The sequence below is a fragment of the Dermacentor andersoni genome, chromosome 3 (assembly GCF_023375885.2).
Source record: "Dermacentor andersoni chromosome 3, qqDerAnde1_hic_scaffold, whole genome shotgun sequence".
Lineage (NCBI taxonomy): Eukaryota > Metazoa > Arthropoda > Arachnida > Ixodida > Ixodidae > Dermacentor > Dermacentor andersoni.
This window is the reverse complement of record NC_092816.1, coordinates 220,256,691-220,328,779: the sequence shown is the minus strand read 5'-3', so window position 1 is coordinate 220,328,779 and position 72,089 is coordinate 220,256,691.

The window sequence follows — 72,089 nt, the reverse complement described above, 5'->3', positions numbered from 1 at the left end:
CGAAAGAGAGAGAGAGAGAGAGTCAACTTTTATTATTGGCAGCAATCGAAGGGCGGACGCAGCCTCCCTCCGCCTAGCCGACGGCCGAGATCCCCTGGGTCTCAGCGGCTGCTTCGGCTAGCTAGACGACCCAGACCTGGTCTCGCTTGTCTGAGCTGAGCAGCAGGGTCTCCTACTGCTGCCAGTTTTGAACTTTGCGGCCATCGGAAGGAGCCCCCTTCGAGCGAGGAAATAATGGTGTCTAAGGATCACCGGCTGCAAATAATGAAGTCGAGAAGGACGTCCATAAATTGTACGTTATCTGCGCGCGGAGCTCATGTGCTTCTAGTTGCACACTGGTTTTCGGTGAAGCCAGAGAATGATCACAAAACTGGAATGGTACGATGCGGTGGTTAAATCTGCCAATGCCAAGCAGCCTTGCGGCAACTCAACACTCCATAGACATATTACTTCCAGATGCTCATGTTGGAATTCGGATGAAGAGAAACGAATGTAATCTGCACATATCATGCGTGTTTTCTTCAAGGCATCTCGTATTTCATACGCGGCAACATTACACGACCATAGTCCTGCAGGGCGCCTCGGCAGTTTGCTCTCGGGATGCGTAGTAATCGGACATGCATGAAAAGTCAGCCGTGATGCTTACAAGCTGACTGAATATTCAGCCCTAGAAAGCCCTAGCTTTGGTCTTTGAAACGTCAACGACGATGGCTACGCTAGAAAAGTCGTAAGGACTTTGGTGTTCTATGTACATTTCCAAATCAATGATATTATCTTGAGTGCTTACACAGTTTCACGCGGTATCAAACTGCTAATACGCGGAGACATCTCTTCGTTGCCTAAAGTGTTACTTTTTCGGCCACGTGTCACAATTTTGCAGAGGAGAATAGCGACGCAAACGATGTGGTGGAGTGGATAATTTTCTGACTGGTAAGGTGGAATTCACGTGCTCAAACTGGAATAGGGCCAACCTTGCAAGTTACAGCACGTGAATGTGTCTCGCGCGACAGCAGGTACCGACAGGCCCGGCTATTCGTTTACAGATACGACAACAAATGCATTCACATATAGGCATACAATATATTCTCTACGGGCACACATATAACAGTTGTAGGCACCAATATACGAGCAGAAAACATGTACAACGTATCGTGCATGTAATACCGTACGGTCGATATAAACAAACCACAGGTGTGTCAGGAAGACATCTATGCAACGAAACGAAGCCTGTACCTTCGAAATTTTACCCATCACCAACATCCACAACCTCCAGAGCCGCCCTGGTTCTTTAACGAATTTTCACGAAATATTTTTTTTCATAGTCGCATGTGCCGCATACCGAATTTACAGGTTTGCGAGAGGTACGTTAGCAAGGAAGGTTTTAAAGTAATATGCTTATTGTTGGTCATCATCATCATCATCATCAGCCTGGTCACGCCCACTGCAGGGCAAAGGCCTCTCCCATACTTCTCCAACTGCCTCGGTCATGTACTAATTGTGGCCATGTTGACCCTCCAAACTTCCTAATCTCATCTGCCCACCTAACTTTCTGTCGCCACCTGCTACGCTTCCCTTCCCTCGGAATCCAGCCCGTAACCCTTAATGACCATCGGTTATCTTCCCTCCTCATTACATGTCCTGCCCATGCCCATTTCTTTTTCTTGATTTCAACTAAGATGTCATTAACGCGCGCTTGTTCCCTCACCCAATCTGCTCTTTTCTTATCCCTTAATGTTACACCTATCATTCTTCTTTCCATAGCTCGTTGCGTCGTCCTCAATTTAAGTAGAACCCTTTTCGTAAGCCTCCAGGTTTCTGCCCCGTACGTGAGTACTGGTAAGACACACCTGTTATAAACTTTTTTCTTGAGGGATAATGGCAACCTGCTGTTCATGATCTCAGAATGCCTGCCAAACGCACCCCAGCCCATTCTTATTCTTCTGATTATTTCACTCTCATGATCCGGATCAGCAGTCACTACCTGTCCTAAGTAAATGTATTCCCTTACCACTTCCAGTGCCTCGCTTCCTATCGTAAACTGCTGTTCGCTTCCGAGACTGCTAAACATTACTTTAGTTTTCTGCAGATTAATTTTTAGTCCCACCCTTCTGCTCTTCCTCTCCAGGTCAGTGAGCATGCATTGCAGTTGGTCGCCTGAGTTACTAAGCAAGGCAATATCATCAGCGAAGCGCAAGTTACTAAGGTATTCTCCATTTACAATTATCCCCAATTCTTCCCAATCCAGGTCTCTGAATACCTCCTGTAAACATGCTGTGAATAGCATTGGAGAGATCGTATCTCCCTGCCTGACGCCTTTCTTTATAGGGATTTTGTTGCTTTCTTTATGGAGGACTACAGTGGCTGTGGAGCCGCTATAGATATCTTTCAGTATTTTTACGTACGGCTCGTCTACACCCTGATTCCGCAATGCCTCCATGACTGCTGAGCTTTCGACTGAATCAAACGCTTTCTGATAATCAATGAAAGCTATATATAATGGTTGGTTATATTTGGCACATTTCTCTATCACCTGATTGATAGTGTGAATATGATCTATTGTTGAGTAGCCTTTACGGAATCCTGCCTGGTCCTTTGGTTGACGGAAGTCTAAGGTGTTCCTGATTCTATTTGCAATTACCTTAGTAAATACTTTCTAGGCAACGGACAGTAAGCTGATCGGTCTATAATTTTTCATGTCTTTGGTGTCCCCTTTCTTATGGATTAGGATTATGTTAGCGTTCTTCCAAGATTCCGGTACGCTCGAGGTCATGAGGCATTGTGTATACAGGGTGGCCAGTTTTTCTAGAACAATCTGCCCACCGTCCTTCAACAAATCTGCTGTTACCTGATCCTCCCCAGCTGCCTTTCCCCTTTGCATAGCTCCCAAGGCTTTCCTTACTTCTTCCGGCGTTACTTGTGGGCTTTCGAATTCCCCTAGGCTATTTTATCTTCCATTATCATCGTGGGTTCCACTCGTGCTGTATAAATCTCTATAGAACTCCTCAGCCACTTGAACTATCTCATCCATATTCGTAATGATATTGCCGGCTTTGTCTCTTAATGCATACATCTGATTCTTGCCAATTCCTAGTTTCTTCTTCTCTGCTTTTAGGCTTCCTCCGTTCCTAAAAGCTTGTTCAATTCGATCCATATTATACTTCCTTATGTCAGCTGTCTTACGCTTGTTGATTAACTTCGAAAGTTCTGCCAGTTCTATTCTAGCTGTAGGGTTAGAGGCTTTCATACATTGGCGCTTCTTGATCAGATCTTTCATCTCCTGCGATAGCTTACTGGTATCCTGTCTAACAGAGTTACCGCCTGCTTCTACTGCGCACTCCTTAATGATGCCCACAAGATTGTCGTTCATTGCTTCAACACTAAGGTCCTCTTCCTGAGTTAAAGGCGAATACCTGTTCTGTAGCTTGATCTGGAACTCCTCTATTTTCCCTCTTACCGCTAACTCATTGATCGGCTTCTTATGTGCCAGTTTCTTCCGTTCCCTCCTCAAGTCTAGGCTAATTCGTGTTCTTACCATCCTGCGGTCACTGCAGCGCACCTTACCGAGCACGTCCACATATTGTATGATGCCAGGGTTAGCGCAGAGTATGAGGTCTATTTCATTTCTTGTCTCGCCGTTCGGGCTCCTCCACGTCCACTTTCGGCTATCCCGCTTGCGGAAGAAGGTATTCATTATCCGCATATTATTCTGTTCCGCAAACTCTACTAATAACTCTCCCCTGCTATTCCTAGTGCCTATGCCGTATTCCCCCACTGCCTTGTCTCCAGCCTGCTTCTTGCCTACCTTGGCATTGAAATCGCCCATCAGTATAGTATATTTTGTTTTCACTCTACCCATCGCCGATTCCACGTCTTCATAGAAGCTTTCGACTTCCTGGTCATCATGACTGGATGTAGTAGCGTAGACCTGTACAAGCTTCATTTTGTACCTCTTATTAAGTTTCAGACCAAGACATGCCACCATCTCGTTAATGCTATAGAATTCCTGTATGTTACCAGCTATATTCTTATTAATCAGGAATCCGACTCCTAGTTCTCGTCTCTCCGCTAAGCCCTGGTAGCACAGGACGTGCCCGCTTCTGAGCACTGTATATGCTTCTTTTGGCCTCGTAACTTCACTGAGCCCTATTATATCCCATTTACTGCCCTCTAATTATTCCAATAGCACTGCTAGACTCGCCTCACTAGATAACGTTCTAGCGTTAAACGTTGCCAGGTTCATATTCCAATGGCGGCCTGTCCGGAGCCAAGGATTCTTAGCACCTTCTGCAGCGTCGCAGGTGTGACCATCGCCGTGGTCAGTTGCTTCGCAGCTGCAGGGGACTGAGGGCCGGGGTTTGATTGTTGTGTTCATATAGGAGGTTGTGGTCAAGTACTGCACCAGGGTGGCCAATCCTGCTCTGGTGAGGGGGTGCGTTGCCGGTTCTGGTCACCGGGATCAGGCCACACTCCAGGCCTGTTTATGCAATTTAATCAACACGCGGATTTTTTTAATCCGGTGGAAAATTGCGCGGCACCGGGATTCGAACCACGGACCTCTTGCACGCGAGGCGGGTGTTCTACCTCTACGCCACCGCTGCACCTATTGTTGGTCGAGTGAGCGCAAAGCAGAAAAATGAATTTAGTGTACACACAGAACCATGCGTTGCAATTGGTAGAAAGAACCACAGTAATTGTGAAGAGGAGCAATTGTAAAAAGAGAGGGGGACACTTAAGCTGCGCCTTTAAGGGTACGACGTGATAGCTTAACTGTTCCCTTGCATAGTCATTGTACAGATGAGCCAGCCCACGCTTCAGTAGACGGCCCGGCATGAGGTACCGACGACGGTCCAGCACACGACGTCAAATACGAACCAGGAACATTATCCATTGGAGAACTGAGTACAGCACGCTGGACGTTGAACACAGAAATGAGGAACGAAGCTTGCATGAGCTCGCGCGCCATCTGGTGTAATTAGAGAGCGAGGGTGGGGGGGGGGGGCAGCAGCAGCCACATGGTGGCGCTCAACCGCCGTCGAATACAGCTTTAGGTTGGGAAATAGCAGATCGCAGTTCTTTTTTATATGGTGACAACATGGCCTACACGCAGAGCCAACAATTGTTAAACACTGCTTCATTTGAAAGACCGCACGGCGTAAATAAAAAGCTCCGCTTATATTCACTCCTTGCAAGCTTGCTTGTGTGGCGAAGGAGTACCGTGCGACACGCGAGTACTACTCCCAACCCGATGGGCCCAGTTCGAATCCTAGAACGTGAACATTTTTTTTTCTTTTAAGTTAAATCGTTTATAAATTTAGATGATTTTGTGCCATCACGTGACTGAGACGTGGGCTTCTCGACACGCCGTGGACGCGCTGAACGCTGTCGCGTTAAAATACTTGTTATTTTCGCCCAGAGGCGAAGCCTTGAATGCGTCAGCGTGTAACAAACGTGGAAGCTGATTTTACCTTTGTGCATTATTGGCACTAAGGACTTACGGAGTCGCCATCTATCGGAAGCACATCGCCGGTGTGGTATGAGGTATGACGCGGCTTGCTCGTAATAGGTTTGGCTATCGGTGCTCAATAATAACACCACGCGGGAGCCGTCCTGGACATCTTTGTAAGTACTCTAGAAATGACAAAAGTATTTTAGTGTCCAAATAATAATCTCGGGCAAACAGAAAGCACAGAATGGTTTACAGACGCATTATTTTTACCGAATACGTACAGTGAACGGCCACAGCGGGTGGCGCTATTGCACTTGGATACGGAACCTCTCGGTGACGGCGAGGGTGACGCCGATGGCAGAAATTCCCATGGAGCGTTCATATATTACTATCCCGAAAAAGGGCGGCATCCGGTGCAGCGTGGTGCGAAAGGCGTCGCAGAGCTTCGCAGCGTTGCAAGAGTAGCACTTGGATGGTGCCCGAGGTCAGACCGAAGCTTAACTTTGGACACTTGTCAGAGGCCAAATAATGAACCACATAACTATAAACTCACGTTTGCTGTATGTTTTGCCCAGACCAGTTGATGCACCACAGTGCCGTATGTACACAGTTGCCAATCCCAAATATCACAGTCTCGCCACAACTGCGAAGCAATGAATGCCGATAGCAAGAATATTGCACGCGCTCTAGCAGTAGCTGTAACGGCATTATGAAATGAAGTAAACGTAAGCTGCTCAAGTAAAAACAAGCTGTCAATGGCAAGGTGGCAATGGTTCGCTTCGCGTTGACCATATAATTTCTATCGCATTAAAATGCGATGCAAGAATGCGACTCAGTTTTGTATTTAGTTTTGTTTCCTTTTGTCACTGTGTTAAGTGCTTGCAGAATTAAGTAGGTACGTCGAACAATCGGTCCCCTTACTAGCCAGCCAGGCTATGGGACCAAACAAGTTTTGCGAAGTTTTCTGTAATGTGAATATGCTATGCGCACAATCACAGCGCTGCCCCGCATCACTCCGATACCAACCTTACAGGAACATGCCCAGCTCAATACAATTGCAGAGCTAATTTTGCAACGTGAAAAAGCACGTGACATAAGAAAGCAACTTATTCCGGCTGTCGCTACGTTGCATGCTCATTTTCAACGCGGCTCTAGGATTGACAATCAGCCCTATCCAATGCTTCCCTGGGAATTCACCAGCATTACAACTAATAAACCAACTATATTACGACGCAGCGATAGAACAGGTATTATTGACGAACACAATATCGTCGATGCATCATGCGCAAACACCTGCAAAGTCTATACGGATGCTGCCATTCTCCCAGACGGCGGAAGGACATCATTCCTGAGCACTACGCATAATTTGTTCAGCGCCCACCAGCGCTATTTATCTACGGAAGCCACCGCTCTAGTAATGGAACTTCAAGTCATCCGCGACGCTGCGCAAGATGCGACATCTAAGCTGCCTACTATGAAGCAACTAGATATCTTCACTGATTCTTTAGCGGCTATTCAGGAACTCAAGAAGGTTGATAAGGCGATGGGAATCTGTGAGACAATACACTCTATGAATAGTAAAACAGCTACTTGCGTCAAGGTACACTGGATTCAAGGCCAATCAGCGAACCCTCACAACGTTGCTGCTGACCAGCAGGCACACTGCCCTCCTAATCCTGATCTTCCGCCTATTCCCCTCCCACCCCAACCCTTTAACTCGCTCCGAGCCCGTAAAAATTTTCTCCGACAGGACACACGCGCTCTTATCCCAGCGTGTGTCTGCTCCCTCCCCCTTCACCTTACTAGGGCGGAGGAAGTTGTGCTTAGGAGGCTTCGGGCCGGCGTGGCCCTTACACCGGCTGTTATCTCAAGGTGGAACTGGCCGCATTAACCACTGGGTGCTACGTGTCCATACTGCTCCGTTCCTGTGATGGAATCAGGTGCATACCACGTAATATGAACATGTACTGGTTTAAAATCGGAAAGCTCGCGTCTCCTACTGCAAGCCGGCCTCCGCTACAGTGTGAAAACCAGCTATGACCGCTGGATGCATGACAACAGATTCCACAAAACACTGCTTCAATTCATACACAACACAGGCCTCAGAGTACACATATAATACACATATACGCACCAAGAATTGTGCCTTAAAGGCAAGTCTTTATCGCAAAAAAAAAGAACGAATATCGAAGTGACAAAAAAAAGAAGTGTGCGCGCACAACGTTCGTGCCAACGGCGGAAGATAGAACGCGCAGCCGATTGAACGTCAGGGTGCTAGAGCGAACTAAAATACACGGGTGCGTCCAATTGATTTCGTCACTCCTGATGCCCTGGCTCCACCATCGAGGTGATTGAGCGTGGCGTTGGCGGTGCGTGCACTTCGCTGCTTCTTTTTTGCAGCCAAACCCATTTTACGTCGCCGGAGGCCGTCTATCCCACGACGCGCGAGCCAGGCTTACTCTGACGAGCTGTACATCATGAGAACGGCAGGGAGGGCCCATATAGTTATCTCGGGATATCAGGTAAAGAAAAATTTGGCAAGGACGTTTTAGACATTTTACGAGCGGAAGTGTGAAGGCATTGTACTTCTTGTAGACCTCGGAGCGCCATGAACGCATTGATGTTACACACTCATGACGTGGCACCTCCGCATTGGCTGCACCTTCACGTGCCCAATGACACACTCACTAAGCCTTTAGTCAGCGACCTGACGTCTGCCATGACGCACGCACTCGGAAGACCTTCGGTCAGCCGGAACCGTGCCGTGCTGGTCTCGCACACCGGAGGCCCGGGCTTGATTTCGGCATAGGTGCAGAAACTATTAATCTCAAAGTAATTTACTTGGTTTACGGAAACCTCCGAGAAATTTGATATCGATGCAAGCATTTCTGACGTGTTTCTTTCTTTTGCCATTTTGGGTACCATATTTCTATCGCACCGGCTACGACGGATTTTTGCTCATTGAGGCATCTAATGCTTTCGCATTACTATCTCAGGATATAGCTAAAGCTATAATGCAATATGCGGGTTAGCGCAAGCGTATGAGTGCTGTACTAGAGTTTCTAAGCTATGCCACATTTTCTGACACACCCGCCTTGTCGCGAACCGCCTAGCAAATTCTTCGGGAATGTCCTCGGCACGCATATCCCGCGCCTTTTGCCGGTCTGGTTGAGCCCGTTCCCGGCGCTTGCCGAAGACCTCGGGGTCGGTCGACCTGCGCTCGGCGTGCCGCCGCTTGCATTCCGTCCTCCTCACTCGGCGTTCGGCCTTATGATCGCCACACGAACCCGGTACATCCACAGCACACATAGAGTCCGTAGCAACAGCTAGAAAAGGTGAACCCAGCGTGTCTCCATCTACCTTCCTACTCCGCGACGCTTTTTTCACCTCGTGCTCCTCCGTACTTTCCTTGGCACGCGCTCATTTTGTCCACCTCCAGGCGCCTTCTTCATCCGGCGCTAAACTTCCTTTCCGAGCTCGGCAGTGTCTTACCTAATCTTGTCGATTCACAGACCGGGCATGTACGCTTGAGCGTAAAAATCTTAAGGACACTTAGGCACTGGAAACATGTTAAGTGTAATAATTATTATCTCAGCTAGTTTAAGTGTTTTAGGAACCTGTCGAGGTCTCTACTGCGTAAAATAAAACAAGAACACTACTCTTCTCTCATCAATAATGCTCAGGGCAACACAAGCAAGATTTGGAATATTGTAAGAGGTGCAGTAGGGCTTCGTTCAGAGTAGCGTATATTGCCTGATGTATTTGACCAGGACACAAGCTGATCAATTTACCGAGTATTTTGTAAATATAGAACCCTAATTAGCAAACCAACAACATCGAGTCACCGGATGTACGGAGTCTATTCATTCAGTGGGGAATACTATTGTGATTGAGGATATCACCGTGGATGAACTAGCAGTTGTTAAAGAGTTAAGAACTAATAAGTCAGCTGTGCTTGACCAAATACCTGTTAAGCTAATTAAGTACAACACTGACATATTAGCAGGTCGCCTCCTCCATCAATCACTCCCTTTATTCAGAAATACACCCTTCTTATTAAAACCAGCAAAAGCCGTTCCCCTTTATGAGGACGGTGATCGTTCGAATCCATAAAGCTATAGGCCAATTCCAATTAATAGCGTTATCAACGCAAGTTCGAAAAAATACTCTCTGTGCGCATAAACAAATTCATATCCAAATCCAGTATCTTGATTCCCACCAACACGCTTTCAGACCTCAGAAATCTACTTCTTCCGCTGTTCTCACCCTGAAGCACCTATTCAATAGAAGCACCCGCAGAATAGAATTGCGTTCATTGTCTATCTCGACATAAAAAAGGCCTTCGATACTGTTGACCACTAGATATTACTGAACAAGATTAACAATCAAGAGTTTAGGGGCAAAATCCTGAACATACTTAGAAGCTACCTCAGTAACAGCAAGCAGCATGTAATACCTAAAAAGTATACGTCTACTTCACAAATCCTATTAACCGGTGTGCTACAGGGTTCCTTTATTGGGCACCATGCTCTTCTCACTCTACATAAATAATCTCCCTGCTACCATTAGGCATTCACAGGCTTTGATGTATGCTGACGACACCGCCCTTGTATTCACTGTAGACAGTCTGCTTGATATACAGGATCAAATAAACGCAGAGTTAGATAATATTCTGAAGTTCAACCGACACTTAGTCTTAGTAAGACTGCCTAGTATACAGCTTTTCATTCCAGGAAGAAACAACTCAATAATTAAATACGGGACATATTGTTACGAAAGATGTTTATTTACAGCGTGAAACGAGGCCAAGGAGGAAGCCACAGGCAAGGCCCAGCCGGCGCACAGTGCAGCCGAGCCAACGCACGCACACCCTACTTGCTCTGTCTCTGCCTCAGTCGTGCAGTGCTGTGACATTTTCCCCGGGGGCAGACGAAGCTGGCCGAGCGAGTTAAAGGGACATGTGATGGTACTGCTTGAGTCTGGCCACGTGAACAACTTGCGTCACACATGAACGCCAATTATTTGCCGTCACTTTGGCGACGACATAGCTAACATCACTCAAGCGACTTAACGAATGGTCCAGTGTAAGTGTCGAGAAATTTGCGGTACAATTCCTTTTTGCGAACACGTTTCCACAAGTAAACATAGTCAACGGGAGTAAAGCTGACGGGGATATGCCACGCCACGTCGCGAATCTCGTTGTTGCCTTGTGAGGACAACGTCCTAAGACGCGTCAGTCGGCGTGCTTATTGAGCACGACACAGAGTTTGGGCGGCTGAAGGATCTTCTTGACGCCATAAAGCTAGAATAGTTTCCAGAAAGCTCTGGGGAACGCGTGCGTTCGCCAAAGGGCGGCGCATATCCAGTAAATTCGTGTTTCGCACTATTATACGCGTAAGCTACAAGAGGTTAGACCGCATTCTCATTTTTGTGGTCAGCGGCGACATACATTGATAGCATGTTGGTAAGGGTTTGAGTCTTCCGCTCCGTGAGGCCATTGGTTTGCGGGTGGTGTGGAGTGGAATGACGATATGCAGAACCACAAAGCCGTAAAAGTTTTCCAATTGTTTCCAGACACAGATGCCAAACCACGCGGGAAATTATCGAGGCATTCCACATACAAAGATTAGGAGACACTTGCGTCAGCCATGCTTCGTTGTCTCTGTTAGACTGCGAATTTCAGTACCTTCGCAATACGTGTACTAATCTGAAGTAATCATTTTTATGCGTTGCATATTGGAATCACTCAGTTCAGCCCTCGGGCGCGGCCGGGCAGCCACCATTGGGGGTATGAGCCACCATAGTGGCTCATACCCCTACACTAGAGTTTTATGCGTTGCATATTGCAATCACTCAGTTCAGCCCTTGGGCGCGGCCGGGCAGCCACCATTGACCTTTAGCGCAACCACGTGACGTGACGTCACGACAGCCGGAGGAAAAGCTGGGCCTCAACGCAATATGCAACGCATTCTTGGCTTAACCAAGCTAAGCCTGGCCATTTTTGTTCTTTGACTTCTATACCCTCTGATATGTTTAACTGAATTTTTACCTTGTCATGTTCTTATGCTACGGTTTTTGCAATCGACTATATATATGTTCTTCGTTTTAATAAAAATTTAGTTGAGAGTTAGCGCTTGTCCTGTCTGCTCCTTTCTGTGTCCGTGTTCACTTCGCGCTAGAAGCCAAGATCATGTTCTTCAACGACGTCCGCGGTGAATTGCCGTCCACGGTCACTGATGACAACCCGTGGAGCACCGTGACGTAGTATGACGTGATGCAACAAAAAGGAAGCCACAACCGCTGCAGTGGCAGATGGAAGTACCACCATTCCCGTGTAGCGAGTGAGATAATGAACACATACTACATTTCAGCGGCAGCCAGCTGACGTCTTTGGAAGCGGGCGGAGTAAGCCGATGCCAACTTTTTCAAAGGGCAATCTCGGTGGCCTAATTGGTTGCAAATAGCCTGCTGGCGCCGTTGTCGTTTGCTTGTGGCGCTGGCAAACAGTACAGCTGGTGACACTGTTTCGTTGTTTTCCAGAGCTTGGGCCAGAAAAATCGATGCAGTGTGTGTGCCAGACCAAGGTGCCCGGACGTGATACCATCATGCATGGAACGAAGGACAGCAGGGCGCAGGTTTTCGGGCACAACTAGAAGCAATGGAGGACCATTAGTTGAGGAATTTTTTGTTTACAGCAGACCATTACCAAAAGTGAATGGTGTTGTTCTTGCGGGGTCACCTGCAGCTGCCCGTAGAGATTTCAAGGTAGAGTCGCAACGCTGCTCGCTCTCGAAGGTACTCAGGTCAGGAAATTCGGAATAGGTGGTAACAAGGCAGTAATCGAAGCCATCATCGTCAGCTTTAGTGTGCAGCGAAGGGAGACGGGATAGTCAGTCAGCATCCGTGTGACATCGCCCGCTCTTGAAGTTGACGGAAAAGCTGTACTCTTGAAGGCGCAAAGCCAAGTGGGCCAACCGGCCAGACGGGACGCGCAGCCCAACGAGCCATCAGAGTGAATCACGGTCAGTCACTACCATGAACGCGCAGTCGTGTAGACACGGACAGAACTTCTGAATGGCGAAGACGACAGCTGTGTAAACGCAGACTGCTGTGGAACTTTAGCTGTGGAAACGCAGACTCGCAGTCAGCAGTCCAGAAGTATCGGGTTTCTTTTTGAAGGAGAGACGTGACGGGAGAGGCAAGTTGTGTGAAATTCTTGATAAAGCGCCGGAATTATCAGCAAAGGCCCCAAAAACTGCGCGAATTTTCACCGTGCGTGGCTGTTGGAAGTCGTGAACCGCTGCTATCTTTTCAGGGTCTAGTCACATGCCGTCTTTGTCGACCAGAAAGCCTAGTACGAGGGCTTGACACTCACCGAAATGACATTTCATTGAGTTTAAATAAGGCCAGCTCGCTGGATACAGTCATTCGCGGTATGAGGTACACGTATTTCTTTGCGACAGTGTTTAGGCGGCGATAGTCCATATAGAATCTGCATGAGTTGTCCTTTTTCTTTACTAGGATCACAGGAGCAGCTCAGGGGCTACATGATTCCTGGATCACTCGTTTCCATAACATTTCTTCGACCTGCTCAGCGGCTTTTCTCTTTGAAGCTGAAATGTGATAAGGCTTCTGACGAATTGGCGTCGCTTGCCCTGCATAGATGCGGTGCTGCATACGAAACGCCGGTGGTGTATGGGACTCTCGTTGGTCTTGAGGAAAATCAAGCACTGTGCCTTAGCGATCGAGCACTCTTTGAAGCAAGCACTGCTCTCTAGAAGACAGAGACTTGTTGCACATGCGCTTAAAGTCGGAGAATTATTATGGCTGCAATCGGGGCTGGATTGTTTTCCGGCATTTGACATTTTGACCGTTCCGACGCTTACAATGGCTTGTTCGTCAAAATTTGCCAGTTTATTCCTAGCAGCAATGCTATGGATCGGGTTGAAACGTTCACTGTCCATAAACGAGTACAACCATCAGTGGTGACAACAAGAGAGCGAGGGACTATCACATTTTTCTTGAGTGCGTTGTTATAATAGGGCTTGACCAAACCACAACATGAACCCGTACGAGGGCGACAAGTATTGACAAGTACAAACATTGCAGTCTGAGGGGGCAAACGCAAATCTTGCGACACGGAGAGAAAGTACGCGCATGGTGTTAGTTGTCATTAAAGTTTGCGCGTCACGGCGAAGCGAAGTCGCACCAGTGCCACAATCCAAAGGTGCACTCCACTTACGCAAGAAATCAATTCCTAAAAGAATGTCATGCGTTGAGCGTGCAAGCACAGTACAATCACTTCAAAATGGCTGATCCCCTATCTTAAGTGAAACAGAACAGATCCCAAGTGGGCGTAACATTTCTCCGCCAACTCCGCGAAAGGTACCGTACTGATCTCAAGAAAGCATAACGTTTTGTCCAAGACGATTTTTGAAAGACAGGCAGGCTCATAACAGAAACTGCAGCCCCGGTATCAACTAAAGCAAAAGCACTCACCTTGTCAACTGAAACACATACTTCGTTTTAAAAGATTATCGCACAAGAGGATCCTGATGAAGATGAATATATTGCGGCCTCACCCCCATTGGTCGCACCAGCTAGTTTCCCAGCGGCGGCGGTGACAACGAGTGACGACGAGGAAACGGAGAGCGCCGTTGCCGTGTCGGTGGTGGTGTGAGGCTGCGCTCGGAAACGGGAGAATCACTGCGGTTCACGCGCCCCTGCTGCAGCCGTTGGAAGGAACTGGAATACGGCCAGGGCTCGTAAACGGGCACAGGGGGTGTATACGCATTAAACCGTGGAGCGCGCTGCTGGCAGCGGTGGCAATACCTTGCAATGTGCCCAGGCACATCACAGCTGTAGCAAGTGCGGGAGTGGCGGCTTTTCACGGGTGACACTGGTGACATGGGTGTAAGTATGGAGAGCTGGGCTAGTTGGTTGTTATTGTCATTATGAAACATCGTTCAAGCGCACAACTGAACACGTACGAGAAGATAAGGACAACACGAAGGCCGAGCTTCAACAAAATTTTATTCACGGAAAAGAGGGCTTTATGCACACATTTTTCCACATCACTCAAGTACAATCTTGCTTATCTCCTGCCCTACCTAGCTGATTCGACACACACGTTTGCCCTGAGATAATCAAGTTCTTTTTTCCCGAGCACAACAGAAGGAGCACTGACGCAATAATCGCTTTCATTAGAGATACAAAAGGCTTCAACATATTCCCGGTTTTTCTGAGTGCTCAATTTGCACAACACACATGTTTGTCCGAAAAACGCCTTGCATGCTGGCTTGTGCGAGCAACGGCGAATGTGGTCGGCTAATTGACCAGCGCCACTTAGTGAAGTAGCATTCCTGCGATGCTCTAGCATCGTTCAGACAGTGCCCGGTTTGGCCAATATAGCATTTTCCACAAGCGAGGGGAATACTATACACAACACCAACGTCACATTCAACAAGGGCTTTGGTGTGTTTTATTTTGCAGGCTGGCTTCTTCTTGGATTCGTTCACTAGGCGACACATTCGTCCCAGCTTTTCCGGCGCTGAAAACACAACACGCACCCCGCACCTGTCGCCAACCTTCTTGAGGCGGTGAGAAACCTGGTGCCAATAAGGCACTACGACAGGGCGCTGTAGCGGGCGTGCGTCTTTTTTTCAGCCTGCATCTCCCACCAACTTTCACCTTGCGAATCTGCCTCTCCACCACCGAGGCCACGATTTCTACGTGGAACCCAGCCTTCTCCAGACGCCTTAGCCGGACGTCGACGCTCTCACGAACTTCATGTTTGCAGGACTTCTCTACAGCAGAGCGGATGCAGTTGTTGTGCTATACGTCTTTTTACGATCTTGGAGTGGGCCGATTGATAATTAGGAATTGGTTTTCTTTTTCGACCGTGGCTTGTACTGCCAGCACACGCGCACTCCGTGAAAGATAAGACACACATCGAGGTACTGAATGCGACCATTCTGCGGCAGTTCGTGCGTGAACTTCATTTCAAAGCCGTTGCTAGCAAAAATATCGAGAATGTTGATCATACTATTACCTCTATCCTGAGCATCAGTCGCATTCATTACCACGAGGTAATCGTCAGCATATCTAAACACTTTCAGCAAGCCTGCGTTGTAAAGGGACTATTGAATGCGTTTGTCAATACTGGATAGGAAAATATCGCTTAAAAGTGGTGCTAGGCAAGAGCGGAAGCATACTCCTTCTTTTTGGATAAAAGAGCTATCATTAAAAGTGATAATGGTTGATGAGAGATAAAAGGATATTAGCTCTAAAAAAATGTCGGTTGATAACCCAGTCATGTTTTGGAAGGCCACTGGTCCTGTGTCTTCAGTGTGACTTCTAACCGCGCGGTAAACTTCAGGATGAGGCAATGAGTAGAACAAGTCTTCGGCATCAATAGAAAAAGCGAACCTCGTTTGACACGAAGCTTCACAACGAGAGAAATATTCGATAACCTAGGTAGAATTTTTAACCAGGAAAGGGTCTTCTAACGGAATTGCTCTAAGGTGCTTCTGCAGATACTTTGACAAGATGCCCTGCCAGGAGCCCTTCTCAGTGACAATAGCGCTGAACGGAACAGATTCCTTGTGGCTCTTTATAGTAAAGAAAACACTCAAAGACACTACGTAAGCAGTGTTGATGCTCTTTCTTCGTTATTATACTTCGAGCTCTTGAATTGAGGACTGCCTGCATTTTTCTGGATTTCTCTCAAGAGGAACTGCTTCAGGAAGGCAATTAGCCTTCAATGACTGCAGGAAGAAACGATTTGTTGAACGCAGGAGTCGAACCATGAAGGCGTTGGACACTGTTGGAGTTGAACAGCCGGCGAGAAGTTCGAGCGGGTGGCAGTGGCAGTCTACCATGCAGGTTAGAAAAGTTGTGATATAGCTTATGGAACAGACTGAGCCGTGAGATTCTGCGGCTTACTTCTACGGGGGGGTAGTTCAAGAGTGGATTTAATGTGGGTTACGCTGACGTGTGTATTATAGTTTGATGAAATAAATCGGGCAGCAAGATTTTGGACCAACTCGGGAGAGGTAATTAAATAATATTGGTAGGGGCTCTAAATGGGACAAGCATATTTGTGTTTGCTCCTAACGAAGGTTTCGTAGGCTATTTTTCTGATTTCCGGGGGGAACAGATGTAGTGTTCTCTTTAAGTAACATAGTGCCCTTGAGGTATCAGTTACAACATTCGAGATATGCTCCGACCATGTCTGTTTGCTGCTAATGAGGACGCCTAGGTATCGGTAAGAGTTAGCATGTTATAAATCAGTAGAATTAAGGGAATACCAAAAGATCAGATTAGTTTTCTTCCTTTTCATTATCAGTGCTTCAAATGCCCGGCAGTGTTTCTTCAAATCAGACGGAGTACTAAGATTTTTCTTCGTTATAAGAAAATTATAAACATCTTCAGCGATTCCCTTAAGCAGATGTCCAACTTTGACTTCGTCTGTCGTGGTGGCGCTGACGATTCCGCATAATTTCAAGAGAGCCTCTATGTACGTTGTGCAAGTTTCGCCAGGTGACTGAGCTCGTTGGGAAAGCATCTGCTCAGCCTTTTTTTTCTTAGAGATCGTGTCCCCGAAGCACTTGGTGAATTCTCCAAAATTACCGCAGCTTGTCAGAACGTTTTCGCGGTTTTCAAACCAGAGGAGCGCGGTTCCAGCGAGAAAAAAAAAAAAAAAAAAAAACATGTTATCGAGCTGCTTCGTAGTGCTCCAGTGGTTGTGGCGACTCACGCTTTTGTAGTGTTTCAGCCAGTCGTCGACATCTTCGCTCGCCCTCTCCGAAAAGGTGGGTGGCTCTCGCAGCGGTGTCTAGTAGCCAGCCTGCCTTGCGTTATTGCTATCTGGTTCGCCGCAGGTGGTGTCGTCATTACCTTCTCCGGAATCGGCCATGCCCGCTGCTTGGGGTCGTAAACCCGCCAAGCCTCTACTCCGTCGGACGGTTGGTAGAGCTGGGCCATCCAGGATCGCCCATGATGGACCCTGCACCTCCACCAAAAGTGGTACGACAGATGTTTATTTACAGGGTGAAACGAGGTCCTGGAGGGAGCCACACCCAAGGCTCAGCCGGCGCGGCGTATAGCCCAGCTAACGCGCGCACACCGTACTTCCTTTTTCTATGCCTCAGTCGTGCAGTGCTGCTAGAATATTATTACGAGGTACTACAACAAATTGTCTCATACAAATATTTAGGCATTTTCTTCGATTAGGACATGCACTGGAAAAGCCCTATTAAACAACTTTGTTCCAAGCTTGCTTACGGATGTTATATTCTTCTTAAGGCTCGTGAATGTTTCGAGTATACTGTCCTACGAATTCCTTCCTTTTCGTTCATTTTGAGTCACATATTTTATTCGATTGGCTCATGCGGAGACACTTTTATAACTTACCTTGATCCTATATTCCGTTAGCAAAAACGCGCATTAAAAATTAAGCTGCTTCTGGGAGCACACAATCCAGTACGTACTTGTATAGGCCATTGCATGTGCTACCAGTGCATGCATTGTATGAATTGAAAATTACTGAGGTCATAATAGTATTATCGAAATCGATGATCCACTTCCTATTACTTTGTTGAAAATCACATTACGAAATACAAGAGCTGCAACTAACTAGTGTTTTAATCTGCCTCCATGCCATAATATGTGCGGGAAAAGGCTCGTGGAATTTAACAGTGCACTCTTTTGGAATTCTCTGCCAATGCATATTAAAAAAGCCGGTAAGTTCAGGTCTGCAGTAAGAAAATACTTGTTTGAAAAATACTATGGATAAAAGAACACTTGCTTTATATATACATTCCTGCCTCAGTTGTACATGTCACTTTCATTATTATGTAGAATGTCTTATTTGTTTGCTCGCATGCGTGAAGGGTAAAAGTACACTGAGATTATATTTACCTTGGTGCCTAAGTTATGTATATTGATTTTATTATTCTGTATTATGTGTGTTTCTTGTTTGCTTGCGCGACGCGTTTATTGTACTTATGGACCCGGCACTAGCCAATGACTATGGGTATTTTGTAAAATATGTTGTAAATAATGAATGAATAAATAATGATAATCTGCGGAACCCTTGGCAATGCTGCCAACAAGATGGCTGCGACAAAGCTGACAGGATCAGCCGTAACCGGAACGAGGATGAAGCTTGTATACAGTAACAGAAGCGATCTCTCCGCAGGAGTCGGTTGGCACGCAAAGCCTACAAGACAATAAAGCCCCTCAATTTTTCAAAAGTAGCGCCATTATTAGATCTTTCCGCCACCCCGCTCACCCTGGCGCGTCCTCGTCCACGCCTCCTGTCGCCCCAGCCTCCTCCGCTCCCCCATTGGCCAATCTGTGTCACGTGGAAGCAGGCGCCGTGCTTTTGTATATTTTTTCTTTCGAGCGCGGAGCAGGCGCCGCGCTTTTGTATATTTTTTTCTTTCCAGCGCGCGCCGACCTCCATTGTTGGGCCTGCGCGACGAAAGTGCGGCAGGCGGACTGAGGGAGTGCGTTAGCGTAATAGAATGTGTAGGGCCGAGAACTTAATTGCGGTGCCATGCTGCTGCGCCTTCGGTTGCCACAACAGACACAGCGAGGGCAAAAAGCTTTTTGCTTTGCCATCCGGCGGGCGCAACGCAAAAACAAGTGTGGATTCACAGGGTCGGGCGGGCTGACTTCGAGGAAGTGGCAAAGAACGCACGGCTTAGTGAAGTAAGGGCCACGGCTACTCACAACCTCTTATTTCGAGCCTAGTTCACGCCTTCCGCTTCGAAAAAGTGTGTGTTCATGCTCTGCGTGGTTTTTAGCGCGTTGTTTGACTTTCTTTTTCGAATGTGCACTCTTTGTTTCATGTAGTTTCGTCTTGCGGTGAAATGCACGCATCTGCAGCTGGCCTGTGACATAAAAGCGACTTTATTCCGGTGTGTTTTGAGCTCCACCAGTAGTTACCACATTCTCGACGCTTCTGCAAGGCTAAATATGACTTACGATGCAGTCTGTTAGCTTCGAATGTACGCCCGCATGTATTGATTTGGTTTGTGGTGATTAACGTTTTTAACGTTCCGAAGCGACTAAAGCTAGGATGCAGGTCGTAGTGGATGGCTCCGGATAACTTTATCTAGCTCGCCTTGGGATGTTTAAAGGGACCCTGAAACGATTTTGACGATTTTCTACAAACGTACTGGGTCGTTAGAGTAGGTCCTTGTGATCATTAATTGACACATCTAAGTGCTCCGCGTAAAGCGTGTAATTTATTTTAAGGTTTTAAAAATGCACATCGCTGCCGATCGGAGCACGCTGCTCGGCGGAATTTTAAGCCGCCCCTACCCATATGACGAAAATCACCCATATGACGTCAGTGGGACGAGCTATCCGACTGGCTGACCAGGGCGCGTGATCAATAATTTTTCCAACTTTATGGTAAACAAATGATCTTCGTAATAGTTGGAATGGTAGTTCATTTGTTTTTATAAACAGAAAGTAACATAAAGAGAATGCACAAGAACGATTTTTCAATACAATTAAGCACTTCCGGCACACAGCAAGTGTCGTCTGCTTGTGTTACTACGTACTCCATTTTGACGAGAGCTCCGCGGTCAGAGTCGGTCTCAGTCTTTTCGCGAGCACTACGATTCGGCTTTGTTGCTTTGTGGACTGCAAACGTAGCGACTGGCAATATGTCAAGCTGCGACATCGTGTCCCTCTGCAAGGCAGCATAGAGCGAGCTGGCTGCTGCGCATCGGACTGCCGCTATCCGATCGGCGCCAGGGTTTGCGCGTTTGTGGCCGTCACTTTACACCGGAAGATTACTAACGCAATAGCGTTTCGCGAGTCCGGTATTAGGGCAAATGCAAGCGCAAGGGTACAGGGTCTGGCCGCTTGACTGTGCCGCAACGGGATGAGCCATGGGATGAGCAGAATCGCAAATGCGAATGGTCTGCACGGTGCAGCCACCTGGTGGCACAGAGCTCAACCATACACAGTAGCAGTAACGAAGTGTATTCTTCTTTGGCTGCTGGTGTGTATTTTTCGCAGGAGTGTAATCATCAACACTTTGTTTTTATAAATGTTTAAAATGTTTTACACTTGGTTAGAGCAATATTAGCGCTTTGTTTGGCTGGTTAAGCGCTGCGCCAACAAGTGGCTGGACCGTGCAGACCGGTCAGGCCGCACGTACGTCTACGCTAAAGTTCCTTCATCAGCTTGAGTTTATGCCTTCAGTCATTTGCCGAAATGACCAGCTTGCCTGTGGTTACCGGAATACCAGACACGTTCGGCGCTACGACAGAATGCTCGCAACGCACGCTGCTTCGATAGCTCTCGCTTGGGGTCGACGGCCAAGCGGCTAGCTAGCGGAGAGGTTTCACGCGGGCGGGGGCGGGCTTCAAAACAACCGGGAGTGGACGATGTGACGTCGCATCGTGACGCGAAACCAGTGAAGGCGGAGCTTAGCCCCGATCGCTCGGCGAACGAGTTGAGGAGGAAAAGCATGACTAGGGAGGAGGGTAACTTCTAATCGCTTGTAGCTCCATTAATACGTAACGCTTCACTTAAATTGCGGTGTGAATGTTCTACTTAAGCTGTACCCTAAGCGTCTACAAAATTTGTCCGAACCGTTTCAGGGGCCCTTTAACGTGCACTTTGATCGTAGAGTCATACGTGGGCCGGTAAATTCCTCGTTGGCGTTTCATAATACTCGCGCGGGCGCCCTAGCGCTGCTTTAGAAGTTGGCGCCTCGGCGCGATTGTATTTCTTCAATAAATTTTATTTACTAGTTGTAACACCTTGTCATTATTTCGTATTATTGACGGCGCCTCCAGGGCACCAAAGCGGCAACGGGAACACCAAAGCTAGAACCAGGGCTGGATGGGGCTCGCCGAAGCCTGTGCATGCTAAGGGGGTATAAGATCGCGGACAGCCAATGTGCCCTCCTGGAGCAGTACTTGTAAAATAAAAAAAAAAAACAATCTATCGTCACGATTACCAAAGCACCCGCAATGAAAAAAACGACCCTGTTGCCAGGCATTGCTGACCGCACACAGCCGGAATGGCTGTGTGCGGTCAGCAATCTCTCACGCGCCGGCCGAACAAAAGTATCCTGCAGGTACGTAAATGAACCTACAAAACCACGTACACATACTTTCACGCTGTCAACACCTGAAACTTTGGTAATTACGCCCGTGTTTGAGTACACCGCATGCTTGCGTCGTGTTTCAGCAACACGAACTCTCAACGTCGCGCGCTTTACGCCTTAAATACACCTTGAATAATGGTCCTTTTCTCTATTTCTTCCGCAATTCCAACACGAAATTCTAAAGGCCAGTTACCGACTGACGAAGAAAGATCTCGATTGAAAAAACTGCTCCGCAGGGCTCGAAGGAACTTTTCTGCGGATTTCCTCCCGTAGCGTGTTAGCCGTCGTCTGCTACGACAGGCCCACCACCGGCGGCGCCACCGTCGAGGCCGCGCCGAGCGGAGGAGGAGGGAAGTGAATGGCGCTACTTTGGGAGATTGAGGGGTTTTAACAAGACAAGCCCTGTTAACGAAACCTTCACGACGCGACGGTCACGCCTCAAGCATATTTTAATGCATGCGGGAGACGTGACATAACTCAATTTTGTTCGTTCGTGACGATCTAGTTCAGGCGCCGCAAAGAGCACCGCACGAAAGAAGGCCGCGACATGCACCGCTGCGTCGCCAGATAAGCGGCGAAGAACGGATGCAGTGAGAGAGAACACACAGCGCCAACAGGACATCCACAGGACGTCCGCGTCTGTTTTGTAACATTCGTTTCGTGACGTATGAAACGCCTATTAGATAAAACGAAGATCATCTGCCGTTGTTTTTTTCCATCAGACTCAACACATGCATCCCACAACACTGCCTGACAGGCATTTTGCGTGGATGAAGGTCTTACCTAATTACTTTTTTACATGATTTGAAATTTCACAGAAGGCGGTTCCGGTGTAAGACCATCAGGGAGACCTTCTAGAATGAAATGTACAAATTCAATGTATAATTAGAAGGAGAGTGGAATACGTAACAAACCTTATACAATAGTTGTAGTGCGATACAACCGTGATAGCGTACATAGAAAGTGCGATGGAACAAAGAGTCAATAAGCAACGCACAAAAAGTAGAAAATAAAAATGAAAGTTAACAGAGGTACTTACTTGTGATAGTTATAACAGCATGCTGTTCAACTGTCAAAAATGTTTTTGCCAACGACAAAAAGAAGAAAGTGCGTGCGATGATATATAGAAAACGATAATGGATGCTGAAGCGATATGGCTGCGAAAAATACTGTTTGTTTCCTATGATTTAAGAAAGGTCTTGCTAATACCATGATGTTTTCATATGCAGATCTCACTACCTTGTATATAGATAGGTTGGATTGGTGTCAAGTTAATGCAGCTGTCACTACAGCCTACTCAAAAGATTCATATTATTGCATGAAAACCGATTATTTGCGCAATGACAAGTACATTCAGACTGTGGTAAATACAAGTGATTTGAGTGTTATAGTGGCTGAATGAAATTAGCCATAAAGCTTCGATTTACACGTAAGCTAAGCATCTACAAATACAAGTATTCCATATTGCTCTACGCCACGCTTTTGTACCGAAGGGGGTTGGGCCTTGCCTTTAGCAAAGCCTATGCATTCCGTATAGGGATGACCGAGACCGCAACCTGTGACCACTGCGGTCATGAAGAACCGATTTGCCATATTATGTGCATTTTGGAAGGCATGATGTAACCGTGCAAAAGACAACGGACGAAGAAGGAAACACACAGGAGACGCGCTGAACTTCAACTGAGATTTAATCAAGGAAAGCCCACATTTATACATGTATCATAATCACACTTGATAATCATCGGACAACCATCACTCGATATTGGCATGCGGGCGTGAGTGGCACAACATTGCATGTAAATAATTGAACTCTTTATCACTCAGCGACGCTGAAGAGCTGCTTACGCAGTTGCGAGATTGCATTTTTATACGGTAAGTTTCATAAATTTCTAGGCTCAGTTGTGACTCGAACATCTTCAAGACTTCAGTGTCACGGAACCTAGACGTGCAATTATGACAGTGGCGACAATGGTCAGCAAGTTTGCCACCCCCCGGCAATCCTTCTACCCCTGCGCGGTGCTCCTGCAGTCTGACGTTTAGACACCGTCCCGTCTGCCCTATGTAGTTGTTGCCACAAGAGAGGGGTATGTGGTACACTACACCTATTCAGCATGGGACGAACCTGTCAACGTGCTTGATACTGCTTTGATTTCTTTTCTTCCTTCCCTGCATCATGTTGCACATACCGGCCAGTTTCTTGGGCGCCGTAAAACCACCGGGACTTCACATTGTTCAGCCACCTTTTTGAGGCGGTGAGAGATTTGGTGGCAGTACGGGATGGCTACAGGTCTTCGGCGTTGCGGCTCTACGCTTGGGCGGAGCTTTGATGGGCCCCGCGCTTCCTTGTCAAGGATTTCTAGCACCGAGGTGACCATCGCATACTGAAACCCTGCGCTGTGCAGTCTTTACAGCTGTAAAAACACGTTATGTTGCATTTCATGCTGGCAGGACTTATCAAGAGGAGCACGCAGGCAGTTTTCTGCAATTCCTCTTTTCACAAGCTTCGAATGAGCAGACTGGTAGTTTAAAACACCTTTTTTAATCGAGGCTGGTACGTCCAGCACGCACGGGATCCAGCAATAAAAATGCAAATGTCCAGGAACTGCAGCCATCCATGCGAAGGCAACTCAAAAGAGAAACTCAACCCAAAGGCGCTTTCCCCGAATACTTCAAGAACACGGGTCACTGCAGTTGAACACCCTCCCTCTGATACCTATTTAAAGAATGGCATAATCGTCAACATATCTAATAATCTTAGCCGAGTAGGCTTTATCAAGGCGTTCAGCAATACGCTTGTCACAATATGATACAAATATTTAATAGAGGGGATATACAAGAATCAATGCACACTCCGCGCTTTTGGCCGAAGTTTCTGCCTTCGAAATTAATGATGGTCGATGTCAGATAAAAACGAAGAATTTCTAAAAAGTCGTCCACACTTATGCCACATGCGTTCTGAAAGGCCACTGGGCCGTAGTCATCAATGGAATCCCTAATGGCGCGAAGCAATTTATCTTGTGGAATGGAATAAAATAGATCAATGACATCAATGGAAAACGGAAACAACGATTCCCTGAAGCCTTCCTGATCACGAAGAAATGCGATAAGCTCCTCGGAATTCCTTATCATGAACGGGTCCTCATATCAGAGCAGGCGCAAGTGTTACTGCAGAAACTTAGAGACAGTCCCCTGCCACGTGTCACGCTCAGATACGATGACTCGAAAAGGAACGCCTTCTTTATGGGTCTTCGCGGAGAAGAAAATGCATAGCGCTCCGCTTTTCGCACCCTTGATAACCAAACCAAGGTTTGTGAGGTTACACCTATGGCACATGCCCAACGCTAGCTTTTTTAGCTGAGCGGCAGTACACGTCTTGTTGGAAAATTTTCTTCCAACAGCTTCCGTCGCTTTCTGACGAAATAACGAAGTAGATAGAACGGCAAAATTACCTTCTTTATCGGAAATCATTAAACTCAGATCGTTCTGCTTGAGGTAGTGGACGGTTCGCTTAATATCTCGCTGCTGGCTCTGCTTCGATCGCTTCCCCGCGAGTGAGTTTACCCCTTCTGAAATATAGAAGCCTTTTTTCATCCTCAGGCGCACGTCTTGCAATGTTCTTAACAATAGCTAGGAGCTCGACCGGGGACTCTTGAAGTTGAATACAGAACTTAGGTCCTTTAGATAAAACCGACTCAACACTTTTTGGCACCCACAGTGTCCAATATAGGAAACCTGTCCTGGTGGCACATTTATCTTTTTTCGAAACTTGACCCAATCGAGGAGCGCTGGAAGGCAAAGGGACCACAGCAGTTCGGTAAAATGGTTACATTCACTAGAGTACCTTCTGTACACGGCATCACAGTTCTGGATTCCCTCCATTTGCGACGCGGCAAGCACCCGCAGGCATCCTTGAATATGTCGCACTTGCCTCCACAGTTCAGACGTGAGTATCTTCATCAATGTGGCAGAATGCCGTTTTGAGGGAGTGCACGGGTAGAAAAGGAGAATAATTTCGGGAAGGACGAGCCGATGTTTCAAGGCAAAGGCACACACGCGCGCACGACAACCGATGATAGCCGCAAAATTAACAAGGGTAACACTCGAATTCACAAATAGAAAGGAAGAAAAAACAGAGTCCATTGGACTACAAAGTAACATATTTAACAGGGAGAGGTGGGCTAGTTGGTGGTCGATATTGGAATGCATTATGTAACCGCGCAAACAACTCCTGTGGTCCCTGTGCCTTCCAGCGCTCCTCGATTGGGTAAAGTTTCGAAAAAAGGTAAATGTGCCACCAGGAAAGGTTTCCTATATTGGACACTGTTATGTGCCAAAAAGTGTTGATTTGTTTTTATCTAAAGGACCTAAGTTCTGTATTCAACCCCAAGAGGTCGAGCTCCTATCTATTGTTAAGAACATTGCAAGACGTGCACCTGAGGATGAAAAAGGCTTGTGTATTTCAGAAGGGGTAAACTCACTCGCGGTGAAGCAGTCGAAGAAGAACCAGCAGTGAGAGGTTAAGCGAACCGCCGAGTACTTCAAGTAGAAAGATCTGGCTTTAATGATTTCTGATAAAGAAGGTAGTTTGCCGTTCTATCTAATTCGTTATTTAGTCAGAAAGCGAGGGAAGCTGTTGCAAAAGATTTTTCCAACAAGACATGCACTGCCGCTAAGCTAAAAAAGCTAGCGTTCGGTCTGTGCGATAGGTGTAACCTCACAAACCTTGGTTTGGCTATCGAGGGTGCGAAAAGCGGAGCGCTAAGCATTTTCTTCTCCGGGAAGACCCGTAAAGAAGGCGTTCCTTTTCGAGCCATCGTATTTGAGCGTGACACGTGGCAGGAGACTGTCTCTAAGTTTCTGCAGTAACACTTGCGCCTGCTCTGATATGAGGACCCGTTCATAATAAGGAATTCCGAGGAGCTTATCGCATTTCTTCGTCATCAGGAAAGCTCGAGGGAATCATTGTTTCCGTTTTCCATTGATATCATCGATCTATTTTATTCCATTGCACAAGACAAATTGCTTTCCGCCATTAGGGATTCCATTGATGACTACAGCGCAGTGGCCTTTCAGAACGCATGTGGCGTAAGTGTGGACGACTTTTTAGAAATTCCTCGTTTTTATCTGACATCGACCATCATTAATATCGAAGGAAAAAACTTCGGCCAACAGCTCGGAGTGTGCATTGGTTCTTGTATAGCCCCTCTATTAAGTGACATATATTTATCATATTGTGACAAGTGTATTGCAGAGCGCCTTGACACAGCCTACTCGTTACCGCCCGTGCTGTTTATGTGTTCTCTCCCTCTGTCCCCGTCTTTATTTGCGGTGAATATATTATACAGCCTACTCGGCTACGATTTTTAGATATGTTGACGATTACGCCAATTTTTTTAAAGGGGTATCAGAGGGGGGGGGGGGGGTTCAGCTGCAGTGAACCATGTTCTTGAAGTTTTCGGTGAAAGCGCCTTTGAGTTGAGTTTCACTCTTGAGTTGCCTTCTCATGGATGCCTGGAGTTCCTGGACATTTGCATTGTTATTGCTGGATCCCGGGCGTACTGGAGGTATGAGCCTCGCTGAAAAAGAGGTATCTTAAGCTACCAGTCTCCTCATTGGAAGCTTGTCAAAACGGGAATTCCAAAAAACTGCCTGCGTGCTGCTCTTGATAAGTCCTGCCAGCATGAAATGCAACGTAGCGTACACAACACAGCTGCAAAGACTGGACAGCGCAGGATTTCCGTATGAGATGGTCACCTTGGTGCTATAAACCCTTGACAAGGAAACGCGGGGCCAATCAGAGCTCCGCCCAAGCTTAGAGCCGCAACGCCTGAGACCTGTAGCCATCCCGTACTACCACCAAATCTCTCACCGCCACAAAAAGGGGGCTGAAAAATGTGAAGTCCCGGTGGTTCTTACGGCGCCCAAGAAACTGGTGGGCATCAGCAACATGGTGCAAGGAAGGAAGAAAAGAAATGAATGCAGTATCAAGCACGTTGACCGGTTCGTCCCATGCTGAATAGGGGTAGTGTACCAGATACCCCTCTCTTGTGGCAACAGCTACATAGGACAGGCGGGACGGTGTCTAATCGTCAGACTGCAGGAGCACTGCGCAGGGGTAGAAGGATTGGCGGGGGGTGGCAAACTGGCTGGCCATTGTCGCCACTGTCGTAATTGCACGTCTAGCTTCCGCGACACTAAAGTCTTGAAGATGCTCGCGTCACAACTGAGCCGAGAAATATATGAAGCTTACTGTATAGAAATACAATCTGGCAGCTGCGTAAGCAGCTCTTCAGTGTCATTAAGTGATAAAAAGTTCAATTATTTACAAGCAAATTCCTGCCACTCACGCCTGCATGCCAAGGTCGAGTGATGGTTGTCCAATGATTATCAAGAGTGATTATTATAGATGTATAAATGTGTGCGTTCCCCGAGTAAATCTCAGTTGAAGTTCCGCGCCTGTCCTGTGTGTTTCCTTCTTTGTCCGTTTTCGTTTGCGCGGTTACATGATGGATTCCAATATCGACCACCAACTAGCCTGCCTCTCCCTGTTAAACATATTTTGTGCGCCTGCCCCCAGTATAGTCCACAGAGGGAATGCTTTCGCCACGAACTTGACCAGCTGGACGACCAACCATTTTCGGTAAAAACAATTCTACACCATCGAAATGACCTAACGTCACAGAAAAGGACCGTGCAAGCGTTACTGCGCTTTTTGCAGTCTACCGGCCTTTGTGAACATCCTTAACTGGAATGCTTTTTTGTATGTGTGTCTCCGTGTGTGCGTGTCCTTTTGGTTTTTTTACCACTTTCCTCTCTGTCCTCTTTCTAACCCCTATATCCCATCCCCAGTGTAGGGTAGAAAAGTGGAGACTCATATCTGGTTAACATCCCTGCCTTTCTCCTTCATCTCTTCTCTTTTACGACATATTGCACAGAAATTGAGATGACTTCGAAAAAAGTGAAATAGTATGAGGAACCTGAAATATGTGGATAAAAATTATAACTGTCGCGAAGCACTTTGGGCAGTAAGCTTTCGCGACCAGAAAGATGGAGCAGTGAGAGGTAGTACAGGTGATCGAGCACCGAAACATGATTTTTCTCTCTCCTTGTCGTTGTCTCTCCCATGGTCCCAGTCCCACTGCGCCTTATTTTAGAGTACAGTTGTCTAGCCCGCGAAAAAGGAGGCCGTCCCGGCGACCTACGGGTAGGACAACACAGGCGGATCATTGTATGGCTTGAGACGCTGGACATGCACAATTTCGCGTCCTCGACGGCGATGATCCAGAGGTAGCTGGAGGGGTTCCACGATATAGTTGACTGGAGATGTTTGGTTGATCACACGGTATGGGCCCTGGTAGTTCGACGCGAGTTTCAGTGACAGTCCAGGGGCAGGGGCCCTGTATGTGTGTATGTACCCAAAGCCACACTAGCGAGCCTGGAGCATAGGATACAGGACCATGGGAAGTTTCTCGATGGTGCTTCTGGCGTTGCTGGTCTTCTTACATAAATATACGGGATAGCTTGTCACACTCTTCTGCGTGTGCAGCAGCTTCGGATAAGGTGGTGGTTTGCGTGGTGTCAGGGCGGTAAGGAAGGATAGTATCCATTGTGGAAAAACGTTCGCGTCCGTACAGGAGAAAGAAGGGCGAAAATCCCGTGGTAGTCTGCGTGGCGGTATTGTAAGCGTAGGTAAGAAATGGTAGAACATGGTCCCATTTACTTTGGTCAAATGTAACGTACATGGCCAGCATGTCACCAAGAGTGCCATTAGATATTTCGGTCATGCCATTAGTCTGCGGATGATATGCAGTAGTGGTGCGATGAATGATACGGCATTCTTTGAGGAGAGCCTCGACGACATCAGAGAGGAAGACGTGGCGTCTGTCACTAATACCCTCGGAGCAACAGTAAATTCATCAGCAATGAACGCCGAAGTCTGGACTGCTCAGCTAAAGAATATCCATAACGATAGCGTCTTACAAAGAGTTTTCTACATTGTATTTGACAGATTACTTCCGAACAAGTACTTAGAAGAAATTCTCCATATTGAATAGAGTTATGAACAAATTTCAAAAAGAGCAGTTGCCAAATTCTACATCTTCTTGCTTGTGCACTGAAAAAAATAAACGCACAGAATTTACCGTGAAAGAAATCTAGATGTACTTTTACAGCAATGTTCCACAATGACTTGCCCTACACTCAAAAGCACAAAGTGCATGTAAATTTGTATTTTGCTCAGGTAGCTCGAACTATGGCCGACAGTCAGCTGGAAAGCACCTTGTTGAAGCAAATGGCAACTCGTGGCGTCAAATGCTCTGGCAAAGCGCGCAGCAATTATTAAGTACAACAGTGATTGGATGAACTCTAGTATAATTGGCCAGGAAAGAAACTGGAAGCCATGTATGTACCTGTGGGGTCCCTAGAGATTAAATGAAGAGGACACACACTTATCCAGACGAAGGAACCCTCTCCCCATCTTATGTGTGGTGCTTGCGTCACTTGGGAAAGCCTACTTCGATAGGCACTTTTACTTTTTTTGCCCCATTGTGAATAAGTCATGTAAGCCAAAATACCTAGCATTTTAAAGCTTTATTTGGTTAGTCTGTCTTTCTTTGTCATGTTGCATCCCGACCAGACAAGCTTCCACCAAACTCTCTTTGATACAATTTTTTGCAAAAGCATTAAGGCCCGTTTTGCCTAAACCATGTATTCAGGTGGTAGAACAAAATTTTCTAAGCGCTATAGAGCGCATTATTCACAGTACGAAGCCTCAATTCACTAAGAGCGCAAGAAATATTTACACTATATTAAAAAGTGAACATTTCGCAAATTAAGTGCAGGGCACCTTGAGCTTGAAGCAAGCCTCTTTGTAACATCTTGGTAAATCTGATGGAAGTAAAATGAATTCTTCGCATTACAGATAAGTGACTGCAAAGAACAAGCTTTATCCCACGCGAACTAAAAAAGGGCAAGGAAATGAATAAAAAATATGGCAAAGTAACAGTGATTGCTCAGAATTCAGCTGTGCTGTCATGGTATGGCTTGCAACTACTGCACTGGGCTGATTGTTATGTGATTTAGCAGTTTCCTATGCCACGTTACCAACCATAATTTCTCTAATGTATAAAGGAGACCAGCTTCCAGCCTGAAGCAAACCTGCACTTCGGACTCACAGTGAGCTTGTAACAATAACAGGTTAATAATTTGTTATAAGCTCGAAGAATTGAACTCTCATACTGCGACTAGGAATTCAGCAGCTACACAATAAAGCAACAAAATATATTGTTTTATGCAAATGTTATCAGGAGATAAAATATGGTATGCGATACATAGGTGTGAATGATTGGAGAGAAGTATATAGGCACACAACCAATAGTGTTAGAAGTTAACTGCATAATGAAAACACAAAAACTATACACGTCTGGATAACTCATGCATCTCAACTGAAGAAATTTGGCTTGATTAATATAGAGCCTGTATGGAGTTTATCATGCACAATTACTCAAGCGCCCCGATTAAATTTATTTCAGGGGAGGCTACTTTGGTGAGTTGACTAAACTGAGGGCCCTCCAGATCACCAAACAATAAAATTAAAGTGATGTGCCACTAGAAATTCTGAAAATGACACATACAGTGAAATTACTGCATATTACCGAAACGTATCCTACAACTTGTGTCATGTAACCGCGCAAACAACAAAGGACAAAGAGGGAAACACACAGGATAGGCGCAATACACAGGACAATATCGACCCCAAACTAGCCCGCCTATCCCTGTTAAATATCCTACAACTCACAAGGTAGGGACAGATTTGTACGCACTTTTGTGTAAGCACGTGGATCATCAGTTGCTTTATCGTTGTGCTGTCCAGCTTCCAGCAGTGCGGCGGGTTCTCGCAGGGTGTAAGGATCCCTCAAGAATCCGCATGGCATTCAACAGCAAGAAATGTTTATTTATTGCTCTATGAAGGTGAAAATTTCTGATTTACGAGCGTCATGTGGAGTTGCAAAAAGAACCTCAGAGAGGCAGCTATATAAATCTGTGTCTGGTTGTGCAAATGGTTTTTCGTTATATCTCAGGAGGTTCCACTGCTACATTACATTACATAACGAACAATTTCTTGCAAGGAACTATAGAACGAAGAGTAACTTTCAGTGTTTACATAACTGTATGGCCATTCAGCCATAGCACTCAGTGCGGCAACATACTCCACAGCGAATGCAAGGTAACATCAGAGGAAGACTTCATGAAATTGCTTGCTAAATGTGCACAGCAACATGGAACACCTACGCTCAGAACGTGAAAGAAAAAAACTAAATTATCGAGTTTTACGTGCCAAAACCACTTTATGATTATGAGGCACGCCGTAGTGGAGGTCTCCGGAAATTTTGACCACCTGGGGTTCTTTAACGTGCACCTAAATCTAAGTACACGGGTGTTTTCGCATTTCGCCCCCATCGAAATGCGGCCACCGTGGCCGGGATTCAATCCCGCGACCTCGTGCTCAGCAGTCCAACACCATAACCACTGAGAGAGAGAGAGAGAGAAAAACTTTATTGCTGCTATCAAGGGGTTTAGCGGTGAGCCGTCTTGCGCTTGCTGCCTGGCTCTTCAGCACGGGTGTGCCAGATCATTAACCATATTAACAGACTCCAAAGCTGCATGCAGGCATTACATGCAGGGGAGAGTCTGTAAAGAGGCCCTGCGAATCCTCCTCGGAGCAGGAACCCTCGGAAATAAAGTTAAACACAAAATTTTCTGGATACCGGCCCATACCGGGATAGAAGGGAACGTGAGAGCAGACAGTCTAGTTCGCGAGATCACATACCGAGCTGGACAGATAGAGCCTCTCGAGAACCCTACAACGGTGGAGCCGACGTGTGCGGAAATATTAAACTACTATAGAGGGCAGAGAATCAAATATCCTCCGCCACACACACTACTTACACAACAGGAAGCAGCCGACTGGAGAAGGCTACAAACCGGAACTTTCTATAATCTACACATACTAAGTAAAATGTACCCGGCACAATACAGAAACTCCTGCCCATGGTGCGGAGAAATACCAACTCTTTACCACATAACATGGGAATGTAAGCACAACTACACATTCCATAAACATAAAAACCCGAGTGCGGAGCAATGGGAGGGCCTGCTCACCAGCAGCGAGCTCACCGCCCAAAGGGCAATGGTGCAGCACGCGTGCGAAGTGGCCAGGCTCAGTGGAGCCCTGGAATAACCACTGAGCAACCACGGCGGGTTTATACTGCCTAATGTCCTATCTGGGTTATAAAAAAGATAAAAAGAAAAAGGAAAGAAACTACGATGAATTCCCATAACCAAATTTCCTGGCACCTGTAGCGAACTTTCGTTTTGTAGGTCTCCGTCGTTGTTGTTGTAGGTCTCCAAACAAACACTGCAGTAGCGCCACAATGCGGTTAACCAAGCTGAACCTCGCTTCCAAGATTAGCGTCCGTTTGAGGCGCATGCAGTTCGCAAAAGCACAGCCTTCGAGATGAGATTTCGTTACTCAAAGGAAGTCGTAGCTGGGAGGAGGACCGGTATTTAGGCCACATTTGTTGGGCTAACATTCCCTGGGTAGGTTTCCTGATTTATATTACATATACAGAGATTGAAGCCGAACCATGAGCCAAATGTAGTTGGCCAACACGAGCCAATCAACGCGCTGCCCGTGCAGCTCTGGCTGCTTGCAATGGTGGGTGGTTTACGGGCTTGTTTCACAGCTACCGAGCACAAATTCACGTTCACCGCCCATACACAGGCTTCCTATGGCGCCAAGTGTCGTGTTTTCAAGCATATGCACCCTCATCTTGAATTGGAGAGAACGTATTTCCTCTTAGCGCAGGAATAAAGACGCCAAAACGTGGCGATGGCTGGCATGCCACAGCAGCTGGAGCTTCGGTCGAATTGAAACAGGCGCACTGTTTGCACGCACGCGTAAACAAACAGATACTGCCGTGCTAGGTTCACTTTCGCTACGTTCATTGCTCAGGCAGACAATCATATATTTTTCAGTTGTGCACCCAAGCAAGCATTCACGGGATTCGTGCTGTCGTGCTTCTCTTCTACCACCAATCTAAACACAGCGATCCACGCAGTTATGAAAGGAAAAACACTTCTAACAGCAACCGCAGTTACAGCATATGTGAGACAACCATGTCTTGTGTATAATTTGCATAGAAAGGTTTGCAAGAAAGGTTTCTTAACAAGCCGAGCTGAAGAAATAAGCGTCACGAACAAAAATAAACAGCTTTACAATACGTCAAAAAATACAATAGTGAAACTGTTTCAGATGGAGCAGTGGTAGCGTCTCTGCTTCAGACGGAGAAATAAATAATTCGATTCCCAATGCATAAAAGTCCTTCTTTTTTTGAGTAGAAGAAACATGAAAAATGCACATTTTTACTCGGTAGAGCAAATATATTTTACCTTTGCTTTTGCTGAATATACATGCATGCGAAAGAAGTTATTCTGTCTCCTTGCTTTCTTTTTAACTGCACAAAGGAATTATCACCATCACACTGTGGTCTTCGTACTAATTATTGTATTACCAATTTTGCATGTTATGCTTCTTTATCGCAGTGTAAAATGAGCAAATTATTCGAATAAATAGAATTGTTGTAATTTTATTAAACACAAGAACACCGCCAACCAACTTTCTTCAAACCTAAGTAAAAACAGAGTATACAAGCTTCTCTAAACCATTATTTTAACAAACTTTCTTCAAACAAAAGTAAGAGCAGAGCCTACCAACTTCCTTCAAACTTTCTTCGAAAGAAAGTAAATAGAGAGCCTACCAACTTTCTTGTAACAAGCTTTAATAGGAAGTAAAAGTACATAGGATGTTAATAAAGTTGATAGAAAGTGAGAAAGAGTTCGAAAGAAAGTAAGGATGCATTTTTGTATGGGATTCGCGCTGGTGCACAAATGTGTTCCACGAGACAAACGTGGTAGAAAAAACAATGTGAGAAAGTGAAACATATAGAGAAACAGAAAACGGAGAGGCGGACGTAAAAGAGAGTTAATGATACAGCATGGTTATCTACATATATACAAAACACAGGAAATAAACTCTGAAACATATCAGTACTGGCAGAATACTTATCACATGTCCTTTTTTTGAATCAGCCATAGGACAGCCTCTAATGCAACCATGTGGCGCTGGAAACGCGGAATTCTGCTCGCTATACTTTTGCGGCACGGGAAATTGCACATGATCAGTAAGTTTTGGACCATGCATAATGCCATGGACCATCTTATAGAGGGACAGAAGGTCTGATTAATCATGTCTTTATTTTAGAAATTTAAGTTGAGTGAGTATACAAGAGCTATTACTATTGTTGGCAGAACACCAAAGTGGCACTTCAAAACAGACATCAATTTATTCTGGACGCGTTCACTGAGGTCAGAATTAGATCACTTAGTTTCTGCGAAGCTGATGATTGATGGGTTTTAATGGCGCAAAGGTATCTTTGGCCAAGGAGCGCCAAGTATATTGATACATTCAACGATTTATAGTACAAAAACAAGAATCTGATCAGAATTGTAAGCATGTTGAAGTGTGCTATATAAACGGGCAAATATTCCGTAGTTGAAAAGATATAAAAGACCTCGCTAAACAACGCTGCTAATGTTATATCAGATATTTCAACTGTGCGTGGATAAGATATTTTGGTGGCTATGAGCGGTCACTTGTTTTATGTTATATTTTATGTATGTATTATACAGATTATTTGTAGTTTTCAGTATTCATAAGCGATGAGTTTTGCCTCGGAGCCGTACTTTTACCTTGCGAAAAGGTGCGAGACCTCGAGGCATTCAACTCCTCAGGCTCCTCACGTTTGTGACGGAGCATGGCGGTTTTGGTTGTAGTATGCATTTTTAAAATACTTACATTGCCAAGGTGCTTAAAAACTCTGCTGACACTAAACACAGGGTCATGGGATAAAACTAATGCAAAGTGAGATGATATATTATTAGTGTAAAGTTCTTGAAAGTGTTGCACTCTTGCATGGTGAAGTCTTGGACATATGAATTAAGATGTGCCAGACCGTCAGTTGTTTTCCACATTTTGCGCATATGGGTGGTTGTGTGCCTCTTAATAGGTAAATGTGTTTCGCATGTGTGTCCTATACGTAGAAGAAGAAGAAGAAGAAGAATTTTATTTGTTCACTCACGAAAATAAAATCACAAAAATAAAATCACATAGCCAAAATCACGTAGCCTGCAAAGTGTGGTTTCTGTTAGTCTTATGACTTCTTGCTGGAAAAAAATTGCCTAGTTGGGGTTCTAATGCATGTAATTTGTTTTCAGTTTCTTTATCCCACTGATGATGCCATTGCTGGCGTAGCCTGTTACGGACGGAAGGTTTATTATTGTTACGCGTAGGACGAGTCAGTAAGACGAGCAACTATTTAAAGGTCATATTTACAACAGCGGTTGCAGCGCTAATGGGTTAAATTCACAGTATGAGCCCAGTTCATTCTTCTTTTCTTGAGTGATGGCGTGCGAAAACTAACCCACCGCGGCACGGCCAGTGACGGCCCAACACCCCGCAACCCCCGGGGAAGGGGGAAGGACTGCGGCGGAGGCGATGGAGAAGACGGAGGAGGCGACGACGACGAAGAAGCGATAAAAGACGACAGGGACAGACTGGTCACGTGCCACGACATACTGACAAACTACACGAAACAAAGAGAAGCATACCCACAACCCCACAAACAACTCGACAGGTCTCAAGAAACAGATTGGAGAAGATTGCAAACCAGAACGTTCCGAAACCCAGTACACTTAAACAGAATAAATTCAACACAATATCCAGACGCAAGCTGCAGGCTCTGCAAACACGAACACGCAGACATGGCACACATCTTGTGGAAGTGCACACAGATCAGTTCAGTATACGTAGAGGACAACATAGAACCGGACCTTCTCGAGGAGCGATGGCTTAGCGCTCTGACTAGCTCAGAACTACACGACCAATTATGGGCTATCCAGCGGGCCCGGGCAGCGGTGGAAACGCTATGCCTCACCGCACACAATGCCCGGGTGGCCTGAGCCCGGGCTTGCAACCTCGCCGGTCCTTTTTCCATTAAAGTTTTTTCCGTCCGTCCGTGATGGCGCCCACGCGCCTCCTTCAAACAATCACATACCACACGCGTGTTGCATAAGCCGCCGGCGGCAGAAGCGACAAGCGACGTCCCAGAGCGTCTAAATGTTATCATTGGAGGGTGATGCTGCTGCAGTCGTGTAGCTTGCACGATATCACTGGAATGGGAAGTAGATGGGACGTCAAGGGCGATGTCGTAGGTGACGGGAGCCGTGGCACGGAGCACTCGGTATGGGCCTGTGTTTTTCTGACAGTTCTGACAGTTTTTCTGACAGGCCGACCTGACGCAACGAAGACCATAGAAGCACCAAAGAACCAGGCGGGAAGTGCACGTCTCGGTGTCGCCGGTTGTACAAGCGCCTTTGACTCTCTTGGGATTCCAGAAGGCGGTCACGGGCAATTTCCCTTGCATGGGCACAGCGGACGATGGCGTCAAGTGCATATTCAGTGGTCAGTGCCGCGTGAACAGGTAGGGTTGTGTCGAGGGGCAGCGCTGGTTCTCGGCCGAACAGAAGGAAAAATGGGGAATAACAGTCTGTGTCGTGGCGCGAGGAATAATAAGCAAATGTGACAAACGGTAGAGCAAGGTCCCAGTTAGTGTGGTCTGAACAGACATATTTCACGAGCATGTCTGTGAGAGTGCGATTGAGGCGCTCCATGAGGCCATTTGTTTGCGGATGGTATGACGTGGACAGCTTGTGCCTCGTGGCACGGGACTGTAGGATGTCCGCGATATAATATTTGATAGGAATCTCTGGCCACGGTCTGTGAGAAGTTGTCGCGGAGCTCCATGTAATAAAATCACATCGCGTAGAAGAATTCGGTGACATCTGGGGCGCAGCTTGTAGGAAGCGCTCGGGTGATAGTGTAGCACGTGGCGTAATCCGTGGCCAGACCGATCCACCTGTTCCCAGAGATAGAAAGAGGAAAAGGACCAAGTAAGTCAAAACCAACCGAAAGAATGATACCGCGAGAATGTCAAGTGGTTGAAGGTACCCAGCAGGGAGGGTCGATGGCGTCTTGCGTCGTTGGCATTTCTCTCATGCAGCTACGTATCTTCGAATGAAGCGAGCCAGCCCTAGCCAAAGGAAGCGTCGGCGGATCCGGTCGTAGGTACGTGACACACCCAGGTGACCGGCAGTGGGGAGTCGTGAAGTTCGTGGAGAGCAGCCGAACGAAGGTGTTTAAGGATGACAAGGAGTAATGCAGGGCCGCCGGGGTGAATGTTGTGACGGTAGAGTGCGCCATCTTGAAGTGTGAATAAGCGAAGGGAACTGTCGGCAATTGACGATTCCAGGCGGTCAATAATGATACGCAAGGACGGGTCACGGCGCTACTCGTCGGCGACATGGAGCAGTGGAAAAAGAGAGAAAACACAGGCGTCGGTGTCAGTATCAGACGTAGAGGTCGCGTCTTCGATTGGGTAGCAAGAGAGGTAATCTGTGTCCTGGTGTTGGCGTCCCGACTTGGAAGTCACGGTGTAGGGATATTTTTGTAGTCGGGGGGCCCAACGACCGAGCCGGCCAGTAGGATCCTTGAGCGAAGAAAGCCAACAAAGCGTACGATCGTCTGTGATTACTCAGAAGGACTTGCCATATTAATATGGGCGGAACTTTGGAACAGCCCAGACGAGAGAGACATTCGCGCTCGGTAATAGAATAGTTGCGTTCTGCAGCTGTCAGCAGCCGGCTAGCGTAGGCTTAACGCGGTCGTGTCCGTGTAGGCGTTGCGATAAGACGGCGCCAATCCCATAACCACTGGCACCGGTTCGGACCTCTGTAGGTGCGGACGAGTCAAAGAGGGCCAAGACCGGTGGATTGGGGAGAATCGTGATAAGGCGTGAAAATGCGGCAGCCTGAGGGGAACCGCACGTAAAAGGCGCGTCTTTTTTCAGAAATTCAACGAGTGGTCGAGCGATTGCTGCGAAATCTTTCACGAATCGCCGGAAATAAGAACAGAGGCCCACACAACTCTGGACGTCTTTGACAGACTGATTTACAGGAAAAGCTGTTACTGCTCGAATCTTCTCCGGGTCGGGCTATATATACCCCGGAAGCACCGACGAGATCACCGGGCACTGTAATCTTTTGCCGCCCGAAGTGGCATTTCGAAGATTTTAATTGGAGCCTAGGCTTACGGAAGTCGTCAAGGATAGCTGCGACGCGCTAAAGGTTCGTCTCAAAAGTAGGAGATAACAAAATGCTTTTGTCCAAGTAACAAAGGCAAGTTGACCATTTGAGACCTTGAAGCACATAGTCGATCATCCGTTCGAACATGGCGGGGGCATTGCATGAACCGAACGGCATAACCTTGAATTGGTAGAGGCCATCTGGAGTGGCGAAAGCGGTCGTTTCTTGTTCTTGCTAATGGACGGAAATCTGCCAATAACCAGATCGAAGGTCGATGGACGAAAAGTATTCGGCACCGTGAAAAGAATCAAGAGCGTCGTCGATTCGTGGTAAAGGGTAAACGACCTTTTTAGTAATTCGGTTTAGGTGGCGGTTATCAACGAAGAAATGTCACGTGCCATCTTTCTTTTTGACGAGCACGACCGGCGACGCCCAAGGACTCGACGAGGGCTCAACAATGCCTTTGGCGAGCATCTTGTTTACTTCCTGCTGAATAACTTGCCGCTCTGCCGTGGACACGCGATACGGTCGGCGGTGAATGGGAACAGCATCCCCAGTGTTTATCCGATGCTTAACTAGGAACGTCTGACCAAGTGGTCCATTGTCCGTGTCAAATATCTCGCGGTAGGAAAGCAAAAGGCGATATAGGGCGGCTGCTTGGTCAGGTGCGAGGTCCAGAGCAACCATGGGACGTAATGGGCCGTCGAGGTTCAAGGCATCCTGCGGGTAATCAGGAGGATCTGGATACGCGTCAGCTGCAAAAGCAGTGACGGGGTCGTCTGTCGCTGACGGGAGCGTGGCCACCGCTATGCTTTCGGTAACACTTGCTTCGTCAAGCCAAAATTGATAACGGGGAGACACATGCCATTAGCGGCAAGGGTTACGACGGAGTGTGGCACAGATGTGTGGCGCGCCAGGAGGACATCACGAATAGGTGCGACGACATAGTGGCCATCAGGCACAGTTGCCGTTGAGACAATTCGACCAAGGTTAGGGCTTTTCGAGGTAAGCGAACCAACGCTGTAGTGCAGAGGGTTATCGGTTGTACGGGGCGAGCGTCTGAAAGAAGAGGAAGCTCGATGCACAGAGTGCCGGTGGAACAGTCGATGAGGGCAGAATGCGTTTTCCAAAAGCCGAGCCCGAAGATTAAGTCATGAGGGCAACTAGTCAGCACGCTGAACAGGACGGGAACTTGGCGGCCAGCCATTCCTATGCGAGCAGTGCTCACATCCTTGACGGCAACAGTTGCGCCATTGCATCGCGTACGGCTTGAGTGATTTCATTTTTCATTTCATTTTTATTCCTTAGAGACCCCGTAACGGGGTATTGCATAACGGGTGGGTTACACAGAAATAAGCAGAAATCATGTATTAATCTATGGTGAAAGGTGATTGGTGACGCTTTCTATGAAGGTGGATGGACAAGGGATGGTAGCGGTGTCGCCCGGAAGGCCATTCCACTCAGCAGCTGTACGAGGAAAAACTGACGTAGAAAAGGTAACGATGCGTGCACGCGGGCGCGCGACTTCAAGAGTATGACCAGTGCGATTGGATATGCATGTTGGAGGAACAATGTATGGCGGGATACCCATCGAGCTATGAAAAAGTTTATAGAATAAAAAATGACTGGCGATATGGCGGTGACATAAGAGAAGGGGTTAATTAGATTCTAATTTTAGTGATGACACACTCACGTCTTAGTAATACGAATGATGAATGAGTCTAGTAGCACGGTTTTGAAGTGACCCAAGGGCGTCTTGAATACAAGCTTGTCGCGGGTTCCAAATTGGTGAAGCATATTCCAATTTTGTTCGCATGAGAGCTTTATAAGCTAACAACTTTATGTTCTTATGTGCGTTATGTAGACGACGTCACAAAAATCCAAGTGTTTTATTTGCAGATGATATGACGTTAGTGACGTGTAAAGCCCAAGAAAGGTCGTCGCAGAAAGTTGCTCCTAGATACTTGAACGATTGAACTGCTTCGACAGGAACGCTGCTAATCGCATAAGAAAAAACAAGTGGAAAGCGGCGGTGGTTGAAAGATAAGGTTTTCCATTTGTGAGGGTTAAGTTCCATTAGCCAATCGTGGCACCAATGCTTTACATGGTTAAGATCACTTTGAATGGTAATTGATCAGAAGCGTTGTCAACAGTGCGATAAATAACAGTCATCGGCATACATTCGGATATTACAAGATACATGAGTAGGTAGGTCGTTAATGTATATAAAGAATAAAAGTGGGCCAAGAACGGACCCTTAAGGAACGCCTGATGTTACTACAAAGGAAGCAGATGTAGCATTGTTAACAAAAACAGCCTGAGAGCGGTTATTTAGAAATTCACGGATCCAATTTATGATATCGGGGTGAAAATTTAACAGTGAAAGTTTGAGTAGAAGGCGCTTATGGGGTACTTTATCAAGCGCTTTCGCGAAGTCCAGAAAAATGGCGTCAGTCTGAAAATTGCAATCTAAGTTTCCATGTAATTCGTGCGAAAACATGGCCAGTTCAGTTTCGACGGAAAAACCCCTGCGAAATCCATGCCTCGGCCCTCAATTCCCTCCCTCTCACTGCTCCGGAAAGTGACCGCCGTTCGGGTGGCACATGCTCTTTCTGACTCGGGTGTAGAACGTGTAGCAATCTAATCAGGAGAACCACATCGACCACCCGAATTTACCACAACTTGTCACAATGGTGTGTGAGAGAGAGAGAAAGAGAGAAAGAGAGCGTTTTATCGAAAAGCATAAGCCGGCGTATACGCGCCATCTTTCACTGCTGTGAAAGCAACACAACCTCTGCATGTTGCGCACGCCCTTTTCTTAAAAGTAACAGAATAAATGTTGTTTTGTGTCTCATGGTGTACGACATGTTGTGTTAACCCTTATGCAAATTTCTAATATAATTTTTAGACTGTCTTTAGACTATTGCTACTAGAACTTGCCAGCAGTCAGTTGATGTCCTACCAACTGTCTTTGTACATCCTACAACGCTCTCATAACACCCTAGAAACAATTGGGCACCAACTCCCAAGAGAAACGCGTTCATTGGATGTCCTTAAACTTCCTACCAATTTCATATGAACATCTATCTTTATACACCCTAGTAACATTCTTTCAAAAGAAGATTGTTTATATATCTTCCGCCAACTTCCTACCAACCACCTGTTAACATTCTTCCAGTTGAAGAATGTTTGTAAACGTACTGCCAGCTTCCTACGAATCACCTATTAACATTTGTCTTTATACACCCTATCATGAGAAGCCAACAAACACTGACACCAAGGACAACACCGGGGAAATTACTCGTCTTTAATAAACGAAATAAAGAAGCGATAAATTAATGGAAATGAAATTGGATGAAAAACAATCTGCCTGATATGGGGAACGATCCCACAACCTTCGCATTTCGCGTGCGATGCTCTACCAATCGAGCTACAGCGGCGCCATTTCTTCATTCACTTTAATGGGTATTTATGTTTCCTAGTTATGAACCCTGGGAGGGTTAGCCTGCGCCACCACTCACACAACTTGACAGCGGATGTAGAATATCCTTTCTGCCGCAGGCGTCACGATAACGTGATCTTTTTGGGTGAAAACAACCGCTCCATAAACCCACACATTCTACTTGAAGGCATCAATGTTGCCGTATTCGAGACCCTCGTAATGTAATAAACGAGGATAAAGGGGTTAACCGAGGGGCCCGATTTTTATTAGTCAGATCATAAGACGCCAACATTTATCCACCTTCATTTCTAATAACTTATCGTTCATTTCATTTATTAAAGATAAGTAATTTCCTTTATGTTGTCATTGGTGTCAGTGTTTGTTGGCTTCTTATGATACGAATAATAAAAATCGGCCCGTATGTTTACCTCGTTCGTCTCGTTTATTACGTAACGAGGGTTTCGAATACGGCAAAATTGATGCCTTCAGGTAGCATGTGTGGGTTTATTGACCGATTGCCTTCACCCAAAAAGACCACGTTATCGTGACGCCTGCGGCAGGAAGGATGTTCCACATCCGCTGGCAAGGTGTGTGAGTGGTGGCGCTGGCTAACACTCCCAGGGTTCTACCAGGAAACATAAATACCCAAGAAAGTGGATAGGGAAACGGCGCCCCGAAAGCTCAATTGGTAGAGCATCGCACGTGAAATGCGAGGTTTGTGGGATCGTTCCCCATCTGCGGCAAGTTGCTTCTTCATCCATTTTCATTTCCATTAATTTATCGTTTCTTTTTTTCATTTATTAAACACAAGTAATTTCCCCTATGTTGTCCTTGGTGTCAGTGTTTGTTGGCTTCTTATGAGATGGCTAATAAAAATCGGGTGCCTCAGTTAACGCCTTTCCTCTCGTTTTACACACCATGGTAACATCATGTCAACAATTCGCCACCGTACTTCAATTGAAGCATGTTCATAGGTGGCCTGTAAACATTCTAGTAACTGTCAACCAACAGAAGCCTTTAGGCTCCGTAGTAACGCTGTGGACATATTTTACTTACATGTGCTTATGTACTTGCTACTGACGTTTTACTAGCCCCCTAGTAGCATTTGTGAACATGTTGGTAAAAGGCAGTATGCAACGTAGAAGGTACATGTACAGTGAAAACAGATGCAAGTTTCAGCTAAAGGAAGCTCATTCACATAAAAATATTTACGCCAAATTATGAGAAAAATAATGGAAAAATGAATAAATATAGTAAATAAATAAATAATGACTTAGAAGATTACGGCATGGAAGCTGTCGCAAAATCTCTAGCAAGCATCGATGATAATGTATTTTTTACATTCATAGCTGATGTCTCTGAGAATGCTTGCAGAGTTAACCCTGCACAGAAACAAGATGGTTATTGATTACATCATGTTCAGGTTAGCAGATCACATATATAGAACAGCTTTTTAACAAGATTGACATCCAAGTTCACATGAATGCGAAAATTGTAGCCGTGATCCTTGTTTACTTCCTGTGGAAGTGGCAAGGACGGGGCAAATTTCGCAATTCATATCCTTTGGTGCGTTGTGTTTACAACGTGTTATTAAAATTAGAAAAGTGTGCAAGGTCGTAACCCCAAAAAGGGAACAGCCCAAAACTATTGTTATAGTCCCCCAAAGTTGTGGCCTAAATAATTTCAGTTTCCCAAAATGTTTTCTGAACCAATTATCTGCATAAATAATTTACTCACTCAAGAAGTCAAAAACATGGTTTATTCATGCTCAAATTCGTAGCGCGCACAATAGACACGGACGCAGGCAAGGTGGACAGGCGAGCGCTTACAACTCTTTATTTTTGGAAAGACACAGAACGTAAATGCGCCAGCTAGCTGCACCGAGCATGTGCAAAACGAGTCATCCATATTTATATAAGCAGATTACAAAGCTTGAAGGTATTCAAGGATACAAATTCTTTGTCAGTGATAGCAACCAGTGGCTGACTGATGCATATTTAAGCACGCCTTATTATATGGAACGGACCTGTAATTTCAAGTGTACGTTTATTATTAACGAAAAACAAAATATCAGCGTCAAAAAATACCGATTTACAATGACATAGGTTGCAGCGGTTAGACAAGTGCAATTGATTTTCTTTCACATTCGCACTTGTCTAACCAATAAATTTAATTATGGGGTTTTACGTGCGAAAACCACTTTCTGATTATGAGGCACGCCGTAGTGGAGGAGTCCGGAAATTTTGACCACCTGATGTTCTTTAACGTGCTCCTAAATCTAAGTACACGGGTGTTTTTGCATTTCGCCCCCATTGAAATGCAGCCGCCCTGGCCGGGATTCGATCCCGCGACCTCGTGCTCAGCAACCTAACACCATAGTCACTGAGCGACCACGGCGGTTTGCTCAGGACGTGCTCTGCTGCAGTTACACAAAGCTCATCCCATGAACCATAAGCTACAAGAATGCCCGCAAGCGCCAAGCTTGCGTACCTTTCAAGACGTAGTCGGCAAACACTCCTTCGTTTCACAGATAAAAGATGAGGACATAAAGGGGGAAAGGGGTATTATGTGTCAGGCAGCATACGCCAGCGTCATTCAGGGGCGACGGCCGGCGAGCTATGCAGAGGTCCATGGGAGGCTGAAGTCTAGAGACGGCCTAGGTGCCCGTTTGTGTACGCACATTCAAGCAGGCTTGCCAGTGCTGTCAGGTGGTAGTCGGCTGGGAAGAGCAGGTATGTTTGAGCGCCCTCCTGGGCTAATGCAGGACAGGTGCAGAGTAGGTGCTCGAGGATCTCGGCGTCACCGCACCTTCTGCAGGCCTGCGAGCCGATGCGTCCCTTGGCATGAAGTCTGGCCGACGTCCACACGGAGCCCGTGCTGAGACGCAGGAGTGTGGAACGGTCCCGTGGCGTGAGTAAGTTCTCAGGGAGGAGTTCTGGGGCTCGGTTGGTAGCTACCCTGTTATCCGGATGGCTGGAAGTGAGCAGCTGTTTTAGTCGGTGTCTGGAGAAATCCGATGCTGCGATTTTCCTTGTGAGTGGAACGGTTGGGTGGTGGGCGGCTTTGGCAAGGACATCGGCCTGCTCGTTTCTGGCGAACCCGACGTGAGAAGGCAGCCAGTGGAACGACATGGCTACCCCCACTGCAGAGAGGGTCGAGATTTTGCGCTCAGGAGGGTCCCAGTGACTCCGTGACGATGGTGATCGGAGTGCCTAGAGAGCCGGTCGAGAGTCACTTACCAACACCACTGGTTTTCTCGGGGAGTCCTCAGCAAGAAGGTCTGCAGCCAGGTGGAGTCCGGCCAGCTCAGCTGCTGTGTATCTGTCCAGGCGTGCGAGAAGGTAGTCGGCACTGCCTCGAGCGAAAGAGTAGTCGGCACTGCCTGCTCCTGCCCTCAGTTTGGATGGTACAGGCCACCGCTGCGGAGCCTTGGAGAGCACGGATCCATCTGTGAACACGAGCAGCCTGCCGTCCTGCTCTTCCAGGTGTTTGCCAGTAGCAGCCTGTTGTATTGCTGCTGCTGGCGTCCGGCGCTTTGATGCTCCATTCAGGAATAGGTGCACCTCTGGAGGTTGCTCGTGGGGCGGTGATGTGACCATCGGCACTGGTCGCTGCACAATCATCTCCTCGTTGAGCTGACAGATGCCCCTTATGCGAGATAGCGGTTGGCTTCGCAGTCGCCAGAGCAGAGCCCCACCATCTGGAGCGCGGTGCAGACGGTCAACGTGCCGAAGGGCACGCTGGAGCATATGTAGCGACAATGGCCATTTGCCAGCCTCAGCCAGTGCGGCAGCAACTCGGGAGTGCTTGGGGAGACCGAGGATGCTCCTTACTGCACTCCTGTGCAGTCTCTCGAGCTGTTGTTTCCTGGCTGCAGATAGAAATGAAATAGACTTTATACTCTGTGCTAACCCTGACATAATACAAGATGTGGACGTGCTCGGCAAGGTGCGCTGCAGTGCCCATAGGATGGTAAGGACTCGAATTAGCCTAGACCTGAGGAGGGAACGGAAGAAACTGGTACATAAGAAGCCGATCAATGAGCTAGCGGTAAGAGCGAAAATAAAGGAATTCCGGATCAAGCTACAGAACCGGTATTCTGCTTTAACTGAGGAAGAAGACCTTAGTGTTGATACAATGAACGACAAGCTTGTGGCCATCTTTAAGGGGCGTGCAATAGAAGTCGGTGGTAACTTCGTTAGATGAGATACTAGTACGCTATCGCAGGAGACGAAAGGTCTGATCAAGAAACGCCAATGTATGAAAGTCTCTAACCCTACAGCTAGGATAGAACTTGCAGAACTTTCGATGTTAATCAACAAGCGTAAGACAGCTGACATAAGGAAGTATAATATGGATAGAATTGAACATGCTCTCAGGAACGGAGGAAGCCTAAAGGCAGTGAAGAAGAAACCAAGAATTGGCAAGAATCAGATGTATGCGTTAAGAGACAATACCGGCAATATCATTACTAATATGGATGAGGTAGTTCAAGTGGCTGAGGAGTTCTACAGAGATTTATACAGTAATACTGGCACCCACGACTATAATGGAAGAGAGAATAGTCTAGAGGAATTCGAAATCCCACTACTAACGCCGGAAGAAGTAAAGAAAGCCTTGAGAGCTATGCAAATGGGGAAGGGAGCTGGGGAGGATCAGGTAACAGCAGATGTGTTGAAGGATGGTGGGCAGATAGTTCTAGAAAAACTGGCCACCCTGTACACGCAATGCCTCATGACCTCGAGCGTACCGGAATCTTGGAAGAACGCTAACATAATCCTAATCCATAAGACAGGGGACGCCAAAGGCCTGAAAAATTAGACTGATCAGCTTACTATCCGTTGCCTACAAGGTATTTACTAAGGCAATTGCAAATAGAATCAGGAACACCTTAGACTTCTGTCAAGCAAGGGACCAGCCAGGATTCCGTAATGGCTACTGAAGAATAAACCATACTCACGCTATCAATCAGGTCATAGAGAAATGTGCGGAATATAACCAACCCTTATATATAGCTTTCATTGATTACGAGAAAGCGTTTGATTCTGGCGAAACATCAGCGGTCATGGAGGCATTACGGAATCAGGGTGTAGACGAGCCGTATGTAAAGATACTGAAGGATATCTATAGCGGCTCCACAGCCACCGTAGTCGTCCGTAAAGAAAGAAACAAAATCCCAATAATGAAAAGCGTTGCTTAGTAACTCAGGCGACCAATTGCAATGCATGCTCACTGACCTGGAGAGGCAAAGCAGAAGAGCGGGTCTAAAGATTTATCTGCAGAAAACTCGTGTTTATTAGTCTCGGAAGAGAACCGGAATTTAGAATAGTTAGTGAAGCACTGCAAGTGGTAAGGGAATACATCTTAGTGCACGTAGTGACCGCTGATCCGGATGATGAGACAGAAATAATCAGAAAAATAAGAATGGGCTGGGGTGCGTTTGGCAGGCATTATCAGATCATGAAAAGCAGGTTTCTATTATCCCTCAAGAGAAAAGTGTATAATAGCTGAGTCTTACCAGTACTCACGTACGGGGCAGAAACCTGGAGGCTTAGGAAAAGGGGCTTACTTAAATTGAGGACGACGCAATGAGCTATGGAAACAAGAGTGATGGGTGTAAAGTTAAGGAATAAGGAAAGAGCAGATTGGGTGAGGGGACAAATGCGACTTGACATCCTAGTTGAAATCAAGAAAAAGAAGTTGGCATGGGCACGACATGTAACGAGGAGGGAAGATAACCGATGGTCATTAAAGGTTACGGACTGGATTCCAAGGGAAGGAAAGCATAGCAGGGGGCGGCAGAAAGTTAAGTGGGCCGATGAGATTAAGAAGTTTTGCAGGGATGAGATCGCCACATTTAGTACATGACCGGAGTAGTTGGAGTATGGGAGAGGCCTTTGCCCTGGAGTGGGCGTAACCAGGCTGATGATGATGATGATGATGGCTGCAGATAGTAGTACCAGCGGCAGGGCATATAGCAGAATGGATGTGGCGCAGCTTGGTTCAACCGCAGCGCCCACTTCACGGTGCAGCCCGGCCATGCTGCTGCATCTTACTCACTGCCCCCTGGACTCTTGGCCTTTGATGGTGACAGCCTTGGCAGCCGGAATCCAGTAGATTCGGTGATCAATGGTTAGGCCCACATAGGTGATCTCCCGCTTCCATGGGATGGTCGTGTTTGCAATGCGCAGCTGCTTCACGTAGTGGCGTACTGAGGCCAGCGGATGTACAAGTACTGCCTCTGTCTTTTCCTGGCACACGGAGAGGCCAAAGCCACCGAGGGAAGAGATTGCCGTTGCTAGAGCCTTCTGCAGTGAGTCCTGGATGGCAGCGACGCTTCTCCTGGGTCCTCGTACCCACAGTGCCACATCATCTGCGTAGATTGCGCCGCAGAGTGGGTAGCGACTGTCAGCCGGTAGCGCTGAAGCGAGTACTGCAAGAGCCAGGTTGAAGAGGAAGGGGCTCAGCAGCGATGCTTGCGGCACACCACTGAGCACCTGAGCACCTTACCTACCCACACCCGAAAGCTCCGGCCCACCAGGAAGGCAGAGATGAAGCCCCCGAGACATCCCGTGACACCTAAACAGACCAGCTCAGCCTCGATCACCTCGTGCGGCAGCTGGTCAAAGGCACTCTGGACGTCCAGGAGCAGCACCATGGCGACGTGCCCATTGCCCCTGGTATCCTCCAGGGTGGCCACCACATCTGCGAAGGAGTCCGCCGTTGAACGCTTGTGCCTGAAACCAGACTGCTGTTTTGCAAAGTACTTCAGCTGGGCAGCTATCCATTCGACACAAGACAGCGCCATCATCTACATCACCTTGAATTCTGCAGAGGTAAGGGAGACAGGCCTGTAGGAGAAGAGCGAAGTTGCAGGCTTTCGTCGCTTCAGCAAAGTCACCACCATAGCCATCAGCCAGCTCTCGGGCAAGAACCCAGTACTCCAGAAGGATTTGAACTGTTCCATGAGTGGTCCCCGTTGCGGCTCTGCAACGTTACGCAGCATCTGACAGGTTATGCCGTCGGCTTCTGGAGCACTCCGTCGTCATGTGAGAGCCAGCGCCGACTATAGCTCGTGCATGCGGAGAGGCTAGCTGCACAGGGCGGAGATCTGTGCTGCCACCCACTCTGGATGGTCACAGGGAGGGAAGCAGCGCCTTGCGGCGACCATCGAGGGCAGGATCTGCGGGACTGGGGATCTCTCAGCAAACCGGTCAGCTAGGCGCTCGACCAGGGCCCGGCCGCTGATTCCCATGAGGCTAGCCACGGTTAAGGACTGGCGTTGAGCACTTGAAGCATCCATCAGTGACCTCAGCAGGCGCGAAGCTCGAGTACTATCTAGATTGCGACTGATGTTGGAGTTGAGGCTCACCCAGCTTTGGCGTCTGCGTTGTTGGGCGTGGCGGAGGCAGACAGCATCCACTTGGCGGTAGACCATCCATATTTCCGGAAGCATGGTGCACAGGACCTTGCGCTCCACAAGATGCCGAGCAGCTCGCAGTTCCCCATGGTGAATATACGAAACTGGTTTGCCCACCGGGACCGTAGAGTGGTTGGTAGCGGCATTGGCGCACTCCACGACCATCTGCAACAGAACGGCGTCGTTGTCCACCTGCCGGCAGAGCTGAAGGAAGGCCTTCCCCTTGACTGTGAGGCACTCTCTTACACCTGGGGGACTTGTCTAGAAAAGGAGAGAGGAGCAGAGGCAGGTGGCCTGAACCCCAGGTGTCAGGAAGCGCCTGTCAGCTGTGCCAGCAATCCTCCGTGGCCAGGCTCAAGTCGATTGCCATCTGTGTTAGACGAGCTCCATACCGGATGAAAGTGGGGACGCCAGTGTCACGAATCTGCAGGCCGAGTTGGTAAGCAGCATTCCATAGTGCCTTGCCACGAGGACAGCCGTACCGGCCACCCCAGGCTGTGTGGTGGGCATTAAAATCACCACGGAGGACGAAGTCTTTGCCCTGGTGGCTAGGCAAACGCAGCAGGCAGGAGTGGTCCCACGGCTGGCAGCGTCGCACATAAACACAGGCGATAGTAGTGTCCACACTCCCAATGGGTACGCGCACAGCACAACACTCGCACGACCTCCGAGTCAGGTCAGCCACTCGTATCTCCACCTAGTGTTGCTCTCGCCTCACGTACACTGCGCAGCTGGGAGCTCCTTGCTGGTGTGTGTCATCGAGGCAGGGGGCGGCCTGGCATGACTCCTGTGAGCAGGAGGTGCAAGCACTGCAGCCCACGTTGCCTTGCAGTCGCAGCTCCTCTGCAGCAACGTACACCTCCTGCAGAGCAAGCACATCATATTCACTCTGCAGGAGATGTAGTCAGAGGTCCGCATGCCACCGCCGCAGTGAGTTGGTGTTCCACTGGAGAACACTTGGAGGGTGGCGGCCCTTCATTGTAGCAGAGGGATCAGCCATGTTGAGTGTTCTGGTTCAGGACTACCACTGGGTGTTGGCAGATGGCGTGGAGTGAGTGGTCAGCAGGGAGCATGGTGCTGACTGCCTGCATATTCAGCAGCAGGTTTTCCCCCAGTTACACGGTTGCCTACACCAGGGCGGCGGTAGGGGGTGTGGTCGAGGGGACAGCAGTGGCCTGCTGCACAGGACGTTGGGAGCTGCGTGGAGCTCGTACCGTACGCCTTTTAGGATCAGCGATGCCCTGGACTGCATTTGCATAACAGCGCGGTGAGGGCGTGGTGGCCTGCCTCCAGCTGTGGCTCTCCTGACCAACCTCTGCCCGCACAGCACGCCTGAACAGTGAAATGGTGGAGGACGCCATGATGGCGGCCACCCGTGGTTCCTCCTGCCACTTCGAACAGGCGGCAGTGTCGGCGGTGTGCGCGCCACCGCAGTTCACACAGCGGACTATAGGGCAAGGTTGTTCCTGGCACAGGAAATACAGCCTGTCGGCCATTTCCAGCTCTCCACTACGTGACCGAAACAGCCACACTGCTGGCACTGCAGTGGACGAGGCCTTACTGGCCTTACCCTGAACCAGAGCATGAAGAAGCTCACTTGTTCAGCGGTGATCGGCCCCGGAAACCGTATGGTCACCGTGCTGCCGTCCTTTGTTTCTGTTATGACTGGAATGGAAGACTCGATGGCCTCCAGCAGGTACTTGTCTGCAGGCATGGAGCCGGCAGACAAGTCCACCCATCCCGTGTATAAAGCCGGTGCTCTTTCCCCGCTCAGCCGGCAGGCAGGCCGTCACTGGAATGCCATGGAGCTCGCAGACTTGCAGCAGCTGCTTAAGGCGTGCTCGAATCGGCGGCCACGATGTTGCGCTTCTGGTTGACACGAACTGCAGGAACACCTGGTCGCGCAGAAAGTGCCGCCGCGAGTGCGAGGCGTGGGCCACTCCGGAAGGCTCCACCCGGTGCAGATGGGCGGAAGAGCACCGTGCCAGTGATCGCAGCGTTGACTGGGAGTGCTTCATTATCCAAAGACCTTGCACTGTGCCGATGTTCTTTCGCCAGCACCAGCTGGAGGCCATGCGCAGGTGGCTCACGTGCTGGGAGGTCCTCACGCTCTACTGCCTTTGTAGTGGCTGCAGTCTCAGGAGTGCGCTGTGAGGAGTCGGCCACCCGGGAACTAGAAGCTTCTGAAGCAGTGAGAGTTTTTTTGAAGTAAGCAAGTAAGTTTATTTTCCAGGTTCAACTGGAGGGTTTTCCGGCCGAAAGCTGCATGCGCAGCTTGACTATGTGCAGAAAACACCTACAAGCAGTAGCACACGAGTGGTACAGAAATCAGACACACATACAATAGTTACAGTCAATAAATAGAAAACATTAACCAGTTATACATACAGTGTAAGAATCTATTGCAAAAAAAAAAATTACCCGCCGTGGTTGCTCAGTGGCTATGGTGTTGGGCTACTGAGCACGAGGTCGCGGGATCGCATCCCGGCCACGGCGACCGCATTTTGATGGGGGCGAAAGGCGAAAACACCCGTGTACTTAGATTTAGGTGCACGTTAAAGAACCCCAGGTGGTCGAAATTTCCGGAGTCCTCCACTACGGCGTGCCTCATAATCAGAAAGTGGTTTTGGCACGTAAAACCCCATAAAAAAATTTAAACAACAAAATCAAAAATAGATACGCTCAAATGGTCATAGAAATGTTCAGAATTATAGATGAATAATCAAGCAAAACATAAAATCACATTTGAACAAAATATTTCCGTAGCTCAGCTTTGGTACATCCTATTGTGTGTTTATATGTGTTTAGAACATGGGGCAGCTTGTAAGACATTTGTAATTTATAGTTAGTAAAAAAACGTGGTATATCCCATGTATTAAAAGTTCTTGTGTGTATGCTAGCATGACGCATGTCCAAAGATGCCAGGGTCGAAAAAAAATCGGCACTGGATGCCGTCGAAAAATACATTTTTGGTAACAACTTAGTGATACAAATGGTTGACCCGGACAATTTTATGTGCTTCAAAAGCATACTTGGAGGTAGTTGTATTATCAATATTGGCAATTATTCGAACAATATTATTTTGCAGTCCGAGAACCTTATTTATGTTAGTTTTGGTCATTGTGGCCCATACTAAATTGCAGTAGTTAAGGTGAGAAAAAAAGTGCGTAATAAACTTGTAATTTACATATGAAAGGTAAAGTTTCACGACAGAACCCCGCAGACGGAAGCGAGTTTCTTGCAGACGAAGTCAGTATGGGCATTCCAGTTTAAATAACAGGAAAAATGTACTCCAAGTATCTTGTGCACTTCAACTATTTCTATTTGGGGATCTTCAAAGTGAAGCATGCAATGCGGTACTATCGGTTTGTTTCTTGCGCGGAATATTATAGCCTTGGACTTTGTAGGATTAATTCTTAATTTGTTCATCCTTGACCACCTAGACAATTTAATCAGTAGGGCATTACATTTCACCATTAAATCATTAAGGTTAGGGCCTGAGAAAAGTAGTGTGTTATCATCCGCGTATATCACAATATCAATGGAAGGATCTATGGCTAAAATATCATTTATGTACGTATTGAACAAAAGGGGTCCCAATATGCTCCCTTGTGGGACACCACAACTGATAGGCAAAAGAGATGAAAGTTCATTATCTAAAGACACTGACTGGCTTATGATTTGTAGATATCCTTCAAGCAATCTGAGTGGTCTACCACGGATTCCGTACATATTAAGTTTGTTAACAAGAATCCTGTGATTTAAGCAGTCAAAAGCTTTACTAAAATCAAGGAAACGGCCCACCGTATACAAGTTCTTATTATTATTGTTCAAAATTATTTCCTTCATTGTTAATAACGCTGTTTCTGTAGATTTACCAGTTCTGAAACCAAACTGTGACTCAGATATTACCTTACGTTTGTCAAAAAATGTACTTATTCTTGAAGAAATGACTTTTTCCAGACCTTTGGAAAACACAGGGAGTACTGAAATTGGTCTATAATTTGTTGGTACCTTTTGGTCACCCCCTTTAAAAATGACAGGTAATTTTGCAGTTTTCATTGCGTTGGGAAAAACCCCGCACTCATATGCAAGATTGTAGATGTGTGAAATCAAGGGACAAATTATGGGTAACACATGTTTCAATGGTTTCATCTGCATACTGTTGATATCTAAGGCTTTGCTGTTACTATTCCCATGTACACGTTATAAACTTCGTTTGCATCAGTAGGCTCGAAAAATATAGTGTCACTAAGCTAACTAGGATAAGTGGTGATTGTAATGTCGCTGAGGTCTTGAGATGAAATGTTATTAAGAAAATGTTTGTTAAAGTATTCTGCAAGCGCCCTCCCTTTTATTTCGTTGCCATTTACTAGCATAGATTGTGAGACAGAGTTAATCGCACGGCAACCTAGGACATCATTTAAAGCTTTCCAGGCAATATCTGGTCTCCTTGAACTGACGTTACAAAAGAGCTCCTGATACTATGATGTCCTCGCTTTCCGTAGCTCAGAGTTTAATCGGTTTCTGAACGTTTTAAAGTGAAGCAGTGTATCCTCTGCACGTGTTCGAAGGAACGTTTGACAGAGACGATTTTTGCCCTTTTTCATTTTGAAAAGTTCCTTTGTTACCCATGGTTTTCTTATCTTTTTCGTATTTTTCGTGTACGTTTCGAGTGGAAAGTGCTCGGAATAGAAACGAAGGAAATGGTGGAAAAGAAGGTCGTACGCATCGTTGGCAACAGTTTTCTGCAGCACACAGGACCAGTCGAAGTTCATAATGTCGTGCTTAGAGGCTTCCAAAGAGGCATCAGTTATGCACTGCACAGTAATAGATTCTTTAACATTATTTCGCTTAGCATGCTCATGCCGAAAAATGACGAACACCGGACAGTGATCGCTCACATCAGAAGCGATTGCACCAGCAGAGAGCACACTCGTTTCAATGTTCGTAATTATTAGATCTAGTGCCGACGCAGTAGCGCATGTGACACGTGTTGCTGTTTCTATTAAGTTGACAAAACCACAGGGGAGAATCTTCATGTTGAAATCATGTACAGTAGCGTTATGGTCTAGAATATTAATATTAAAATCACCGCTGCACAAAAACGAAGATTTGTTTAGTGACGCATATTGTAGAATCTGCTCAAAATAATCCGTAAAAAGTTTCATGTTACCATTTCGGGGGCGGTATACCACTGACATGATTTGATTTCGATTTTGTATTGTTAGAACTTTATGGTAATTGCTAACGTCACTAAGATTAGGCAGAAGGTGGTATCTTTTGCCACCGCCACCGCGTTTGTTAGATCTGTTAAGGAAAAACATTTCGTAACCAGGCAGCTGTACCATCTTGCTATCAGATTGATACCACGTTTCAGTGAGCATGAAAACCGTAAATTCGAAAGAGAATTGTTTTAGACGCAGAACGATTTCGTCTTGCTTGTTGCCTAACGAGCGGGTGTTAACGTGCAAAGCGGTTTCGCAGTTTGGGTCTATTAGCTTCACCTGTTGTGGTAGGGCTAATTCGCGATAGGTAATTTTTGTTTCTTTGTTTTGTGATCACAGAGCAGAACGACGACAGATTTCAATTGCCATGTGAGCTATGATTATCGCCTATTACTGGCTCTGCACGACTGCTTTCCAGTGAAATGAGCTTGACAAGGTCTCTCTCGCTGGCTATCGGCAGAACCTCTGAGCCATCGGATTGCCTCATGAAAATCTTTCAATTCTGTGACCACACAGACTTCCAGTGATGCTCATACTTTTTTTTAACAGTGAAAGCAAGCAGTTTCCTTTGTGCCGCGCAGAGGTGCTCATTGATGTATACAGGATCAGAATTTTCCAGTCGAATGTCAGCGTTTTTCAGCCTCATCTTCTTGGCTTTCTGCAGGGTAGTATCACGTTTGGCTCGAGACCGGAGCTGAACTATAGTGTTTGACTTATCTGCTTTTCGTGTTGGTACCCGATGACAGGATTCCATGTCACATTCTTGAATTGACTCACTGATTGCATTTCCTATCTTTGAGACTATGTCAACTACAGATTCGCTGTTACTTTTGACGACTCCTTGTATTTCTAGGTTGTCCCTTTTTAAATATTGTTCGGACAGAAGAAGTCGCTTGTCCAAATCAAGCAATTTTCTTTCTAGACTGGTGTGCATTGATTGAAGCGTCTCATTTTCAGCAGCAATCTTGTTTCTTTTGGCGATTTCAACGTTTAGTTTTCCCTCAAGCTCTTTAATAGAGTCATGTGCAAACTCGAGGCTTTTATCTTTGCCTTGCTTCTCACTCTTTAGTTCTCGAATTTCATTTCGCATTTCCCGCTCTATCATTTCACGAAATAGCTTGATTTCAGCTTTGGTTTCTTCTCTGAACTTTGCGATATCAGCTTTGAAATCCTCTTTCATTTTCGCGGCTTCCTTGCCAGTCATTTTAGACTTGTGTCCCCTCCCCCTACAGCCAAAGAACACACTCAATAAGTTGGCGAACAAAACAGCAAAAGTTGGCGAAACACTTGGCAGGAGCGACAAGCGACTAATAGAAATGCGTATAATGAATGTGTTCTTTGCACTAACCTGCGATGAAGGCAAGATGAGGTTAGGATGCTTCCGACGCGCTCGTCGCTACTGCCAAATGCTGCAAAAGTCGATGAAGGTGCTTCTTTTGTAAGTGTGAAAGGTCACGTGGGAGCCAAAGTAGCAGGTCACTGCGCAGCCGACGGTGGCGCCTTCTTGAACCAGGTGGGTTTAGCGTAGTCCGTGTTTTCACAGCGCAAGGCTGCAGAATGAATCAAGGCTGGCACCTAGTGCGGCTGCGTGGGTGTTCCCTGCGATGAAGGCAAGACGAGATTAGGATGCTTCCGACGCGCTCGTCGCTACTGCCGAAATTCTTCTTTGCCTTCTCCTGCTGCTTCTTCTTTTTCCGCAGGTTCTGCTGTGCAGGTATGTGGCGTCGCGGGCCCTTCAGGGTCTCGTTTGGGAGTACCAACGGGGCCGAAACCATCGGGTTGGGAGTGTGTGCTGCAGCAGTTCTGGTAGCACTAAAGCCCCTCTTTACGCCGAACCATCCACCCCCTACATTGCGAGGGCTGACTGACACCTAGACATTTATCGCCTCTCGGTGACAGGTGGGGCGGACCTTTGTGTGCGCACCCATTTTTGGGAACTGCATTTAGAGGGAGGAATGTACTTTATGGCCGAAGTTGAAAAAGAGCCTGACAAGACCGCCGGCTCAATTTCGTTGTGCATTTAGGAGCGGTATAGCTTTATATTTAGAGACAATTATTGTTCTGAAATCCCGCTTTTTTGTCTAAATGTAACAAAAATAGAAAAACTGAATCATATAGGGTAAATTATGTGATTATATTTTGCGCAAAAGCATCCTTTAGCACTTGGCGCTTTCAAAGACAATAATTTGCTTCATGACACCCAGCGCAAAATAATGCTGAAGTCAGTGCCGTGCGAAGTGGCATTGAGGAGAAGAACAAAGGCATTGAGCACAGTTGATTCTTCCGAATAACGCCTGGAACATCTGGAATCACGGCGCGCGGACGCGCAATCATGCGGCTCAGTTCAGTTCAGTTTTAATTTCTTAAGGTCTCCTTTGTATTACATAAGGGGTGGGTGCAGTGGATAATGCAACAGAAACACAGGTATTCAGAAAAGCTGTACAAGCAAGCTGCATTTCGCAAGTGCGTAAAAACAAGAAGAAGGGAAAAAATGCCGATTATTTTCCAGCCAACAAAGACACATTTTCGAACATCGATGTTGGGCAAGTGATTTTAGCGACGTGATGGAGAAGGGCGTTCCAGTCTGATGCTGTGCGGGAAAAAAAAGACGAAGAAAAGGCAGTTATGGGAGCGTGGCCGTAAGTCTTTTAATGGGTGCCCAGTTCGCAGCTATTTGCATGCGGGTGGTATGATTTATTGAGCGTTAATTAGGGAGCTGTAAAAGAACGTATGAAAGAGGCAAAGGCTGGCTGTAGCGCGGCGACGTGCAAGTGGCTGTAGATCCAATTTTTCTCTTAACGATGATACGCTTACATCATATGAGTAGGATGAATGGATGTATCTGACGACGTACTTTTGAAAGTACTCGAGCCCGTTAACAAGATGGACTTGATATGGATGCCAGATGAGTAAGGCCTACTCAACTTTTGGTCTCATAAAAGATTTGCAAGCTAGGAGTTTTACGTTCTGCGGGGCGTCACGCAACTGTCGTCTCATAAAGTTAAAAGTTTTGTTAGGTGATGAAAGCGTGTTAGAAATATGCGTACACCAACTGAGATCAAAAGAAAGTATGATGCCCAAGTATTTAAATGATTTTACTGATTCTATGGGGAACGTTAGGGAACTGTAAAATAACTTATGAGAAAGTCAAAGGCAGGCTGTAGCGCGGCGACGTGCAAGTGGCTGTAGATCCGATTTTTCTCTTAAGGATGATACGCTTACATCATATGAGCAGGATGAACGGAAGTATAAAAGGGCAGGAAAGAGTTACGGCGGCGGGTAAACGATCTATGTTTACATTTGTTGGGATTAAGAGTCATCAGCCAACGTTCACTCCAAGACTTCACGTTGTTAAGATTTCGTTGTAAGGTGCTTTCGTCAGTAGCACTAGAAACTGGATGGTAAATCAAGCAGTCATCGGCAAAAATTCGTATCTTGCAAGATACGTGTAGGGGAAACCATTAATATAAAAATAAAAAGAGAGGAGCACCAAGGAATGATTCCTGAGGGACACCAGAAGTTACAGGAAGAGGAGTGGATAATTTGTCATTTACAGAAACGAATTGGTAGAGATCAGTAAGGAATGCTTCGAGCCATTTTAGTACGTCACTGTGTAAGTTCAAAGAAGAGAGCTTTAGTAGTAAGTGGCGGTGAGAAATTTTGTCAAAGCCCTGTTCATAGTCCATAAAAATAGCGTCAGTTTGTTGGTTAGAGTCAAGGTTTACATGCAAGTTGTGCAGAAACAAACTTAGTTGCGTTTCCGTAGAGTGGGCATGGCAGCAGCAGACACGGCAACATGCTGAGCAATCCTTTTTGCTTTACGCTGCAGGTCTTTCTCGAAGCTCTGCTGGCGCCCCATGATTTTCATCAACGACACGTGGCGACCATATTCAAGAATTTGATGCTGTGTCAGTGACACTGCTCTACGACGGTGTCATCTCGGGACCGGATCATCCCTGGCTATCAGCCACTATACCTTTGATGACATCGGCGACGTCATGTCACGTAGCACTTCCAACGACTATAAGAATACCGCCGGAGCCGTTCTTCGCGTGTGGGCATGGCAGCAGCAGACACGGCAACATGCTGAGCAATCCTTTTTGCTTTGCGCTGCAGGTCTTTCTCGGAGTTCTGCTGGCGCCCCATGATTTTCATCAACGACACGTGGCGACCATATTCAAGAATTTGATGCTGTGTCAGTGACACTGCTCTACGACGGTGTCATCTCGGGACCGGATCATCCCTGGCTATCAGCCACTATACCTTTGATGACATCGGCGACGTCATGTCACGTAGCACTTCCAACGACTATAAGAATACCGCCGGAGCCGTTCTTCGCCTGTGGGCATGGCAGCAGCAGACACGGCAACATGCTGAGCAATCCTTTTTGCTTTGCGCTGCAGGTTAGTGATTTTAAATGTGAACATTGTTACCGAAGTTACGACCGTTCTTTAATGCTGCTGCGCTGCCCACTGGGTGTTCAGAGCTTTCTGTCTTCTGTTTTTTCATTATCGATAGATCTGTTGTCTTGCGGCGATATTGAATCAAATCCTAGTCCGACAGAAAAAGAGATGCTAGTGGAAATACTATCTGGCCAGACCAAGATGAATTCAACAATGGAATGCCTGCAGGTATCCCAGAACAAGATACAGGACAAACTTTCCTCTTTCAACTTGTCCTGTCGTCTTTCTTGTCTCTGTCGTTTTGCGCTAAACAAATTATTCATGGATTCGCACCAACTAGCCCGCCAACGCATTGTGCTGAACTATCTTTCCTCTTTAACTGAGCGGATGGACGGCATTGAGAGGCAGTTATCCAGCCTGAAAGTCTTAGCCACGGAGGTACAAGATTTGGAAGCCACATTATCAGAACTTCAAGGGCAGCTTATTTCAGTTAGGAACCAGATGGATGACTTGGAAAACAGAGGCAGAAGAAATAACCTGATCATTTATGGTATAGAGGAAGATAGCATGGAGTCTGGTCAGGAGCTGGAAATGAAATTAACCCATGATGTTTTTCAGAAAAATTTGGTTTACCGGTGAGTGGCGTCGAACGATGCCATAGACTGGGGAAAAAGCAAGCAGGCAGGGTGCGACCAGTCATTCTGAAACTTCTCGACTTTCGTGAAAAAATGTGTATATTACGATCATGTCATAAACTTTAAGGCTCCGGAATATGGATAGCCGAGGACTATTCAAAGCGTGTTCCGGAGATACGTAAACAACTGTGGAAAAGTTGCGAGAAAGAGAAAGCAGACGGTGCCAAGGTAAACTAATTTTCGACAAACTAAGCATTGATAACATCTTATTTGGTTGGGACGAATCAAAGGGTTCTCGGTACAGGCTTAAAAATACTTCAACCTGACTTTTGACTAAGACATCTCGAACCCTGAAAGTATTAAATGTCAACTGTAGAAGTATACTCAACAAGACCACTCAGTTGGAGGCTCTTCTGCTCTTGCACAACCCAGATATAGCGGTCTTGACTGAGACTTGGCTTAATGACACCGTCTTTGACAGTGAGTTCGTTCCCACTGGCTACAGTTCGTATCGAAAAGACCGTGATGGCAGAGGTGGGGGTGTTAGCATACTTTTTAAATCATCCTTTCGAATTTTTTTAATGCCTCAAATACCCAATGTAGAGTGTATTTTCTGTACAGCTTACTATGCAAATGGTAAATATGTTATTGCAGCAATATACCGACCGCTTAATTTTAACATTGCCGTATTTGACGAGCTCAGGCAATTTTTGTAGGCGAATGTAAAACCCGGTAATCGTATTATATTATCAGGAGATTTTAATTAGCCTAATGTCGACTGGCAAGCATTCTTGCTTAAAAAACATGACCCTCTAGGGGAAGCTATGCTGGACATTGCTTTTGCCTTTGACTTATTGCAAATTGTGGAACAAAACACACGAATTCAAGGCACTTCTCAGTCAATGCTTGACCTTTTTTTTTTGTCAGTGGATCAATTAGTGCCAAAACAAATTGCGAGATAGTACCTGGCATATCAGATCACGAGGCTCTACTACTCACCGTTAAAGACACCGTGTTAGAAAAGAAATCTGAATGTTCTTCTTACCGAAACTTCTCTCGAGCCGATGATGTATCAATTATTGATATACTTTCGCTTAGATTCGACGACTTTTCAAGTAGCACGGAAGACGTAGTGTCGCTGTGGTGTAGGTTTAAAAATATAGTTAAAGAGTGCATTGATCGCTTTGTCCCGTTGTCGACTAAAAAGAAAAATCCCAATAATCCCTGGATTTCCCGCGAGACATTGCAGCTCCAAAGGAAACTGAAACGTGTAAATAAAAAAAAATTAAATTGAAAACGTGCAGTCAGTAAAACAAAAGATCGGGGACATTTCTTCTCAGCTCAAAAGTCAAGTGCATGCCGATAAACAACGCTACTATGGTGAATCGCTACCAAGTTTCATAACCACGGCTCCAGAGAAATTTTGGCGTTCTGTTTCTCCGCCCTCGAAGGAATGTGATTTATTTCATGTTGATGGTAAGGCAGTTCACAAAAGCCAAGAAATAGCAAATGCGTTCAACAAACGCTTTAAGTCCGTCTATACAAATGATAATGATGTAATGCCAACTTTCGAGATATCTGTGCCGCCTATACCCGATGTTCAATTAAGAGAACCATGTATACTAAACATGCTTGTACAACTGAACACTAAAAAATTTTCTGGCCCGGACAACATTCCAAACGAATTTTTAAAACGGTATGCAGAATGGCCATCAAAGTACTTGCACGTTCTGTTCACGAGGTCATTGTGCAAGGAACAAGTACCGAGTGAATGGAGGACAGCCGGAGTGAAGCCACTGCAGAAAACAGGAAAAAAGCACTGCATTCCAAACTACCGTACAATTTCCTTAACATCTATGGTATGTAAACTTTTGGAACAAATAATCCATAATCATGTCTCAGCATTCTTGGAAAACAATAAGATATTAACAAAGCATCAACACGCATTCAGAAAAGGCTACTCTACAATTACCCAATTAGTCTTAACAGCTTCAAGGGGAGTACACTAGCGCGATTAAAAGATGGGACGAAAGAAGACACATAGGGACACACACAGCGCTAACTTCCAACAATGTTTATTATCGAAAACCAGGTCGTAGTTATACACTCAGCCAACATGAGTCAAAGCCACGTGAACGGATTAAAAATCAGAGCGATACATTTTGTGATATGTTAAGCCATGCGCAAAAATTTCAGTTCTTTTTCAGAGAGAGCCAATGATGGTTTTTTGAGCATGGCTTAACATATCACATAATGTATTGCTCTGATTGTTAATCTGTTCACGTGGCTGTGACTGATTTGGATGAGTGTATAAGTACGACCTGGTTTCCGTAAATAAACATTGTTGGAAGTTAGCGCTGTGTGTGTCCCTATGTGTCTTCTTTTGTCCCGTCTTTTAATGGCGCTACCCTACTCCCCTTGAAGATGCATTACCAACAAGCCCACATTGCAACCCTCATAGTTTTAACAGTGCACGACTTTGCGAAAGCAATTAACAATGGGAAACAAATTGATGCTATTTTCATGGACTTTTCAAAGGCATTCGACCGGGTCTCTCACAAAAAAGTACTTTACGAATTCTTTACAATACTTACTCCAGACTAATTAATTGGCTCACAGCATACCTTGATGGCAGAGAACAATTTGTTGTTTTAATAATCATTCTTTTGAACGACTTCCGGTAGACTCTGGGGTTCCCCAGGGCTCGGTCCTTGGGCCTCTATTTTTCCTTTTATTCATTAATGATATGCTGCATGGTATTCCAGTTATGATTAAGCTTTATGCCGATGACTGTGTATTGTACTCAGAGATAGACAATATTACTGACTAGCAGTTGCTGAACGATGGTTTTCGACAAATTGTCGACTGGTGCGATGCCTGGCAACTGTCAATTAATTTCGAGAAAACAGTTTTTATGTCCATTTCACATAAGAAGCATCAACTAACGTTTCCGTACGGTATTAATAACACAATTATTTCCGAAGTAACACATTATAAGTATCTCGGACTCTGGATCACAAATGACCTCACTTGGGCTAAGCACCTTGAATATATAGTAGGTAATGCTGACCGCAGGCTATATTTTTTAGGGAGGGCTTTGAAACTTTCTACTCCCACTGTACGCCGACTCGCATATAAAGCTTTAATTCTGCCGATGCTGGACTATGCATGTGTAATTTGGGACCCTTTAACTAAAACTGGCACTAACAAGATAGAAATGATGCAAAGACAAGCAGCTCGTTTCATTTATAACAGCTTCGGACGCACTTTAGTGACAGACCTCTTAACAAAAGCAAACCTGCCACCATTAATGCAAAGAAGTCGTGTATCACGACTAAAATTCATTCTTCAACTTATTAACGGTCATTATAAGACAGATCTCACGGGAATAATTACTTTTTCATCTGGTTATGCTACTAGGTAGCGACATAGCCGAAATATAACCCCCTTTAGTACACGTAATAATTGTTTTAGGTATTCTTCTTTCCCGGAACAGTGCTTGAATGGAATCATCTAACCAATGACCAAATTTCAATATCATCACTTTCGGCGTTTGTTTCAAGTATTGAGTAACAATTTGTTATCTTGCTACGCCACTGCTATGTTCAAGCTCTGTTAACCTGATTTGTATTGTTTTCGATGCCTATGCTATAGTGTTCTTTATATATGTATTGTTTCCCACCCTGCTAAAATCCCCAATAGGGATTGCAGTATTGATACATAAATAAATAAATAAATAAATAAATAAATAAATAAATAAATAAATAAATAAATAAATACACACCCTTACGGAACCCATGCTGTACCGATTGAAAAAATTGATTGGCGTCCAAATGATTCACAACCAGGGAGTAGATGACGTGTTCCATGGTTTTACACGGAAGGCTAGTTAGAGAGATGGGTCGATAATTTAGTGGCGTGTTCTTATTACCAGACCTGTAGATGGGAACGACCTTACCCGCCTTCCAATCATAAGGCAGGGAACCTGTATAAAGTGGCTGCGAGGATATAAGACATAAAAATGATGAAGAAATATATTTTCTATTTTCTAGCAGTTTAGAATTGATACCATTTATGCCTGCTGAGGATTAAAGCTTAAGGTTTTCAGTTATGCGCAAAACCCATCAGGATAGGACACCAGGCTCGGCATATTAGAAATCATGTTGCAGGGTACACTTGACAACGGAACTTTATTATCATTAAAAAATACTCACGAAAATGTGTTCTGAAGTATGCGTGCGCACTCTGTTCCAGGCATGATTTCCCCCGTATCATCAACAAGAGTTATATTGCGTGTGCTACCTGGGTTGATAACTTTCCAAAATTTCTTGAAATTGTCTGTTGACATTTTAGGCAAATCATTATTGAAAGAGAACAATTTGACATTGCGGACAGCACGTAAGTGCTCGCTCTCAGCAGCGTAGTATTTATCCCGTGAAGTTGGGCCTGGTTTCTGCTTGGCATTACGAGAAACACTTTTTTTTGTTCTTATTTTCCAATCTCTTTAGATTGTTATTAAACCAGGAGTTCTGATGATTCGCACAGAATGTTATTTTCGGAATATACTTGTCTGATAGTTCATGTTATTTTTAAACAGGTCCCAGTTGTCTTGCACAGGTGATTCATTGAATAAGGTTTCAAAGATTGAAAAAAAAAAGTGCACAATTCTGCATTTATAGCTTCGAAGTTTGCTTTGTCATATAGGTTGACAATTGTGCTGGAAAGAGCACGTGGGGCTGAGGCAAGGTTCGTTTTATATTTCGCGCATTTTCTTTATAACGCGGAGAAAATGATTACGCGAGACATAGCACGCTGAAAAAAACTGATTTGGGCGTTTGATAACGTAATTATTACCATTGCAACGAAACTCGCACCCTCATATCAGTAATTAAGAAGTTTGCTAATTAAGGTGGTGGAACTATCTATAGCTCCATTATGAAAAAGATGCTCCCGCTGCGCTCCGTCAGTGGTGACATAACGCCACTGGATGCATCCTCGCATATACGAAGTTTGTGTTTAAGAGCTTGGCTAACGTTTGCTGAGACGGCCAATATACATAGGGAGTAAATTTTTTTTTTTGTTACGTGGAATCAAGACGCTTAAGGTTGGTCGTCATACAAGGGTTGTATAAACTACTCTGCGGGGACTTTCATATAACGTTTATATACATGACCTCAAATATATCCACGGAGATAGCGGCCGGTCCAACATATTGCCGGAAGATCCTGAAGTGGGATTAAGTCGATATTTATCTCTTACAGGAAACAACTATGATTAGGGAAAGCTTTGACTACGAGTAACCCACGCAGCAAGTACCTAATAAAATAAACGCCAATGCAATAAAAATTATTTCGGGTTGAGGTCTCGTCACTTTGAATTATACACCGGATTACCTTCCTTTGTGACGTTTCTTTGCCGGGAGAGTTACCGGAAGAGAAAAGACGCGGAAGCGCGGCAACAGATTCGCACTGTCCAGTGTAAAACAGTGCAGGACTCCGCGATGATAGGCGCTCGTAATTAGGGTGGTGGGAGACATTATGCCGCTGTTTCCAAACAATATAGTCTGCAAACAACGGCATTTAGAGCCAGCTAATAGCATTTTAAGGGTGCAAATTATACCCACAAGAAGACATAGATGGCTAATAACGACCCCTCCATGTTCGCTAGCGCTCTCTTTAGGGAGGAATTCGGAAGGGAAATTAACATAACAAACGCGGGCGCCTCGCAACCAATGTCGGAGATGCAGAATAACTTCTTGCTGGCCAGATTAGTACTTTCTATGGTGCATATTATTAACCGCTAAAGGGTTCGCATGCGTCCTTTTAGCGGAAATCGTGCCTCGGAGTCAGAGAGACATTTACTACAAAACTGACGATTTCACTGTTTGCGTGCTCCACAAACACAAAGTCTAACCGCGAGTTCCACGCTCTGCATTCGTAACAATAAAGAAACAGAGACGAAATATTTTCGCCTGCTCCACACTAGAAACTATGACACATGTGGGCATATATATCGCCCCCCTGGAAAGACTGGCATTGCCCTCGGTATGAGATGTCATGAGGAATCACGAAGGCGCAGCTCCCGCGTTCGCCTCCCCCTCCCGTCGGCCCTGCGTAGGAAGCACAGGAGCGGGCTACGAACAAAATTTGCGAGCATGTCAATTCAATAATCTCGGCAGTGGGAAAAGCAGTGCAGGAAAGGGCGAATCATAAGGTAGTGTCTCTGTTTCCTTCGTCCTTGAATAATGCGCTCGTTTATTTGGCATGTTGGCAAAATAGAAGCATTCCCGCGCCATTGTATGTGAATCGATCAGTTTTTCTGATGCAGGAACTCAGTCCATAGCAAAACGAACGGTGTGAGGTATAAAGAAAAGAGGCTACATGCTTACGTTTGCTTATACTGAAGAACAACGACAAAAATAAAAACAGCAACAACCTCAGCATGATTTATGTACCAAAAAGTGCAAGTGAACACAAATTTGAACTGTACCTCACGTATGCATGTGCGCCAAATAAAGACGAAAATGCTGAAATAATAATAATAATAATAATAATAATAATAATAATAATAATAATAATAATAATTAAATGCAGCGTGGTAACACTTGCTCAAAATACCGGTAGCCATAGACCTTAATGCCAGTACATGTAAATTTTTATGAGTAATGAGACATCCAAAATTACAGAAAAAGAATAAATCGTTGCAAAGAGCTACTGAGTGTCACAAAGGCCGACGAAATGCCTAGTTCCATAACGAACCCATTTTTTAACAACTCCCATAGGATACGGAAAATTTTGCTTGTTTTCGTCCTCTAAAGTCATCGTACGCTATGAGGTTCCAGCGACGCCCGACGCCGTTATGCAAACATGTGAATGTGGCCTCGCAGTCCGAAGTGAACTGTGGCTCAATTGAGCCACAGTTCAATAAAATTTAGCACGATTTTGAACGTTGCAAAACGTCATTACCCAACTTTTATGTTCACTGCAGGACGAAGGCCTCTCCCAGTGATTTCTAAGTGCCCCTTGGCTTGGCGCGAGTCGATTCAATATTATGCTTGCAAATTTCCTGAATTCATTAGCCCATATAATTTTCCAACGTCGTCAACAGCGCTTCTTTTTCCTGGCACCCACACTTTATTTCTAATTCACCACCGAGTGTTTGCTCTACGAATTACGCGGCTTCCTTAGCTCCTACTTTTCCTCTTCATTTCGATTACGACTACCTCCGTTTGCTCTCTGGTCCGCACCAATCTCTCTCACTCTCTTAGCATTAGGCCTACGATTTTTCGTTCCATGGCTTGGTTGACCGGTAGTTAAATTATTCTTAATTGTCATTGTTAACCTCCAAGTTTCTGCGCCCAGTGCAGTATATAAAGAATGGAATGATTGTACACTTAAATTTTTAACGACAGCGGTGAGCTCGCGGTCCCAATTTGGTAATACCTGCCGTATGCACACCGAGCCGTTCTTGTTGTTCTGTAAATATCCGTCTCTTGATGAGGATTCACTGTGAGTATTTCACCTAGGAAATCTAGCTCCTGTACCGACTTTAGGGGCTGACTGCCTATCATCAGGCCGCCATTGGAATATGAACCTGGCAACGTTTACCGCTAGAACGTTATCTAGTCAGGCGAGTCTAGCAGTGCTATTGGAGGAATTAGAGGGCGGTAAATGGGATATAATAGGGCTCAGTGAAGTCAGGAGGACAAAAGTAGCATATACAGTGCTAAAAAGTGGGCACGTCCTGTGCTACCATGGCTTAGAGGAGAGACGAGAACTAGGAGTCGGATTCCTGATTAATAACGATATAGCTGGTAACATAAACTAATTCTATAGCATTAACGAGAGGGTGGCAGGTCTTGTTGTGAAACTTAATAAGAGGTACAAATTGAAGGGCGTACAGGTCTACGCCACTACATCCAGTAACGATAACCAGGAAGTCGAAAGCTTCTATGAAGACGTGGAATCGGCGGTGGGTAAAGTCAAAACAAAATACACTATACTGATGGGCGACTTCAGTGCCAGTGTAGGCAAGAAGCAGGCTGGAGACAAGTCAGTGGGGGATATGGCGTAGGTTCTAGGAATAGCAGGGGAGAGTTATTAGTAGAGTTTGCAAAACAGACTAATATGCGGATAATGAATACCTTCTTCCACAAGCGGGATAGCTGAAAGTGGGCATGGAGGCGCCTTAATGGCGAGACTAGAAATGAAATAGACTTTATAATCTGCGCTAACCCTCGCATCATACAATATGTGGATGCGCTCGTCAAAGTGCGCTGCAGTGAACATAGCATGGTAAGAACTCGAATTAGCCTAGACTTGACGAAGGTAGGGACAAAACTGGTACATAACAAGCCTATCAATGAGTTGGCGGTAACAGGGAAAATAGAGGAATTCCGGTTAAAGCTACCGAACAGGTATTCGGCTTTAACTCAGGAAGAGGACCTTAGTGTTGAAACAATGAACGACAATCTTATGGGCATCATTAAGGAGTGTGCAATTGAAGTCGGTGGTAACTCCGTCAGACAGGGTACCAGTAAGCTATCGCAGGAGACGAAATATCTCATCAAGAAACGCCAATGTATGAAAGCCTCTAACCCTACCCGTAGGGTAGAACTGGCAGAACTTTCCTAGTTAATCAACAAGCGTAAGACTGCTGACATGAGGAAGTATAATATGGATAGAATTGATTATGCTGTCAGGAACGGAGGAAGCCTAAAAGCAGTGAAGAAGAAACTAGGAATAGGCAAGAATCAGATGTGTACGTTAAGAGACAAAGCCGGCAATATCATTACCAATATGGATGAGATAGTTCAAATGGCTGAGCAGTTCTGTGGAGATTTATACAGTAGCAGTGGCACCCACGGCGATAATGGAAGAGAGAATAGCCTAGAGGAATTTGAAATCCCAGAAGTAACGCCGGAAGAAGTAAAGAAAGCCTTGGAAGCTATGCAAAGGGAGAAGGCAGCTGAGGAGGATCAGGTAACAGCAGATTTGTTGAAGGATGGTGGGCAGATTGTTCTAGAAAAACTGGCCACCCTGTATACGCAATGCCTCATGACCTCGAGCTACCGGAATCTTGGAAGAACGCCAACATAATCTTTACTCGCCGTCAGCATAACATAATCAGGTTACTCTCCGTTGCCTACAATTTATTTACTAAGGTAATCGCAAATAAAATCAGGGACACCTTAAGCTTCTGTCAACCAAAGAACTAGGCAGGATTCCGTAAAGGCTACTCAAGAATAGAGCATATTCACACTATCAATCAGGTAATCGAGAAATGTGCGGAATATAACCAACCCCTATATATAGCTTTCATTGATTACGAGAAGGCGTTTGATTCAGTCGAAACCTCAGTAGTCATGGAGGCATTACGGAATCAGGGTGTAGACGAGCCGTACGTAAAAATACTGAAAGGTCTCTATCGCGGCTCCACAGCCCCCGTTGTGCTCCATAAAGAAAGCAACAAAATCCCAGTAAAGAAGGCCGTCAGGCAGGGAGAGTCGAATGCTATTCACAGCGTGGTTACAGGAGGTATTTAGAGACCTGGATTGGGAAGTATTGGGGATAAGAGTTAATGGAGAATACCTTAGTAATTTGGGATTCGCTTACGACATTGCCTTGCTTAGTAACTCAGGGGACCGATTGCAATGCATGCTCACTGACTAGGAGAGGCAAAGCAGGAGGGTGGGTCTAAAAATTAATCTGCAGTAAACTAAAGTAATGTTTAACAGTCTCGGAAGATAACAGGAGTTTACGATAGGTAGCGAGGCACTGGAAGTGGTGAGGGAATACTTCTACTTAGGGCAGGTAGTGACCGCGGATCCGGATCATGAGACTGAAATTTTCAGAATAAGAATGGGCTTGGGTGCGTTTGGCAGGCATTCTCAGATCTTGAACAGCAGGTTGCCATTATCCCTCAAGCGAAAAGTGTATAACAGCTGTGTGTTACCATTACTCACGTACGGGGCAGAAACCTGGAAACTTACGAAAAGGGTCCTACTTAAATTGAGGACGACGCAACGAGCTATGGAAAGAAGAATGATGGGTGTAAAGTTAAGGGATAAGAAAAAGCGGATTGGTTGAGGGAACAAACGCGAGGTATTGACATCCTAGTTGAAATCAAGAAAGAGAAATCGGCATGGGCAGGACATGCAATGAGTAGGGAAGGTAACCGATGTTCATTACTGGTTATGAACTCAATTCCAAGGGAAAAAATTATGGGGTTTTACGTGCCAAAACCACTTTCTGAATTTGAGGCACGCCGTAGTGGAGGACTCCGGAAAATTTGACCACCTGGGGTTCTTTAATGTGCAGCTAAATCTAAGTACATGGGTATTTTCGCATTTCGCCCCCACCGAAACGCGGCCGCCGTAGCCGAGATAGATTCCAAGGGAAGGAAAGCGTAGCAGGGGGCGGCAGAAAGTTAGGTGGGTGGATGAGATTTAGAAGTTTGCAGGGACAACATGGCCGTAATTAGTACATGACCGGGGTAGTTGGAGAAGTATGGGAGTGGCCTTTGCCCTGCACTGGGCATAGTCAGGCTGCTGCTGCGTCTGATGATGATTCCTATAGTGAAATTTGTTCACTTTACCGCAGGGGCGCAGCCGGGGAGGGGGGAGCTTGTGGGGCTTCAGCCCCTCCCCCGAAAATTTTCCGTGCTGTCACGCACCACCGACGAAAACAACTTCCTACGCAAGAAATCATTCTGGATTTTGTATAGAATGTATTTTTCACGCTCGAAAAGGCAGTTCGGTGCGAAGATTGTGAACCTGAACTGGATTTCGTGGCAACGCCCATGTGCATGGGGTCACATAACGCAATGAGCCCCACCCGAGCACAAGTTACAAGGGCGTTATTACGGTGCGCGGGCTCGTCGCGACATCTCGCGGAAGCCGCGGAATCTACGAAGCGCATGCATTTCAATTCCGAATGTTTACAGGTACAATGATCACATAAGCAAACGAAAGGTGCATTGACACTTGGAAAGCTGTGCTTTCGATTTTCCATTCCATATATTTGTGAGTTTATCGTTCTTATAAACATTTGACGCCAAAGGTGTATTGATTTTTCTAAATTCACACATCGGGCCATTCAACGAGACAAGCCAAATCAACACACATTGCGACAAGTTGACAAAGCACGCAGCAAGCTCCGATGAGAGAAAGCGTTGTGATGGTTCATTTGTGCCTTCATGTCACAGAGGTGAATACCAACGTTTTTTGCACCTGCGCCAAAGCATCCATGTCAAGAGAGAGAGAAATAATCAACCTTTATTTAGCCGTTAGTAAAGGTTGGTGCGCGCTGGCACCAGACGGGGTGGAACCTTCTTGTAAGGTCCCTTATGCGTCCAGAAAAAGTGGCCGTGACCCTCACACTCACACAACCGGGAGTGAGGACCGTGGTCAAAGACTCCAAGAACGCCTACGCAAGCTACCTCAAGGGGAACATCTTTCCCGTGGCACTAGCGATGCTCACCAAACGCAAATCACCGGGACGGGCCGTTGAACTTCATGTGGGTCCCGGCTCACGCGCAAGTGGAAGGCAACGGACTGGCCTACCACTATGCCCGATAACTGTCAGTCCGGGCCGAGGACGAGCCAGAGCTACCGCACCCCGTGACAAATTACAAGGACATCACCCAAATGTACAGAAGCGGCAGATGTAGGCTCCTCCATCCGCATCCGCAACCCAGCTGAAGGCAGCAAACGATCGTGCGACGTACGCAAGCGGGGTCGCTAGCGTATCCCGTGCTCTTGCATGACACTTCATGCCCATGCTTCATGCTTCATGAAGTGTCATGACTGAGCATGACACTTCATGCCCGTCTTCCAGACAACCAGATGGCACTCTAGCACACATCCTTGCAGAGTGCACTAAGCTCAGGAACCCGGCACCATCCCTACCCCCCAGCCTCCCGAGCCCCATCTCCAACCCCCACTAGCGATGGGAAACCTTGTTGTCAAGCCCCGACCTACTGATCCAGCTTGCGCTGAAGGCAGGAACTGCTGGACGCATCCATGTCAATACACTAAAGCCACCAAAGGTGGCTACGTTCTCGTTTATTTTTTCCTACTTTAATTTTATTCGCGAGTACACATTGAGCCTCTTCAATT